This window comes from Natrix helvetica (assembly GCF_964273705.1).
Source record: "Natrix helvetica genome assembly, chromosome: 1".
In the NCBI taxonomy this organism is placed as follows: domain Eukaryota; kingdom Metazoa; phylum Chordata; class Lepidosauria; order Squamata; family Natricidae; genus Natrix; species Natrix helvetica.
In genome coordinates, this window is record NC_138548.1 from 368,032,071 (window position 1) to 368,104,159 (window position 72,089).

Sequence of the window (72,089 nt, forward strand, 5' to 3'; positions counted from 1 at the left end):
ATCCACAGATTCACCTCCACACTGGTTTCTCTCATAAAACAGTTTTCTCTGCACTGTGGAGTTTTTTCTTGGGTTGCAGGATGCTTCAAACTTTGCAAACAGTAACAGTATATGGAAAGCTTCCATATATTTTTTTCATAAAGAAATTATAAATTATGAACCCTTTCAACAAATGCCAAAATTAATCTTAATGCTAAAACCATGTTCTATTTCAGCTCTTTAATTTCTATAAGCTCTTTATCCACACTGTTTTCCTTTAATGCCCAATTTTATTGCATCTTCCTCCTTTTTATGTTTTTAGTTCTATTTCCTATTTTCCTTCTGTCAAAGACTTGATTTTTTTTTCTTCAATTTTTATACACTTTAAAAAACGTTTCTGAAATCTTCTCTTTCCCTGAATCTGCCCTTCATATGAGCAGCTTCCCCTAAAAGAGAGAAAATTTCCCCCTTCAGCCCCTCCAGTTCTGAGGGAAGACAGAAGCCCCGCCCCTCTCTCGCCCTAGTGGCTGCGTCTGTTCCTGGCTTGCCCCTGTTGTCATGGCAACCCAGCAGCAGCCAATCAAACAGGAAGGAAGAATGGTTGCCTGGGAACTCAGCCACCAATCAGCTTCCTGGAGGAGAGGTTGAACAGACAAAGACAAGGGAGGAGGGAGAGAGTTTCAAATGAATACAAAATTAAAAGGTTTTAAGTATGATGAGAAAGAGAAGAAGAAAAACAACTCAGGGAAATGCAGAGGGAGGGGAGGCTGAAGTCCTGGAAGAGCCTTTCCCCTCCCCCACCTAGAAATGGCTGCCCTGGAGAGCTTCTCCTGAGGCAAAAAATGTCACTGGATGATTTTAGACTTTGGATTCAGGTCTCTCTGTCTTCCTTTCACATCAAAGTGTTTTATCCTGAGGAAAATAAGATCTGAATGCAGCCATGTTTCTCCTTGCAGGGGTCACCCACCGCCACCAGAGCCCCCTTTGCCATCACCTTCCCCCAAATGTGAGCTTTGTCTTCAGGGGGTGGAAGCCTCCCCTTAACATCCTTACACCCCCATCGAGCTCTCTTTCTGGCGTGGAAGTGTTGGGGGTCCTGTATCTATCCAGATGTGGTTTGGTGACATCTCCCCTCTGGCTGGAGGCCTCCCCTCCTTTGATCTTTCCCCAATGGGACCCTGCGTTGCTTGGGCCTGATCCCCATTGCCTCCTGGAAATGGCCCCCATTTTCCATACGCTGACAAGACCTTGTAGAAATGGCGGCTGCTTTTGAAGCCTTCCACTCTGATCCTCAGGCTGTTGGAAGACTGCAAACCTCTCTTGGCTCTTTCTAGCTTTGGGAATGCAGACACTGCATGCTTGAGGCAGGTTCAGGATGAGCTTCCTAAAAACTTTCCCTTCCTGCTTTGAACCCCCTTCCCCCCCCAAAAAAAATCTAAATTTCTTCAATAAAGAACACACAAACACACACCCAAACACACACACACACACACACAATGCTGGGAGAGACAAACTTGTTCATCTTCCACTCCTCCCCCAGCCCCGAATTAGGTGCTAAAACTAAACTGCCAGGGAATTCCTCCTACTTCTAGGTTGGTTCCAAATCAGTTACTCTGACTGCAGAGTGAAGAAAGTAGAGAGAAGGCAGGAAGGAAGCAAAGGAAACATTGTCAGTGAGGTCAGTGTGTCTCAACTGCCTCTCTGCATGTGAGGAGGGTCCCTCCCTCAGAAGAGAGCTTTCTGACCCCACTCCCAGGCTGCTTTGGCTGGATCGGGTTGGGGTCTCCGCCTGCCTTCCTCTCCTCCAGAGACCCCTCCCTGCCTTTGCCCAGAAGGCACATGAACCTCCTGCATCCCCCACCTCTCTCCCCCTCACTCATGGCTCTCCAGGACCCTTCATGGCCCCACTTGCTATTAGGGCTTCTCCTTCAAAGAAACATTTTCCAAGCATGCCTGAGCCAGGTCAGGTACGGGATCCACCTGCCTTCCTCTCTTCCAGCCCACCTTCCCTGTCCTTGACTGGAAGGGACATCAACCTCCTGCAGCCCTGTGTGGCCTTCCAGGAGCCCTGCTTCCTCCTCAGCCTCTCCACAGCCTTCATGAGGACTTGAAACCACTCTCCTGGTCAGGATTGGAGCTTCCCTGCTGCTTCTTCTTCTTCACAGAGCAACCAGATAAAAGCTCCACCTAATTTCAACAATTTGGAGTCCGCTTGGCTGGTTTTGCAGGACTGAAGACAGAGTGGGGAAGGCCATAGCCTCAGCCGGCTGGGTGTGGAAGATATCAGAAAGATGATAGGTGACAAGGCTTTTCAGAAGTGGTTTGCCATTGACTCTTTTCTAGGGCTCTGACAGATTGGCTGGTCCAGGTTCACCCAGCTGACTTCCTGCCCAAGGCAGGACTGGAACTCATGGTCTCCTTGTTATTCCCCTCATGCCTTGACCATAGTCGTAGCTATGCATCTCACTTAACCTGGTCAAGTCACCAATAGCTGCGTTCACACTTGCAACTTTTAACCATTGTTTATTTTTGGAGGTTGAACCTGTCAACTGATGGATCAGTTAATTATGTCAGTATTAATTCAGCAAGTGGCTGAAGAATCGTTTTTAAGAGCAATATAAACTGGAGACATTTTTCTTCCTGTAAGGGCCACATTCCCACAGCATGAATGCTTCACCAGGCTGGAGTTTATCAATACCAAAACACGGGGACTCTGGATTATAGCTTGGAAGCACTTGGAGGTCATCTGGGCTGGAATTTCAAACAAAGCCTCAGAGATAGGAACGTCACAACAGTCACACCATGTGCATCTATGAAACCTGAGGGTCTGTTCCCAGGTCCCCCCAAACCAAATTCTGGGTGGTGGCGGCAAGAAATCAGGTTATACCATCCACTGAAATGTGGGCACTGCCACCATCTCAGCTGCAGACCTCACAGCTCAGCATGTATCTAAGAAACCAAAAAAATATATATCAAAATTTAATGGCTGTCAGTGTTTTTATCAGTATGGAAACACAACTCAGAAAGTGTCAAGGAACAAAAAGGAATATTTCCATCCATTCTGTGATTTTCTCTCTCTTCATCAATGATGCAACCTCCCATTGTCTTCCTTGAGTTTGGGAAGCAGCTCAAGTCTTTTCTTTTGAAGATATATTTTTATTCCTTACATATAAATGTACTGAATACAGTGTAATTGTCCTGGAATTCCTCTTACCATTAAACAAAAATAAAAACATATGTACTATTTTAAACAGTGCTGGTGTTGTACAGGAGTTTCTGACCATCACATGATCATAAAAACAATTCAGGCTGAAACTCTATATCAGGGGTGAAATCTAAAAACATTTCCTTCCGGTTCTGTGGGTGTGGCTTGGTGGTGGTGGGGTCATGTGACTGGGTGGGCGTGGCTATGTGGTCATGTGACTGTGGGGTCAAAATACAGAAAATCCCTTTAACAATGCCCTGCTGGAGCAGGGGCTGGACTAGATGATCTCCAGGTGCCTTCCAGCCCTGGATTACTTTGCTCTTTCAAGGTATCCTCTGAAGCTGCACCTAGTGCCTGGTTTGTGGTCCTCCCTCCCTCTCCTTTTTCCCTTCCTCTCTTCTTTCTTTCTTTCTTTCTTTCTTTCTTTCTTTCTTTCTTTCTTTCTTTCTTTCTTTCCTTCTTTCTTTCTTTCACAGCATGCCCATCCCACGTTGTTTTTGGCCTAGCAGCCTTCAGGGAAGCCTTCTGGGAGTAAAAAAGGACCCCCCAAACCACCAACCCTGGTTTTGGCCTAGCAGGCCTCAGGGAAGCCTCCAGGCTGCTTTAATAGCCATAGTAATAGCACTTAGACTTATATGCCGCTTTACAGTGTTTTACAACTCTTTCTGTTAAGTTGGCAAGAACGCAGGCGGAGGCGTGAGGAGAATTACAACTGATTTATTAGCAACAAGACACAGTTGTCAACATTACAGGAGAGAAGCCAGGAGCTGTCCCTGCCTGACAGCTCTTTATATGAAGCTGTCAGACAGGGCAGCCAATCAGGACGCGGGGATTGCCCGCGTTAGCCAGGTCGCGTCTGATTGGCTAAGACGCGACCTGGCTGTTGCTGGCAGAATACAGAGGGAGTCCTGATGTCATGCCAGGACTCTATACCCCTTCCCCCCCAGCGACGGCGCATGTGCGTAAGTTGCACATGCATAGTCGCGAAGATAAGCTGGGCGGTGCCGGACCTGCCCAGAACGCCTCAGTGTTGCTGGCGTCGCCGACGGGAAAGGAGGTGCCCGTGGTAGCTCCTCCCGCAAGGGAGTGGAGCTCCGGGCGCCATCTTTGAGGCCTGCAGCACAGGGAGGAGACTCAACCAAAGGTAGGCAGGGCCGAGGGGGCGCGGCCGAAAACGGGCTTGCGACGGGGCTAGGCTGAACACTCATTGGATAGGATTGGCCTGATTCAGGGAAGGCCAAAGGTGCGGGCAGACCCGGAGGAAACCGCCCGTTGGGGTGGACGTTCTCTGCTGCGGACGGCCAGGAGGCGGCGTCCGAAGGAAGAATATTCGGGGATAACTGGACGTCACTCATTGGCCATGGTGGAAGGGCACCATAAGGCAACGGTGGTAGGGCGCTGTGAGACAACTCTGCTGCTGATGGGGCAGGTGGAGTGATGCCGGCGGTCGACCTCGCAGGCCTGTCGTTGGATCCGGACAACTGGCGGCGCCTCAGTTGATCCAGGTGGCGCCGCCATTCGGTCCCATCAGGTAACTGGACCCTGTAGGAACAGGGACCGGTTATGGAGGTGATGGTGGCAGGCACCCACCTGGCATCCCCCGAGAACGCCTGCGCCCAAACCGAGTCCCCCACTAAGAAGCTACGGGGAGGGGGGCCCAGGTTGCCAGGCTGTTCCTTGGAATAGAGTGGGTGCAGCCTATCCAAGGTGGTCCGCAGGCGCCGGCCCATCAGCAGCTCGGCTGGAGACCTTCCGGACAGGGGGCAAGGAGTGGCATGCTGTACCAGTAGGTAAGCAGCCACCCTTGAAGGCCAGTCACCTCCTTCCATCCTGCCCAATGCCTCCTTGGCAGAGCGGACGGCCCGTTCCGCCCTGCCATTACTAGCGGGATGGTAAGGAGCGACTGGGGCATGGCGGATGCCCTGCGAGGCCAGGAAGACCTGGAACGTGGTGGAGGCGAACTGCGGGCCGTTGTCCGAGACAATGACGTCCGGCAATCCGTGGGTGGCGAAAAGCCTAGTCAATTCTCTGACTGTGGCCTCTGCTGTGGTGGACCTCATGAGGATGAGTTCCACCCAGCGGGAGTAAGCGTCCACCACGACCAGGAACACCTGGCCCCGGAACGGGCCCGCGAAGTCCAAATGTAAGCGGGACCATGGTCCCCGGGGCAGTTCCCATTCCCTGGGTGCGGCTGCCGGAGGCGCCGGCCGGGAATGCTGGCAGGGAGAGCAGCCGGCCACCCAGGATGCAATCTCATCGTCCATCCGGGGCCACCAGACATAGCTGCGAGCAAGGGCTTTCATTCGCACTATGCCTGGATGGCCTTCGTGGAGGCGAGACAGCACCTGGTGGCGAAGGCTGGGTGGAATCACCACCCTGTCACCCCACAGGAGGCACCCACTGTGAAGTGACAGCTCCAGCTGCCGGGCCTTGAAAGGACGGAGGTCTTCGGACACCGGCCCTTCTGGCCAGCCCCTCAGGACCCACTGGATGACCTGGGACAGTGCGGGGTCTGCCCTGGACTGGGCGGCCACTTCCCCAGAGGAGAGCGGCAGCGCCCAGTCGGCTATGGCCAAAACCGACAGGCAGGGCACTGTCGGGGGGTCAGTCACAGGGAGCGGGCAGCGGCTGAGGGCATCAGCATGCCCTATGTGCCTCCCTGGCCGATACTGTAGGGAGTAGCTGTAGGCAGCTAAGAATTCCGTCCACCGAGTCATCCGTGGGGACAGGATGGGGGGGTCGGCTTGTCACCGGCCAGAAGCCCAAGGAGAGGCTTGTGGTCAGTGAACAAGGTAAAGTGCCGCCCATATAAGTAATCGTGGAACCTTTTGATCCCAGACACTGCAGCCAGAGCCTCCTTGTCAATCTGGCTGTAGTTGCGTTCCGCAGAAGTCAGTGTCCGGGAATAAAAGGCAATGGGGGCCTCTGAGAAAGAGAGAAGGGGGGAGAAAGGGAGAGGAACAGAAATTAGAGAGTTGGAGGGAGAGAAAAACAAGAGAGAGGGAGGGAGGGAGTGATCCATTTCCCACAGAAAAACTGGGAGCCACAAAACCCAGGTAGGTGCGGCTGTGTGGGCCATGTGACTGGGTGGGAGTGATGTTGAGTTGGCCACACCCACCTAGGTATTCTGGGTCCCAGTGTTTTCTGTGGGAAATGTTTCCAAATGGCTCTTTGAGTATTTAAAATTGCAGACCCTGGCCTAAGTGAAGCCCAGAGACTTCTTGGGTAATGTTCATGTCTACCTCCATCTTTCATGAATGATGAACCTCAACATATTTCCTTTGGCATTTCTTCTTTCTCTTCTCAGTCTCTGCCTCAGTCCAAATGTGTGGATAAATGTCAGCCTGGATTTGTCAGGAAGGCTCGAGAAGGAGAGCCAGTTTGCTGCTATGACTGTGTTCCTTGTCCAGAGGGGACCATCTCCACTCAGGAAGGTGGGTGACATTATGCATTTTAAAGACAAATGTAAGTTTGATGGTTTTGTTCTTAATTTTCATGGTGTCTAATTACTACCACAATGGGAGAGATAAGTAAAAGATTTTGAAGGATGAGGTAGGAAGAAGGATGTTGTGAATTGATTAGGAAATCTCTCTTTTTTTTTTGCCAATTTGGATGTGTCCTTCCATATTTATCTTTCTTAGGAACTTCTGAATTCTTTGTAACTTGAGGAATGGTTTTAGTTCAATGAAGTTTGCTCACTCAAACTAACTTTATATTACAGGCCAAAAGATACATCAATCATATATTTAATCAATTACTCTTTATTAAGATCATAAATTGTTTCTCTTTATAAAGTTTTTTTCATTTTTATAACATATAATCACATATATACTATTACATAGCCAAAATTGTATTGTATTATTAATTCAGCTTACCATCAACTCCCAAAAACAATTATTGGCTCTTAAGCTCTCCATATACCATATTTGTACGTTATCCATCACTTTCATCTCCCTCTCTCCTTCCCCTTCCTTTCCTCCTTTCTTCCCTCTGTCATCCTTCTTTTCTCTCCTTCCCCTTCCTCTCTCTGTTCCACTTCTCCTTTCTCTCCTCCTCTCTCCCCCCGCCCTCTCTCCTATCCCCCTCTTCTTCCCTTACCTCTCTCCTCTACTCCACATTCTTTATCTCATCTACTTGGTGTATTTCAGCTTCAAAATATTTGTATTTCTTTTGTTGGGGCGTAACCTCTTGCTTCAATTTTCCTTAGGCCACTGACTGCCTCCAAAACATCTTTTGTCTGCTTTTTATTCCCTTTTGTTGGGACACATCCCCCTTTTACAATTTTCCCTATACCACTGCCAAGCCCATGGAGTCTTTTGTCTGCTTTTTATTTCCCACTGTTTCTACCCCTTCCTTGTCTTTCCCCCCTTCTTCTTTGCCTTCTTCTGTAAATACCTGCTTCTCTGGGTTCAGAATTCTATTTAGGCTTAATTTTAATTATTTATGCATATTTATTTTATAATTTTATGTAGTACTTCAAATTCCCAGCTTTCCATGATGTCCAATTCCAAAGTTACAGTTAGTTATACAGTTCTTATTTCAGGGTTCTGGTCCACCTTAAATTTATCTACTTCAGCTGCTGTGGGGAAGAACAATGGGATCCATCTTGGTCTTTTGTTCTTCCTTAACGTCCTGTTAGTTATACAAATCTTATTTCGAGGTTCTGGTCCACCTTAAATTTACTTAATTCAACTACTGTGAAAATGGAAGAGAAGCTGGAACCATCTTACTCTTTTGCAGAAAAAAAAGGGGGAAAAACCCCTTCGTATTTCACAGTTCTTAATTTTGTTATTATTATTTTTCTTACTACTTTACACCTCTCGTTGGTTATAGCTGCTCAAAATATATTAATTGGAACCAGCTTGCATACAGCCAAAACTTGGGTATGTTTCTTCTTTGCCTCCTGCTTTTCCAAGTTCTGATTTATGGCAATTGGTTAATTAGAATTTCCCACACAGGCAAGATTAGGTTATCAGTTGTCAGTGAGGATATAGTGTTTTTTTCTTGATCTTTCTCCCTTGTTACATTCCACTCCACATTAATTCGTGCTGCGTATGTTAGTTAAAAGACACTTGGACAAAGTAAATCTTCACTCTCCTAGACTCCTTTAAAAACACAATCTTTTCAAGTCCAAAACCAAATTTAGCGTTTGTGTTTGAGTGGGTTTGTCACTTCTCTACTTTCTTCCTTTCTGTCTGAGTTGTTTCAAACAAATGGCTTTTTTGGGGAAAGGGGGCTAGTTTTTCAACCCTCCATTTTCCCTTTCTTTCTTTTTTTAAAAAAATCCTGATCTGACCATCAATATTATTTATGCTCTCAAGATTCTCTGCCTTTCCCAAGTTTAATTTATGACTGTGGGTTAGATGAATTTTCTTACTGGTCTTTCATCTCTTCCTCACACTCCTGTTCATTTGCTTTGGCTGGAAGTCAGCTTCTTGTTCAGCCATGTTGCCATGCTGCTGCCCCTACTCCGATTCAGAAGGCAAATCTCCGACATGCAATGGGCCTGTTGCGTCTCCCTGGGTCTGATGAGACGCTGGCATTTCTTCACACACCCCCTCCAGTAGAGTTCTGATCTAAAAAAGATCTTGGAGATGGTTTGTCAGACAGGGTTCATGTGAGGCTCTTGAGAGCCCTCCCACTCCAACATCTGTCCAGTTGGAGAATTTCCGGTCAACTTCCGGTCATAAATCCTAATAAGTTGAAATATTTAATTGGGAGGAACAACTGAGGGAGAGATTTTGAGTTGAAGGAACAATGAAAACCAAAGAGATGTCTCATCATAAAACCGTCAAGTGGATATTTCCTTCCCACTTTTTCTTATCTTTTCAATTTTCTTTTTTGTTAAATATTCAGATGTACGAACAGTTATAACACCAACAAAAAAAAAGGAATATAGTCCTGATTTTGAAAAAGGAAAAAAAAGTTGAACATGCTGTATTAGGATTCAAGATAACAGAAAGTGGTGGTGGTGGTGGTGGGAAACTAATAAAAGATGAATATACTTAATATCCATTGATACTAATGTTGAATTCATTCTCTATTTAAAATTGCTGCCCAAATCTAGAGAGGATGGATTCAGTTCCTCGTCTTGAATTCTTACATAAATTAATCTTTCTTAAGATCTCTTTATTTTCAAATGTATTTATTAAATTTATATGGCTGTCTATTTCACACAAAGTGACTCTTCTTGGCATACAATTAAATCAATAATTAAAAATTAATATCATGAGAAATAAACACTAAGAAAGCAAGAGAGGAATGCCTCAAGATTCTACCAACTATGCAACATGCACTCAGGGCCCTATTACCAAGTGATTCCCAGGACTTTTGAAAGAATCACATTTTCAGGAATTTCTACAGCTTGGAGATACTACCTAATCCAGGGTATATAATGGGGCTGTGCTTTTATCGCCAGCTAGAAGAACTTATCCTGGATCGATCAGGGACTTTGCGGTGTCCCTGAGATCAAAAGGATGCATTCTTCCCGTTCACCATCTCTGCAGGACTGTTTAGATCCGATTGGACTACCCAGCGATAAAAGTTTCGGCAGCGATCTCAGAGCATTGAGATCACATGTCCATCTCATAGCGACGTTGGCTCCTCCTCCTTTTAGTTTTATTTTCTTGTTGTTCTTGTTTTTATAGTTTTATATACTGGGAGTTTTTTTGTCTGAAGTGTATATACAATTTACTAAGGCTTTCCCATCTTTCAGTATCACATCTCACCCAAAGGTTTTATTGAAATTTGAAAGACTATAAAATAAATATTATTTTGTTCCCTCAGATACTGAAAAATGTACCAAATGTCCAGATGATCAATATCCAAACAAGAATCAAGTCAAATGTATCCCCAAAAGAATCATCTTCCTGTCCTATGAAGAACATCTGGGCATCATCCTCATCTCCTTTGCCCTACTTTTGTTCCTAACCATAGTGTTCATTTTAATCCTATTCCTTCAATCCCTAGAAACTCCCATTGTCAAATCCAACAACCGGGATGTTTCCTTCATCCTCCTGATCTCTCTCCTGCTTTGCTTTTTGTCCCCCTTTTTCTTCATTGGGCAACCACGGACAGCCACCTGTCTTCTCCGACAAACAATGTTCAGCATTGTCTTCTCAGTAGCTGTGTCTTCTGTGTTGGCCAAAACTATCATGGTGGTGCTGGCCTTCCTGGCCTCAAAACCAGGAAACTGGATGAGAAGATGGTTAGGGAAGAGCTTAGCCAACTTCATCATTCTTTCTTGTTCTGGTGTCCAAATTTTCATCTGTGCCATGTGGCTGGGAGTTTCTCCTCCATTCCCTGACTCTGACATGCACTCCCAGCCTGGAGAGACCATCCTTCAATGCAACGAAGGCTCCACCACCATGTTTTATGTTTTCCTTGGTTATATGGGTTTTCTAGCTGCCATTTGCTTCACAGTGGCTTTCTTGGCCAGGAACCTTCCTGGGGCCTTCAATGAAGCCAAGCTGATCACTTTCAGCATGTTGGTCTTCTGCAATGTCTGGATCTCCTTCCTGCCCACCTACCTGAGCACCAAAGGAAAGTCCATGGTAGCCATGCAGGTCTTCTCCATCTTGGCCTCTGGTGCCGGGCTGTTGGGTTGCATCTTCATCCCCAAGTGTTACATTATCCTCCTGAGACCAGATCTAAACACAAAGGAACAACTAATGATAAAAGCAGGGACATGATTTTGAAATTGGTTCTTCAGATTATAACATTTAATTTTTGATTGCTTGTTGGTTTATATGCTTCATTTGCCTCTTGTTTGAAAACTGATGTTATTTAAAATTGAAGGAGATAAAAATAGTTATTTTAATCAATGTAATAATAATATAACAATAAATAATCAAACAATAAAACAAGTTAACAGTTAATATTTGTATTTTAAACCAATTGGTAGCCCTTCTTTTCCTCATCACACAAGTTAGTCAATATTTGGCTTAAGCAATCCTTTAAGAGAGGAGATATATGAACCATATCCTGGGTTTTTGACTGCTTTTAGCGTGGTAGGTATCTTCAGAGTTAGCTAGGAAGACCTCAACCTCATCTCCTTCATGGTTCTTTCAGAATTGGTATTTCAATTCCCCCAAGGTCTGGTTCTGTCAGGAGGAGAAGGTTTAGTGTAGATGAGTCAGTGTTGCAATTTCCAGAGCTCTATTTGGGTTTGATGCTCTTTCTCATCAATCTCCCTTCATTGAAGCTCCAGATCAACTTTCACCCTTTTCATGGGTTCCTCTCTCTTAGCCTCCCATTCCAGCTTCTCTGGGCTGAGGTGCTGAACAGACTTCCTGTCTTCTGGTGAGGAATCTTCTGTAGCAGAGATCTTCATAGCCTGAGCCTTTCTGAAAGGTTTGGCATCTAAGTATCTTTGTCACTTCTCAGCTGTGTGATTGTCCTAGTACTACCTAGCCTGTCTATCATTGGCAGTTTTTCGGATGGGGGGGGGAATAAAGACCTGTGGTTGGTATTTGACCTTTGCTGATTGTCAGATGATTTTTTAAAAGAAAAAACCTCTTGATTCCCTATTTACCCCCAAGTGTTCAATATCCCACTTCTACCACCATACAATAATGGAAAATGAGCTACTTCAGTTCTGAAGAGACCCAACTGTGGGGGAGCAGCTATTGGCCAATTTGCTCTCCTTGCTCTCTCCCTTCCTCCATCCAGCCCTCTGGGGAACCAGAAGAGGATTGAAGGGAAAATCCTCACCCATCTTGAATGCATGTAGTTAGCGTGTAACCTCTGACAGCTGACAGTGGAAAGAAATTATTTGTCTTAAAGGAGGGGAAATTCCTCTAATCTCTGGTACCTTCCGATGTTCAGTATTTTACTACTTGTGGAATGGGATGTAGGATACAAAACAAGTAATGAACTGTTACTGCACTGTTTATTTGCATGCTCTGGTGGGAGTCCCTCAAATAACATGGAGAGAAGGCCCCACAGAACAAAGAGTTGTATTCATATCATCTCAAAATGACAGGAGAAATTAACACATAAGAAGCAAATCATGTAAGCACACAGATGTAAGTATTCAGAGGTAAAGGGTGTCAAGTTACTATATGTCAGTGAGTTCAAGTTCCTTCTTCTGGGAAGGAAGGACTAAGGCAAAACAAAAAGCAAAACAAATGAGCAATAAAACAGGGAAGAAAACCTAAATCAAAAGGAGGAGGTGTTAGATATTAACATATATCGGGAGAAGTCTTCCCTCTGGTCCGCTCCTACAGCGGGAAACAGGTATTCCTCTGATTGGTCAAGAGCCATGCCCAATCCCTATAAAAGGGGAGCCCTCCGACCACAGAGCAAGCTGGATCACTATTACTACTAATAAAGAGCTGTTAAGTCACTTCGTGTCCGCAGTCTGTCCCCCGTTGCCCAGATCTAACATTGGCGACGAAGGTGGGATTGAGAGACAGATAGGACGAAGAACGCTACCTCCAGAATCTCCGGATTTGATCCAGCCCAGGAATTCGGCAGCAATTCCGACAGCCATCTCAGATCACCGCAGCGCGGCAAATTCAAACCGAGAAGATGGCGATGCACGCTCCCCCCGCTCCTTTCGACCCAGCAAACGACGAATGGGAAGCCTTCATGATTCGCTTCGAGTGTTTTCTCGAAGCAAACGAGTACACGGGGATCACCGATGCAAGGAAGAAAAACATCTTCCTCGGCTACTGCGGAAAAGAAGTCTTCAATACGGCCAGAGACCTCACCGCACCTACTCCAATACAAGCAGTTTCATGGGCGACGCTGCAACAGACTTTGCAAACGCATTACGCGCCAAAACCTTCCCGCCATGTCTGCCGAAAGGAATTCAACATGAGGACTCAGAGGGCGGGAGAATCCATTAATCAATATGTTGCAGCCCTACGAAAAGCAGCAGCCCACTGTGAATACAGGGATTTGGATGAGCACATCTTAGACCAGCTCATCTGTGGAATAAGAGACATGTCTGTGCAAAAGAAGCTGTTGGCAAACCCAAATTTAACCCTACAATCAGCGTTAAACGAAGCAAGAGCGTCAGAATCAGCGGAGAAATCATCGGTGACCATACAACGAGGGGCCAGCGCAAGCCAGCCAGCACCGAGACAAACCAGAGTTCACTACGAGGACACAAGCCCCGACTACGAAAATCCCGAGTTCGAGGACAGTCACCTGATGCAGAGCAGTCACTTGAGGCCTGGGGGGAGACCCGGATCCCGTTTGCCGCCCTGCGCAAGCTGCGGAGGGAATCACCCCAGGTCTACTTGCAGGTTCAGGAACGTTGTTTGTTCGCACTGCAACAAACTTGGGCACATCGCACGAGTGTGCCGGAGCGGAGTCCCTGCCTCACGGCAGCCACCCATGTACCGCCAACAGAAGCCCAACCCAGGGGCTTGGCGAAATCAAAAAGGGCGCCCAGAGAGAAATCCACAAGTGTTTACCCAGAGAGAAAATTTCCAAAGAGCTGAACGAGCGTATTCCCAGAGAGATTACTCACAAGGAAGTGAGCGAGCGTATCCCCAGAGAGAATACACACAGAGAGCTGAAAGAGCGTTCTATCAAGACGCTCAACAAGAGTATTTTCAGGATGTAGATGATGAGATAGAGTTGACCCAGAGAGAGGAGTTGCGAACGTATCTCACCACAATACATCAAGTCCGCCCTAAGCGGCCCAAAAGGCTGAGAGTCACAGTCCTCTTGGAGGGCTCACCCTGCGAGCTAGAAGTCGACACAGGATCGACCCTGACGATCATTTCATGGGCATCCATGAAACAGGCTATCCCTAGCCTCAGAAAGAGCCAACTACACGCTCCAGACGTCCTGCTACGAGACTACCAGGGGAACCAAGTCCCCATCGTGGGCCAAGGCACATTCCACATCCGTTTCAAGGACATCGAAGCCCAGCTGCCCGTGACCATCGCCAGCGCGCCATTGCAGAACCTTCTGGGGCTTGATTGGTTTGAAGCCCTGGGGTTAGAAGTCACCGGGATCAACGCCGTAAGAAACAGCAGCGCTGAACAGATTTTTAAGGAATTCGAGGATGTGTTCAGCCCCGGTCTTGGTAAGTATGTGGGTAAACCAATATCATTCAATTTAGACCCTAAAGTGGCGCCAATCCGACTTAAACCGAGACGAGTGCCTTTTGCACTCCGCCCTAAAATAGACAAAGAGATAGATAAGTTAGTGGAGCAAGGAATCCTTGAGCCGGTAGATCACGCGCGCTGGGAAACGCCCATCGTGACCCCAGTCAAGCCAGACGGATCAGTCCGCATCTGCGCGGACTATAAGTGCACAATTAATGTCACGCTACAACAGAGCGCATATCCTGTGCCAGTAGTACAGCACTTATTGCACTTGTTGGGACCAGGAAAGGTATTTGCAAAGTTAGACATGGCACAAGCTTACCAGCAACTGCCAGTTGATAGCGCCACAGCGGAGGCCCAAACTATAGTGACGCATAGAGGAGCATTCAGATGCAACCGGCTACAATTTGGCGTAAGCATTGCCCCAGGATTGTTCCAGAGCGTCATGGAACGACTGTTGCAAGGGATACCAGGAGTCGTCCCCTATTTTGACGACATCTTGGTGTCCGCTGCAAATGAGGAGCAATTAAACAAAAGAGTCAGAACTGTTTTGGCCAGAATCAGAGAGAAGGGTCTCCGCCTTAAAAAAGAAAAATGCCAAATTAACGTGCCTAGCGTAGAATTCCTGGGTTATAGAATAGATGGTCAGGGAATACACCCCACTTCAAAGAAAATTAAGGCGATCCAGGACGCCCCCACACCACGGAATCAGACAGAGTTGCAGGCCTTCCTCGGATTACTTAATTTCTACAGCGTTTTTCTGAGACAGAAGGCGACCGTTGCTGAGCCACTACACCGTCTACTCCAGAGGAACGCACCATGGAGATGGGGACGAGCCGAAGCTGCAGCTTTCGCCGGGGTAAAGCGCCTGCTCACCGCTGACTCACTGCTGGTTCAATACAGTCAGACCCTACCGCTGGTATTGACCTGCGACGCATCGCCCTTCGGAGTTGGAGCAGTCCTCAGCCACAGGATGCCCGACGGAAAAGAAGCACCCATTGCTTTCTACTCTAGAACTCTTTCATCGGCCGAAAGGAACTACAGCCAAATGGACAGAGAAGCGCTGGCTGCCGTAGCTGGTGTAAAACGTTTCCATGAATACCTCTACGGCCGCGACTTTGAACTGATCACAGATCACAAACCGCTGTTGGGACTTTTGGCGGGAAACCGCCCCACTCCAGTCTCCCTTTCTCCACGCATGACCAGGTGGACTGTTTTCCTGGCTGCGTACTCCTACAAGTTAATTCATCGACCGGGCTCCACTCTAGGACACGCAGACGCGCTCAGCCGTTGCCCATTACCAGACATTTTGCCAGACCCCACTCCAGAAGTACCGGTATTGCTCATTGACTGTTTGGATTCGGGACCGGTTTCGTCCTACGATGTTGCAAGGTTCTCCTCTAAAGACAATGTAATAAAGCAAGTGCAAACTTGGGTATGGAGGGGGTGGCCGAAGGGAAATGTGGGCCCGGAATTCAAAATGTTTTGGTCAAAACGGGACGAACTCTCAGTATTACAAGGATGTTTGTTGTGGGGGGATCGAGTTGTTATTCCTTATGTTCTACGAAAAAATGTATTAGATGCTTTGCATATGGGTCACCCGGGGATCGTGAGAATGAAAGCGTTAGCAAGAAGTTACGTGTGGTGGCCTAACATGGACAAAGAAATAGAGGAGTGGGTGGCCACTTGCGACCCATGCCAGGAGTCGAGACCAGCACCCCCGGAAGCGCCCGCCACAGAATGGGAGAAACCCAAGGCACCCTGGTCACGTATACACATTGATTTTGCAGGGCCATTCCAGGGCCAAACATTCCTCATAGTTGTAGATGCTTATTCTAAATGGCTAGATGTGGTCCTAATGACGTCAACCACGGCAGAGGCAGTCATAAAGGTTCTTCGGCGGCTCTTCGCCACCCATGGTCTACCAGATCTGTTAGTATCCGATAACGGGCCCCAATTCACGGCCATGCAGTTTGAAACATTTTTAGCGGGGTTGGGAATCAGGCATGCCCTCATCGCGCCATTCCATCCAGCATCCAACGGGCAGGCAGAGAGAATGGTGCGATTCGCAAAAGAAGCCCTCGCCAGGATGGGTCCAGGTGATTGGCAAACACGCATTGACCATTACCTCCTCATTCAACACATTACCCCGAGCGCAACGACGGGTAGGAGCCCCGCTGAACTACTCATGGGCCGTCGCCTACGGTCTCACCTAGACCGGCTCCACCCGAATTACTCTGCCACGGCTCCCCCAGACGCTACAAGTAAGGTCCGTTTTTTCAGAGTAGGGGATTCAGTATACGCTCACAACTACACGGGGGGAACATTATGGATGCCGGCAAAGGTCATTGGCATCACGGGTCCTCGATCGTACTTGCTGGAGCTAGAAGATGGGCGGAATTGGAAAAGGCACATCGATCAACTTCGGGGTCGCCTTGCACACTCCAACATTAGGGATGAAAACGAAAGTTTCCTGTCTACAGAGAGCCAACCGCAGGAAAACTCCATCGCAGGAAACAACGACACCGGCAAGCGAAGCGCGGAACAGGACAACACGCACACAGCTGAGAAACCCCCAGTCAACGCAGCCGAACAAGCTCCGGAATGCCCAAACAACGAAAGCGAAAAACCTCCAGAACAGGAAATAAGAAAAGCACCCGATCCTGCAACTACTTCAAACCAACACGCACCCAGTCCTGCAAACACTTCAACCCAACCTGAATTACGACGTTCCTCCCGAGCAAGACAAACACCAACCTACCTAAAGGACTATGTCACCTACCATAACGTCCCATCTAGGAGGGGAGGGGTGTTAGATATTAACATATATCGGGAGAAGTCTTCCCTCTGGTCCGCTCCTACAGCGGGAAACAGGTATTCCTCTGATTGGTCAAGAGCCATGCCCAATCCCTATAAAAGGGGAGCCCTCCGACCACAGAGCAAGCTGGATCACTATTACTACTAATAAAGAGCTGTTAAGTCACTTCGTGTCCGCAGTCTGTCCCTCGTTGCCCAGATCTAACAGGAGCCACTTTGATAAAGCCAACCCCCCCAAGAAGAAAGCATTTTCCATTGCAAACCTTTGGGATTGTTGTATTGATAGAAGAAACATTGGCCTTATATTGCTTGATGGCAACTTGATTGAATCAATTCCATTTATCTAAGACCTGATTTTTCCCACAGTCCTGTCTCCCCATTTGACCTCTAGGAGGGTCACCATATGGATCTCCCAAGAGAACGGGGGTTAGCCTTGCACTCTCCTGGAAACAATAACTCAAAAGTCCTAAACGTTGCCCTGAGCAGAGTAATAGGATAATGGCAGCCAGGAGAATTGGGAATTCTAGAGCCAGGTTTCATAGCCCACCTGTCCCAGGCAAGCTGAGATCATCCAATTCTAGAAACTCCTGGAGGGATTGTTGTGTGATTCGCTTAGCTAAAGCTCCCAAATCCTGCATGGTAACTTTTATTTGCAAGGAATATTTTGTGAGTTTAAAGCAGTGGTCCTCCAACCTTTTAAACAGGAGGGCGATTCATGGTCCCTCAGATGTTTGAGGGGCCGGACCGGCTCGGTGAACATGGCTAGGTGGTCATGTGACTGGGTGGGTGTGGCCCCATTTAGCATTCCATTTGCCTTTGTCCCTGCTGTACTTGCCCCTCCCCTACTCACCCACTGGCCCTGGATCATATGACTGTGAAAAACATCCCAAAAGCCTGTTTTTAAAGCATTTTTAAAGACTTTAAAAGCACTGATTTACAAGCTGGCAGTAGAGCTCCTTTTCAAGCCAGCAGCAGCCCCTCTCCTACTCACGCACCAGCCCTGGATCATGTGGCTGCACTGGCCAGATCCCCCCTCAGTCAGCTGGCCCTCCCCAACACCCTCCGGCCTTACCTTCGGGCAGCAGCCGTGTGATCAGAAGTGCAGCTTAAACAGTGAAATAACTAAGCAGAAGTGCAGCCGGAGTAGATGCTCGCTGGAAGATAAGGCTAATGGTGAGGGGAGGGGTGAGGGGAGGGGCTGAATCCCATCACTCCGAAGGCTTAATACTTTGATTTTGAAGGCCGCATCCGGCCAAAGGGCCATAGTTTGAGGATCTGAAAACTCCTCATAATCACAACAGAAAGTCAATGGCCAAGATGTTCTTCAAAATTTTTCCTTCAGGGAGGGAAAGGCAAAAAGGCAATCAAACAATAAAACAGGGAAGGAAACATAAATCTCTTCCCAGTCCTGGGGACCTGGTGGTCAAATTGTCAGGGCACCTGGCCTCAAATTGTTGCTGGAATTAATAGAGACTCAATACTCCAAAAGGACTGGAAACTTGAACACATTTTTGTCTGCAGTGGATGTGGATGAATTTTCATTTCATTTCATAAAAGCTTCAATGTTTTTTCCCCATAAAGGAATTATAAATTATGAATCCTTTCAACTAATGCCAAAATTAATCTTAATGTTAAAACCATTTTCTATTTCCGCTCTCTAATTTCTATAAGCTTTTTATCAACACTATTTTCCTTTAATGGCCAATTTAACTGCATCTTCCTCCTTTTTATCTGTTTTTACTTCTGTTTCCTATTTTTCTTCAGTCAAAGAATTTTTTCTTCTTTTTTTAAATACACTTTAAAAATTGTTTCTTGGATCTTCTCTTCTTCTGATTCTGCCCTTCATATGAGCAGCTTCCCCTGAAAGAGAGAAGATTTCCCCCTTCAGCCCCTCCAGTTCTGAGGGAAGACTGAAGCTACGCCCCTCTCTCTCCCTACTGGCTGCCTTTGTTCCTGGCCTGCCCCTGTCGTCATGGCAATCCAACAGCAGCAAATCAAACAGGAAGGAAGAATGGTTGTCAGGGAACTCAGCCACCAATCAGCCTCTTGGAGGAGAGGTTGAAGAAAAAAAGACAAAGGGGGGAAGGGAGAGAGTTTCAAATGAGGATGAAATAAAAACGGTTTTAAGTGGGATGAGAAAGAGAAGGAAAAAAACAACAACTGAGAGAAATGCAGAGGGAGGGGAGGCTGAAGTCCTGGAAGAGCCTTTCCCCTCCCACACCTGGAAATGGCTGCCCTGGGGAGCTTCTCCAGTGGAGGCTCTGGGGCAAGTGGGAGCAGTGGCTGCCCAGGAGAGCCCGGCCGGAAGGTCTTCGGGGGCCACAAGGGACCCCCAGGATGCCCCTTCCTCAGAGCCCCAGAGGATCCCTCCAGGGAGACCCCCACCCTCACCTTCTCCTTTCCTGGAAACACACAAAGAGAAACCAAAGCTTCACAAACCCCCTAAAATGCAACACCAAAGCCCATAAACCACGTTAGTCTCTTTACAGAATGGAGGGGAGGGTGAGGGAAGGATTCCCTGAGATCCCATACTCTTTCCTGGGAATTTTCCATGGGGGGAATTTTCCATGGGGGGAAAGTTCACAATGGGTCTGGGCTTTGCTTTCCCTCCTCAGTCTTGTGTGCAAACATACTTCATTAGCTATCACCAATGTCATGTGGTAAATCCTAAGCTAACACCCTTAACTTAGGTTAAGGAAAGAGAACTGCTACATAGACGTAATGTACCATGCCAAAACACCAGATTCTGGCTTAACATGACGACCTGCTCCATCGCTATTGGGATGTATGAAATGGGATACACCTTTTTTAACATTTATTTTCAGGGATTCTATGGCTGACCAAAGATGAGTCCCCTGCTCTTTAGAGATTTCTTTGAAGATGCCAGGGAGAAGGAAGCTATTTTTTTTTCATCTGCTTCCCTCTGAAGATCAACATCTTTGCACCTCCCTTGGGCAGTGCCAGGCTGAGATGTACCCACCTTGCTAAAACTACTGCAGAGATGCCTATGAACATTTCTATGAACACAGTTCTATGATGGTCTATGGAATTTGACCCACTTGGCTCAATTCTGCAAAGCACACACAACTGTCAGCCACCTGGTGGGACACCCACCCAACACAGTCATAGGGGCTCCGCAATTGAGTCCTGCAAAGGGGACTGAGGGGATCCCACCAATATTGGGTGTGCCGAGGCTGCCCTAATGCAAGCATGTTTGCAAACACCTTAGACTCTGGGGGGCTCTCCTAGCCTGCAGGTGCCTGGGACTCGCCTCCTGAAGGGGTTCCTGGCTGACCATCTGGGCTGCATTGTGCTGACAACAGAAGGGGGTGCTTTGATATGGAACCCCCACTGTCTGAAGCCCAACTTTTTGTGATGTATTGCTGCTCTCCCACTCTTTTCATGTGCCAGAAGGGCTCCTCCCTCAAAGAAACTTTTTCCCAACCATGCCGAGGCTGCCTGAGCCAGACAAAAGTAGGGGGCTCCATCTGCCTTCCTCTTCTCCAGCATGTCCTCCCTTCCCTTGACAGGAAGGGACATCCACCTCTTGCAGCCCACCTGGCCTTCTGGGACTTCTGCTTCATCAACCTCCCTGCAGCCTTCATGAGTGAATTCATGGTCAAAATTGGAGCTTTCCTGCTGCTTCTATAGAGACCAAACTGCCTGAGCTTAGCAAGTTGGAGGCCACTTGGCTGGTCTTGCAAGACTGAAGCCAGACTCAGAAAGGTCAGAGCCTCAGCCAGTTGTGTGTGAAAGTTATCAGAAAGACCATAGGTGAAAAGATTTTTCAGAAGTGGTTTGCCATTGTCTTTTTCCTAGGGCATCAGAGATTGGCTGGCCCAGGTTCACCCAGCTGACTTTGTGCCCAAGAGAGGACTAGAATTCATGGTCTCCTGGTTACTATCCTGAAGTCTTGACCATAGGCAGGTTCTGATCTGTAGAACCCATTTAACCTGATCACTTCACCAATGGCTGCATTCACATTTGCAACTTTTAACCATGGTTTATTTTCTGAAGTTGAGAACTTGTTGGCCAATGGGTTAGTGAATTATGTGTATTGATTCAGCAAGGAACAGCTCAACAATCATTTATAACAGAAATAAGCTGGAGACAGTTTTTTTTCTTGTAAGGGCCACATTCACACAACATGCTTCACCAGGCTGAGGAAATGTTCTTGCAGCCACCCTGGGACAAAAGACAGTTCTAGGTGAAGCCTCCTGAAAGGCTATCATAAACCATGGATGACCACAGCCACCTCTCCTCCACTTCCCTGGGCTCTCACCAGGCGCAAACCCACAAATTTGGTGGCCAGATTTCCAACTGAGGAGAGTTTTCCTCCTCTCTAGGCTAAGCTTCAGTGAGACATGGCAGTAACACGATGGACAGGAGAATCCATGTTACACATCATCCTGGCATTTCAATTCACAGACAGCAACTGGAACATGGAGCCACAGCAGACACTGAGAGTGGAAGCTGAGGACTCTACAGTGGGACAACTTTCAAATAATGTACCTGGGATATTGGTCATCCTTTGCTCCTCATTGTAAGGATGGACCTGCCTACTCTTTCTGCTTCCCCTCTCAGTCAACCCTCACCCCCATTTCTCCCTTCTAGGCCAAACTGTACATATTAACATTCCCAGTCCAGATAAGAATAATAATCCATTTACAATTGACCAAGATAAACCAGAACTCAGGAAGTCCAAACTGGCCCTTTGAATCATTTGGAGGTCTTCTGAGGTGGAGTTTCAAATAAAGCCTCAGAGATGAGAACGTCACGGGAGTTGCACCAAGTGTATCTACAAAACCAGAATTCCCCCCAAACCAAGTTATGGGTGGTTGTGGCAAAAAATCAGGTCACACCATTCCACCACACTGTGGGCACTTAGTTGCAGACTTCACAGCCACCATCTTAGTTGCAGACTTCCCAGCACATTTTGGTTGTTAACCACCTGAGGGTAGGACAAGAAGCAATGGGTGGAAACTAATCAAGGAGAGCAGCAACTTAGAAGTAAGGAAGAATTTCCTGACAGAACAATTAATCAGTGGAACAACTTGGCTCCAGAACTTGTAAATAATCCAACACTGGACGTTTTTAAGAAGAGATTGGATATCAATTTGTCTGAAGTGGTGCAGGGCTGCCTGCCTAAGCGGAGGGTTGGGCTAGAAGACCTTCAAGATCCCTTCCAATGCTGTTATTCTAATCTATTCTGTTCTATTCGATTCCATGAAACTTCAAAATTTAAAGGCTCTCAGTGTGGAAGGGACAAAACAGAAAATGAAAAGGAAACTAAAGCAAACTATTCTATTCATTATTCTATAATCATCTCTAATTAGCCAATGATGCAATCAGCAGGCCATCACTTTCTGGTCTGCTCCCATGCAAAAATCCATATTTGTATGAAAAATGGCAAATTAAATTTCTCTTCAGTTATAAGGAATTCAAAAACCATCTCCAATTTGGGATGAATATATGGAAATCCCATTGAAAGGAAAATCCCAAACTCTTTTAACATTAGGTTGGGTTCAAGGATCATGATTGCTTCCATGGCATTAGAGCAGAGGCAGCACTAGAGTTAAGTGGCACCAATGCAGAGTGGCACAAAACTCCTCAGCAGTCTCTGGAGGCAAATTGAAGGACTGGCTGTTGAGGTATCTTACTGCAGCATCATTTTCAGGACATGTCCTTACAGGAAAGACTGTGACCACTACACAACACTGCCCCAATGGAACTATCTGTTATTTTTCACTCATCAGATGGAAGAAATTCAAGATCCCAAAAGGACAAGTTGCTTCTCATTGTAATTATCACCTCACATGCCTTGAGACCTCTCCTCCTCCTCCACCTCCTCCAGTGACTGCCTTTGATGTAAACATCACATTGAAGTGACATGGAAGGGATCTTGTATTAGAAAAGGATAAATGCAACAGGATATGCTTTTTGTGGCTGAAGTTACAGGACAGGCAGGAGCTGTGATTTTCAACGCACTTTCTCTCTCTTCCAGGTATATCTTGCTTTGTCTCTGTTTGAATCAGGAAAGCCATTGGATATTCCATCCTATGTGACTGCTTCTAATTCTTCCCATTGTTCTTTAAAAACAGGGGGGAGATTGATTCAACCCCATGAATTATGGACCTCTTGCTTCTGTTTCTGATGCTGCTGGTGCCCCAGTCAGTCTCTGGGAAACACTGAATTTGGACCATCAGGATGGAGAAAAGCCATGGAGTTATTATAGGCCAGGAGATTTTCTCATTGGTATAGTCCTTTCTGCATCTAAAATAACACTTGCAACATTACCTTTCAACCTGGCTCCTTCTAGACAGATTCAGTTGTAAGTCATTCATTGTGATTGAGTTTCATTCCCTCCATTTGCAAGTCTAACTTCTTCTTCTTCTTCTTCTTCTTCTTCTTCTTCTTCTTCTTCTTCTTCTTCTTCTTCTTCTTCTTCTTCTTCTTCTTCTTCTTCTTCCTCTTCCTCTTATATTGCAGTACCTGAGTAATTATTTGAATCCTTTTGCTTTCCACTTTTGACTTATTTTCAAGGAGAGGCTCCAATCCAAATTATGGGGAAAATAAAACCTGAAAGAAATCCGCATTATTTTCCTTTTCCTGTTCAATCCTCAGTTCATGACTTGAATACTAAGTTTTCTTAAAAGTAGTGATTGTTGTAGTTTCCAGGTAATTTCTATATTTTTATAACTGTAGATTGATATTCAATCCCTTATTTTTTAGGAATGGAGATGACATGTTTTAGAACAGCTTTTCTGAATCGCTTATTAAAAGTCCTTTTTAATAAGTGATTAAAAACAAAATGCTTTTGTTTTAATGACTGAAATATCCTGCAACTTCATTACTGGACTGATGAAAATTAGTTTTGCTACAAATAATAGTACATTTCTTAATTTTAGTCCTTTTGATGAACTATCCCCATCCTATCTTCTGAACATTCATAATATTAAAAACAGTGATGGGTGACTATCTTTTGTCTCTGATTTGGATTGATAATGATTTAAGTCTTGGTTATCTTGTGGAGGAAAGAAAGATTAAATATAGAAAAAGTGTTTAATTTTTGCTATTTGTGATCCTAATATTAACATGGTTTTACACTAGTTTACCTTTTGAAAAGCAAAGAATACTATACATGACTTTCAATATCGAGGTATTTAACAAAAATTCCCGGCTCCTGAACAATCTCACCCTTGGCTACAACATCCATGACAACTATTCAAACACACTTGGCACTTCAGATGCCTTGCTAGACATGCTGTCTACTGGAGAAGCCAATGTTCCCAACTACAGCTGTGGAAGGAAGGACAACCTTTTGGCTCTTCTTGATGGAGCTTTTGAAGACATCTCCCTCCAGATGTCAACATTAGTAGGCCCCTACAAAGTCCCACAGGTTTGTGTTTGCGTTTCTGTATCTGGTAAAGTGAGTGGATTGTTGGTGTGTGAGTGAGTGAGTGAGTGATAGATCCAACAATTTCATCTCTATGGAATTCAATCTTTGCTTTTCATCATGGCATTTTAGGTGTCATGACTCGGGATTGGGACAACAGTGGGGAGGGAGCAATGTGGAAAACAGAAATATTTACTCATGACAGCCTCCCCATTGCTTTGAGGGCTTCTGTTGCATGATTGTGAAGGTGAGGAGAGCCTCTATGTTCAATCAAAGTGTCTTCTGTACAATAGGGAGGTGTAGCACCAATGGGAAGGTCACCTTTATTTCATGATACTAGCTAATGTAATGATATTCTTAAATATGAATTAATCATTTTATAAAATGATTATAAATATGTAATTCTACAAGATGGCAATGCTAGTTCCCATATATAAAAAAGGGGAAGAAAATGGACCCTGGCAATTCCAGGCCCTTTTGTCTAACAGATGTAAGTAAAATCTATGTTAGCTTCCCCTTGAATAGAGTTGAGAGTCGGTAGATGAAAAGTGCATTTATTGTAGAAGGACCAGCAGTCTTAAGCAGATGTGATCCACTACTGACAGTTGTTTTGTCTTGAAACATCAGACCATCTAAAAAATATCAGTCAGAGGAAAGAATGGTTTGCTGTCTTTATAGCATTTGACACAGTAAACAAAGAAATACTATGGAAGAAACTGATTGCCCTTAGAATGGAAATCAGAATGTTGACCCTGCTGAAAGCCCTTTCTACAAGCACCGACAGTGAGAACAATTAATCAGTGGAACAGCTTGCCTCATGAAGCTGTGTGTGCTCCATTGCTGGAAGTTTTCAAAAAGAGCTGGGCATTCATAATTTGAATGATATACAATCTGCTCTATGAGCAGAAGGTTGGACTAGAAGACCTCCAAGATCCCTTCCATCCCAATTATTCCATATTCTATGTTCGTTTTTTTGAGAGTGTGTTTTAGTACAGATTTCTCCAACGTATCCAGTTTTGCAGACCAGTGGAGGTGGGGGAAGAAGAGGGGATTGTTCCATGCGAGTGGCTGGCTTGAATGGACTGTGAGGATGTGTCGCACACTTGATGGCCATTTCTGGGGCCTTGTTGCAAACCCCTCATGGGCTTCTAGTGGGCTGTGACCCATAGGTTGAGGTACTTTTCTCTGTGGATCTTGGCTCCCTCAACATCAAAGGAGGTCATTTAGATGAAAGACACAAGTGAATGCACTGTTAAAACATTTTTTTAAAAAAAATCATACCTATGCAGCTTTTTTGGCTTGAAATATTAAAGTGCAAAAGGCCAATGGACTTACATTGAGCTGAACTAATGTACTTACCATGCACTTACATTGAGCTGAACTAATGCATACACTTACTAAAACTGAGAAGATCTTGACAGTGGATAAAAGGACTTCAGCTGCTGCTCTGAGAGGCGAATTGGGAATTTATACAATATATAAAATTAGGACATTTTTAAAAATAAAATTAATGATATGTAAATTGTTGGAGTCTCAAAACTCTGTTAGAACAAACAGATTCCAATTAAAAAGGTCTTGGAGTGTACAATTGACACTTTACTTTACTTTACTTTATTTGCACTTATAGACCGCCCCCTCTCCCAAAAGGGACTCCGGGCGGTGTACAGTCAATACATAAAAGATACATAGCATAAATAATTGAATAATTAAATAGTTATACACATTATATTAGGAACTGTGGTCTTCCTTCCCTTTTTACAATTGGAGACAAAACTAAAAAAATTGCTGCACAAAAAATCCCAGATTTTCAAAACAGAAAAAAATATAGCCATCCTCAGTAAGATTGGCATATTTAAATGCATTAACTGCTACAAATGTACCTTACAAATTGCCAAGTATTGACTTAAATCTTCTAAATCCCTTATTGGGATGCTAATATTAATACAATACAATACAACACAACACATCACAATACAATACAAAACAATAGCAGAGTTGGAAGGGATGGTGTATATATAAACAATACAATAGCAGAGTTGGAAGGGACTTTGGAGGTCTTCTAATCCAACCCCCTGCCTAGGCAGGAAACCCTATACCGTTTCAGACAAATGACTATCCAACATCTTCTTAAAGACTTCCAGTGTTGGGGCATTCACAACTTCTGGAGGCAGGTTGTTCCACTGATTAATTGTTCTAACTGTCAGGAAGTTTCTCCTCAGTTCTAAGTTGCTTCTCTTCTGGATTAGTTTCCACCCATTGCTTCTTGTTCTACCCTTAGGTTCCTTGGAAAATAGTTTGACTCTCTCTTCTTTGTGGCAACCCCTGAGATATTGGAACACTGCTATCATGTCTCCCCTAGTCCTTCGTTCTATTAAACTAGACAGTTTAGACAGTCTATTAAAACAACATATTTCCTGTGTGATCCGAATCCAATGTTTATACATAATACAGGCCTTTTTGGGAGGAAATTATTTATTTATTATTTATTTATTTATTTGTGCTTCTAGACCGCCCCCTCTCCCAGAAGGGACTCGGGGCGGTGTACAGTCCATAGAGAATATCACAAAAATACAATAAAAAATTAAATATTAAATATGTACAGTTTGGAGGAGGTTAAAATGCAATTAAAAGAACTGTACAAAGCTGAATAAATATAATTTTTTAAAATCCCTAAAACAGACACAACAGATTAAAAACCCTAAAATAACCAGATAATAATACATTTGCCAGGAGGGACAGTTGTAATTATGCCAGGCCTGCTAATCGGAATTAATTCAGTTGAGGTCCTCATAAGTGGTCTGATTGTAGTAAATTTGGGGGATGATTTTAAAAATACACTATTTTTATTCTTTATGCTTATTCTACTTTACTTTTTTATATTTAAAAAATCTACTTTTACATACAGTCCTATTAATGTTCTGCCTTTTATAGTCTGTACCTTGATGTAGCCTAATGACCAATCAATACGAAACTGTTCTAATATGTGCATGACAATAAATTTGGATTTATTAAAAGCTAAAAATTGCTACGTGATAGGACCCTAAATGTAACATAGCACTCTTCATTGTTTGTTTATTTTTTTCAGATCAGTGAAAGAATTGCTTCAGAGGCTCTGAGTGATAAAAGTCAATTCCCTTTTTTCCATCCGATGCTCCCCAAAGAAGGCTTTCACTACCCAGGAATGGTCCAAGTGCTCCTCCATTTCGAATGGACTTTCATTGGTCTCTTTGCTCCGGACACAGAGAATGGACAGCATTTCATGAGAACCTTTACCCCTATGCTTGTCAGGAATAGAATTTGTGTTGTTATATCACAACAATTTTCAGCAACCGGAAATACAGCAGCCCTCAGGGATGCCCTCTCTAAGTGGAGACAAGTCAATGTCTTTGTTCACTTCATAGAATTTTCTCCCCTTTTTGACAGAATTCTTCCATTCCATTCAACATTTGAAAGTTTGCCAGGACCCATTGAAGGGAAAGTCTGGATCATGACAATGCTTGGAGCATATTCAATGAGAAAGGGCTGGTTTCTCAAATACATCCACAGTATTTGGACCTTTCCTCTTCAGTGGAAAAAGAGTTGGAACAATGATGATGCCTATATAGAGCCTTTATTTCTGGAACCTGAATTTCAAGCTGAGTATTTTCACTGTTCCGTTTCAAAACACGTCTTTTCTGTCAAAGGCCGGAGAAGATGCACCCAGAAAGCACCAGTGGAGAGCCAAGAGAAACAGAATAGGTTGCGGATTGGAAATCCAGGTGTTACTTACAGTGACATTAAGATTCTGGCCCATGCTTTAAACGCTGCATCCAAATCCCAGAGGAGAAGGAAGACGGGAGAAGAGAGGTTGAGGACTCCAAGGCTTCAGCCATGGAAGGTGTGGGGTCCCAACCACAATCTGGGGGGAAAATGAACCCACAGCTGCATAACAGACAGAGGAAGAAACTCAGAGAAGGTCCTCCCTAGTTTTTTTTGACTGACAAAAGAGGTGGTGAAAGATTTGTACTTTCACACTTGCAAGACACTTTTAATGGTCTTCCAATAAAACAGAATTAGTTCATCTGGTCATTTTTCCTGCTTGGTCTTCCTGAATGAAGATTAGCCTTGCAACTTTCTTCTTAACAACTTCCTGTTGTTTTCAAGGAGTTTATGAATACTCTAGTTATTTGGGGTTTTTTTTTCCAATTGATTTGTGATCGAAAATATTTGCTAAAATTGACAATTTCTGTCAATTATATCTTCTCACTATATCGTTTGTCAATATAGTATTGAGAACTATTGATGAACTTTTGTTCTTGAGTTTTGGAGATAGTGGCAACGTTTGTTCACCCAACTTATAACATTTGCAAGTTAAACAACTGTAGAAGAAAGATTCAAATGTAAAAAGAGTATGTGAGATAAGAAAAAAAGATTTCTAACTTTAAAATTCCTCGATGTTTCCATTCTAGTTCCATCTCTTTCTAAAGAAGAAGGAAATGTACAATCTTTCTTTGTTGGAGGTGTACTTGGACCAAAATGGAGACCTAGCAGCAGATCTGTGGATCTATAGTAGGGTGATTCTGCCCAAGGAGGATCCCATCAACAAGGAATTGGGGAGTTTCGAAAGGCAGAGACTTATAATCAAGCAAGATACTTTGATATACTTAAAGTTGCTGAACAAGGTGAGAAAAATATTGTTACTTTCCTCCCACCCAAAACTACAATCCATTTCAAGTGGATTAAACTACCGTGTTTCACTGAAAATATGACCTACCCAACAAGTGACTCCTAGCTTGATTTTTCCACGTACGCCCAATATAGGCAACACCCCCAAAATAAGCCCTAATTAAGACCCTGCCCACTCCAAGGTGCACGGGTAAAAATTAAGCTAGGATGGGGATGGAATGGTGGTGGAGCTGCCCTACTACTTACCTTCATATAGTTGAAGCCAGGCCTCCCACACCTCAGCCCACTTCTTCTGCAACCAGCAAGGGTTTTCTGAAGACCCTTCCTACCCAGAGCTCTCCCTCCTGACCCACGGGAGGCATCAAAGGATCCCTGATTCACCCTTTTTGAAAGGCACATTCTCATGACCTCACTTCCATCTCCCCTCACTAGAGTTTTAGAAACTAGTCAGTTTTATTTTTGGTTCACTAGCATGGCAGCCATATAAAGTGAATAAATAAATATACAAATAAAAAAACAACGCCTTTAAGGTTCACAGCCTTTATTTGAAATGATTTTTTCCTTTGTATCTTAACTAGGAGACAGTTTTGAACTATTTTCAAAAGGAGCATTGCAATGTTTTATGTACTCCAGAAGAAATATTTCCAGAATTTACTGTTTCTTTCTTATAACTAACTAAACTAACTAACAAAATTAATTAATTAATTAAAAATAAATTAAAAATAAATAAAATTTTGAATAAATAAATTGAGCTATCAAAGTTACATCCATCAATCATTCAGTTAGTCAGTTAATCTTTATACAGATAATACATGGAATAGAAATTCAATGCAGCTTTTACAATAAAGTTTAGTCTAAAATTTAAAATAAGTGGATATCTTACTTTAAAATCATGCATGTATGAAGAATGGAGGAATGCATGTTAATTCCACTATGAGGAGGAACCAACTCGCTGTCACTTAAATGCTTAAATCTTTTCTCAACTTCATCCCTCCAGGCTTTATTAAGTAAAAAGATCCATTTTTTGCAATCTGATATGCCCCAAGAAAAAAGAGGAAATAAAGGAGGCATCTGCCTGCAATTGTATCCCTGAAATCATTTGGAAGTAGTCACGGATTTCATATCATTCTATCTGAAGCCAAAAGACTACTTGGCTAATTTTCCTGTCCACCTCCACGTTACATAGATGGTGATTGTAACATCTTTCTTTTGCCACTTTTTTTTAATTTTTCTTCTCAGTCTCTGCCTCAGTCCAAATGTGTGGATAAATATCAGCCAGGATTTGTCATGAAGGCTCGAGAAGGAGAGCCAGTTTGCTGCTACGACTGCGTTCCTTGTCCAGAGGGGACCATCTCCACTCAGGAAGGTGGGTGACACCCAGTGATGTGCAGTCAGGGGAGGCAGGGGAGGCACAGCCTCACCACTGTCATCATGAAAAGAAAAAAAATGCAAGGAAAAAGGCGAGAGTTGATGTCAGGCTGAGCTAGTTGCTGCCTCACCGTGGGTGACTCTGCTTAACTGTTTAAAAAAGCCTCTTAAAAAGTGCCCTCTACTGTGAGGCAGGAGAACTGTATGCCTCATCTAGTCTGACTTTAGGCATTTTATGATCACTCGAGCAGAGTTAAGCAAGGATTAAAAGCTTAAAAATTCCTGATGTAGGTGAGGCACGCAGTTCTCCTGCCTCATAGTAGAGGGTGCGCGTTTGGACGGGGCTTCTTCAGAGGACCCGAGGCAAGAGCAGAGTTGAAATCCTCTCTGAAGCAGCTGGAAAAGGTATTTGTGGGTCGGAGGGAGGGGTAGGAATTCAAACTTCAAAGTGTAGTTTGATTGCAGGCAGAGCCACGTTGCCTTTTCAAACCTGTAATCAGTGAAGCTGGGCTGGATCCTGCTGGGGCTGGGGCAAAGTGTGTGTAGTCCAATCCAACTTGTGTGTGTGTGTGTGTGTGTGTGTGTGTTTGTGTGTGTGTGTGTGTGTTTGAGAGAGGGGGAGGGAGGGAGATGGAGGAAGGAGGGGAAGGGAGAAGAAAAGTAAAAGAAAGAAGGAATCTTCTTTTGCAAAGGAGAAAAAACAAATGCTGTCGTTTTAAATCGGAACTGAGCATGCCAGGCTATGGAATTGAGTTGAAGTCCATAAGTCTAAAAAATTTTGAAACCCACCACTGGATCAGTGCCTCACCAGCCATAACCCTCACTGCACGTCACTGGTGAAAACTTTGATATGATTTTAGATCAATGTGCTTTGCTCATCCAAACTTTACATTATAGGCCAAAAGCTTCATCTATCATACATTTAATCAATTACTCTTTATTAAGATCATAAATCCTTATAAGCTGAAATATCTAATTGGTAGGAACGATGGAGGGAGAGAAGTTGGATTCAAGGAACAAATGAAAACCAAACAGAGAATTCAGGATAAAAACATCAAGTTGATATTTCCTTCCCACCATTTTTATCTTTCCAATTTGTGTTGTTGTTAAATATAGAGATAAAAACTGTTATAAATACAGCAAAAAAGGAATATAGTTGTGGTTCTGAAAAGAAAAAAAATGCTAACAGATAACAATCTCAGTTCCTCCTCTTGAATTCCTTCACCATTTAATCTTATTTAAGATCTCTTTCTTTTCAAATTTATTGATCACATTTATAGGGTTGTCTATTTCACACAAGGTGACTTTTGGTGGTACACAAATACATTACAAATTAAAACTATGAGGACTAAATGCTAAGAAAGCAAGAGGGGAGTACATAAAGATGCTATCTTTCATGCAACCAGCACACAGGGCTCTCTTGTCAGGGGATCCCCAGGACTTTTGGAAAATGTCACATTTTCAGGGATTTCTAGAAGGCCTCCGTAATTTGGACATGCTCTCAAATTCAAGATAGTTAATGATTTTTAACTGAAAGGGACTGAACAATCTCCCCTGAAGTAGGCAGGGTTGCAACCCTTCTCAAGCAGAACTCCATGGATCCAACCATGTTAGACGCTTTTTCCCCTGTGTCCATTCTTTTTAGAGCAGTTTATTGAGAGCATGGTTTGAGACTATGGATCAATTAACCGTAATGGAGTTTAAACATTCTTGGCAGAAACATATGTCCATCATCTGACAGAAATTTAAGAAAAAAAGAGAGAAAGCATTTGGTTTCTTATCTCAGAGAAGGGAGGTAGTGGCACAAGATTGCCTCATGAATGTGTGGCAGCAGCTAAAAAAGCTGATACAATCCTTGGTTGTATAAACAGAGGCATAGAATCAAAATCACATGAAGTATTAGTACCACTTTCTAAGAGTTATGAAGACCATGCATGGAATACTTTGGGATGCAAAAAATCTGTTCCCTAAAACATTGCCACTTTATGAGTCCTCAGAAGCCTACCTTTTCTGGTGCAGCTCCTGCCCCATTGGACCCACTCCCCCCTGAAAGTCAATAGCCCCCATCCTCTTAAACTTCTGGAGACTTGTTACTTTTCCCAGGGATTTGGTATAAGGTAAGGTCAGTGCAGGATAAGCAGTTACCCATCTGGTTAAGCAACCTAGGTTCCCACAGGACGGTCTCTCATTGATGTCTGGAACTGGCACTCCACAGGTGGCTCCTCCCCCCACTGTCTTTGTGGCAACTGAAAAGCAGCAATAGTTGCAATCAATGAACTTTAGCTTTGAAGTTGACAAAGGGACAAAGGTGGAACCTGATATTTCTTCTTTTCATTTTATTTTATTATTGTTGTAGTTTAATTTTATTTAGTTGTCCTTTTTGTTTGTACGTATTCAGGGATCTTTTTGCTCCAGTGTAAGAATGTACCATTAGTGATGTTTTCCTGTCTCTCAATGTCACCTCTCTCAAAAGGTTTTCTTCAAATTTAAAAGACTATAACATAAATATTATTTTTCTCAGATACTAAAAAATGCATCCAATGCCCAGATGAACAATGTCCAACAGAGAACCGAGTTGAGTGTATCCCCAAAAGAATAACCTTCTTGTCCTATGGAGAACATCTGGGCATCATTCTCATCTCCTTTGCTCTACTCTTGTTCCTAACCACAGGGGTTATTTTGATCATATTCATTTAATCCCTTGAAACTCCCATTGTCAAAGCCAACAACCGGGACCTCTCCTTCATCCTCCTGATCTCCCTCCTGCTTTGTTTTTTGTCCTCCTTTCTTTTCATTGGCCAGCCAAGAAAAGCTACCTGCCTTCTCCGACAAACAATGTTTAGCATTGTCTTCTCAGTAGCTGTGTCTTCTGTGTTGGCCAAAACAATCACAGTGGTGCTGGCTTTCCTGGCCTCAAAACCAGGGAACAGGATGAGAAGATGGTTAGGGAAGAGCTTGGCCAACTCCATCATCCTTTCTTGTTCTGGTGTCCAAATTTTCATTTGTGCCTTGTGGCTGGGGGTTTCTCCTCCATTCCCTGACTCTGACCTGCACTCCCAGCCTGGAGAAATCATCCTTCAATGCAATGAAGGTTCTGTCACCATGTTTTATGTTGTCCTTGGATACATGGGTTTCCTCGCTGTCATTTGCTTCACAGTGGCTTTCTTGGCCAGGAACCTGCCTGGGGCCTTCAATGAAGCCAAACTGATAACTTTCAGCATGCTGGTCTTTTGCAGTGTCTGGGTCTCTTTCCTGCTCACCTACCTGAGCACCAAAGGAAAGTCCATGGTGACCGTGCAGGTCTTCTCCATCTTGGTCTCCAGTGCTGGACTGCTGGGCTGCATCTTCTTCCCCAAGTGCTACATTATCCTCCTGAGACCAGATCTAAACACTAAGGAGCATCTAACAATAAAAGAAGGGAGCTGACAATGAAATTGCTGCTTAGGAACATAACATTTAACTATTGATTACAATTGTTGTTAGTTTATATGCTTTGTTAGCCTGTATTTGACAGTTTACATTAGTTAACACAAAAAATAAATAATAGTTATATTAATGAAATTAAAATCTAATATAATCACTAAACAATAATATAAATTGTTGATGTTTGCCTTTTTTAAACTATAGATAACCCTCCTTTTCCCTCAGCACACTGGTTCGCAAATATTTCCTTTAAGCAACCCTTGAAGAGAGGACACATATAAACCATGTCCTGGGCTTTGGACTGCTTTAAGCTTGGTAGGTAACTTCAGAGTTAGTTAGGAGGGTCTCAACCTCATCTTCATGGTTCTTTCAGAATTCAGAATCAAGTGTAAGATCCAAAGCAATCATTGAATTCTTTCTGCAGTGATTTTCAGCATGTCCTGGTGGGACTCCCTGAAATAATTTTGAGAGTCAGCCCTCACACAACAAAGGGATGCACTCATATTTATGCATTTCAGAATGGAAGGATAGACTAATGCATAAGTAACAAATGATATAACAAATGATGAATAAATGAATAAATAAATAAATGCAATTATTATATTATTGCCAATAAAGAAAATAGGTGGGATGAAACCCACAAATGGAATATAGGGCTTAGAGGGATTTAAATAATTTAAAAGAAACAGCCCAAATAAAAGAGGAGCAGGAGTTGCATTATATATAAGAAATAACGAAATGTCTACAGGAATAAAACACAAGAATGATGAAAAGTGTCTTGAATTCATTTGGGTCAATGTAAAAGGTGTATATTGTAAGCCACCCAACCAAACAGAGGAAAATAGATGAACTTTTTGCTAGTCAATTAACTACCATGTATAAGACACACCGGAGTTTAAGACGCACCAAGGTTTTGAAGTGGCCATTTTAAAAAAAATGTAGGTAGGTAGATAGAGGGATAGAGAGGGAGAGAAAGAGAGATATACGGTAGGTAGATAGGGAGAGAGCAAGAGAAGTTAGGTAGGTAGGTAGGTAGGTAGGTAGATAAAGGGATAGAGAGAGAGAGAAATAGAGAGAGATAGAGAGATAGAGTGTCGGTAGGTAGGTAGGTAGAGGGATAGAGAGTGAGAAATAGAGATATATAGAGAGAAATACAGTAGATAGGTAGGAAGAGAGAGAAAGTAGGTAGGTTGGTAGGTAGAGGGATAGAGAGAGAGAAATACAAGATAGAGAGAAATACAGTAGATAGGTAGAGAGAGAGAGTAGTTAGGTAGGTAGGTAGATACGTAGGTAGGTAGATAAAGGGAGAGAGAGAGAGATAAATACAATAGGTAGGGAGAGGGAGAGAGTAGGTAGGTAGGTAGAGAGATAGATAGAGAGAGAGTAGGTAGGTAGAGGGATAGAGAGAGAGTAGGTAGGTAGAGGGATAGAGAGAGAAAGAGAGAGAGAGAAATACAGTAGGTAGGTAGGGAGAGAGAGAGTAGGTAGGTAGATTAAGGGAGAGAGAGGAGAGAGAGAGAGATACAGTAGGTGAGGTAGGGAGAGAGAGAATAGGTAGGTAGGTAGTGGGATAGAGAGAGAGTAGGTAGGTAGAGGGATAGAGAGAGAAAGAGAGAGAGAGAGAAATACAGTAGGTAGGTAGGGAGAGAGAGAGTAGGTAGGTAGTTTAAGGGAGGGAGAGAAGAGAGAGAGAGAGAAATACAGTAGATAGGGAGGGAGGGAGAGAGAGTAGGTAGGTAGATTAAGGGAGAGAGAGGAAGGAGAGAGAGATACAGTAGGTGAGGTAGGGAGAGAGAGAGTAGGTAGGTAAGTAGGTAGAGGGATAGAGAGAGAGAAATAGTGAGTGAGAGAGAAATACAGTAGGTAGATAGGGGGAGAGAGAGTAGGTAGATAGATTAAGGGAGAGAGAGAAGAGAAATAGAGAGAGAGAGAGAAATAAAGAGAGATAGAGAGAAATAGAGTAGGTAGGTAGGGAGAGAGGGTAGATAGGTAGATTAAGGGAGAGAGAGAAGAGAGAGAGACAGAGAAATACAGTAGGTAGGTAGGGAGAGAGAGAGTAGGTAGGTAGAGGGATTCCATGGATGAGAATCCTCAAGGGGAAAACAACCCAAGAACTTTGAAAAGTAAGCGTAGACATTCATATGTAAGGGATATCAATGTATTGTAAGTCAGAGAGCTCAGCCTCCGTCTTCTGCCTCTTTTTCCTTCAGGGAGGGAAAGGCAAAGAGGCAATCAAACAATAAAACAAGGGAAAAAACATAACTCCCCAGTGGCCTCATCCTGGGACTTGGTGGTCAAATGGTCAGGGCACCTGGCCTCAATTTATTGCTTGTCAAGGGATTGATACAGACTCAATACTCCAAAAGGACTGAAAACTTCAACAGATTTTTGTCTGCAGTGGATGGGGAGAAATTTTCATTTCACACAAGGAAAGCTTCCATATTTTCCCCATAAAGAAATTATAAATTATGAATCCTTTCAATTAATGCCAAAAATTAATCTTAATGCTAAAACCTATTTCTGCTCTCTAATTTCTATAAGCTCTTTATCCATATTAGTTTCCTTTAATTTCCCATTTTACTCCATCTTTCTCCTTTTTATCTGTTTTTAGTTCTCTTTCCTATTTTTGTTCTGTCAAAGATTTGGATTTTTTTCTTCATTTTTTTATACACTTTAAAAAACGTTCCTGGAATCTTCTCTTCCTCTGATTCTGCCCTTCTTATGAGCAGCTTCCCCTGAAAGAGAGAAGATTTCCCCCTTCAGCCCCTCCAGTTCTGAGGGAAGACAGAAGCCCCGCCCCCTCTCTCCCCCTAGTGGCTGCCTCTGTTCCTGCCCTGCCCCTGTCATCATGGCAACCCAGCAGCAGCCAATCAAACAGGAAGAAAGAATGGTTGCCTGGGAACTCAGCCACCAATCAGCCTCCTGGAGGAGAGGTTGAGGAAACAAAGACAAGGGGGGGGAGGGGGGAGAATTTCAAATAAATACAAACTTAAAAGGTTTTTAAGTGGAATGATAAAGAGAAGAAGAAAACAACTGAGAGAAATGCAGAGGGAGGGGAGGCTGAAGTCCTGGAAGAGCCTTTCCCCTCCCCCACCCAGAAATGGCTGCCCTGGAGAGCTTCTCCTGAGGCAAAAAGTGTCAGTGGATGATTTCAGACTTTGGATTCAGGGCTCTCTGTCTCCCTTCACATCAAAGTGTTTCACTCTGGGGAAAATAAGATCTGAATGCAAATGCAGCCATGTTTCTCCTTGCAGGGGTCACCCACCACCACGAGAGCCCCCTTTGCCATCTGCTTCCCCCAAATGTGAGCTCTGTCTTCAGGGGGTGAAAGCCTCCTCTTGACGTCCTTGCACCCCCATCGAGCTCTCTTTCTGGTGTGGAAGTGTTGGGGGTCCTGTATCTATCCAGATGTGGTTTGGTAATATCTTCCCCTCTGGCTGGAGGCCTCCCCTCCTTCGATCTTGCCCCAATGGGACCCTGCAGTGCTTGGGCCTGATCCCCATTGCCTCCTGGAAGTGGCCCCCATTTTCCATACTCTGACAAGACCTTGTAGAAATGGCGGCTGCTTTGGAAGCTTTCTACCCTGATCCTCAGGCTGTTGGGAGACTGCAAACCTCTCTTGGCTCTTTCTAGCTTTGGGAATGCAGACACTGCATGCTGTGGTGGGAGGTTCAGGACGAATTTCCTGAAACTTTTTCCTTTCTTTTACCCAATCTTTCTCCCCCCAAAACCAACATTTCTTCAATAAAGAACACACACACACAAACACACACACACACACACACACACACACACACACAAGCCTTAGAGAGACAAACTTGTTCATCTTTGACTCCTCCCCCAGCCCCGAATTAGGTGCTAAAACTAAACTGCCAGGGAATTTCTCCCTACTTCTAGGTTGGTTCCAAATCAGTTACTCTGACTGCAGAGTTTAAAAAAAGTAGAGAGAAGGCAGGAAGGAAGCAAAGGAAACATTGTCAGTGAGGTCAGTGGGGCTCAACTGCCTCTCTGCATGTGAGGAGGGTCCCTCCCTCAGAAGAGAGCTTTCTGACCCCACTCCCAGGCTCCCTTGGCTGGATCGGGTTGGGGTCTCCACCTGCCTTCCTCTCTTCCAGAGACCCCCTCCCTGCCCTTGCCCAGAAGGCACATGAACCTCCTGCATCCCCCACCTCTCTCCCCCTCACTCATGGCTCTCCAGGACCCTTCATTGCCCCAGTTGCTATTAGGGCTCCTCCTTCAAAGAAGCGTTTTCCAAGCATGCCTGAGCCAGGTCAGGTACGGGATCCACCTGCCTTCCTCTTTTCCAGCCCACCTTCCCTGTCCTTGACAGGAAGGGACATCAACCTCCTGCAGCCCTGTGTGGCCTTCCACGACCCCTGCTTCCTCCTCGGCCTCTCCACAGCCTTCATGAGGACTTGAAACCACTCTCCTGGTCAGGATTGGAGCTTCCCTGCTGCTGCTTCTTCACAGAGCAACCAGATAAAAGCTCCACTCAATTTCAGCAATTTGGAGTCCGCTTGGCTGGTTTTGCAGGACTGAAGACAGAGTGGGGAAGGCCCATAGCCTCAGCCGGCTGGGTGTGAAAGATATCAGAAACATCATAGGTGACCAGGCTTTTCAGAAGTGGTTTGCCATTGACTCTTTTCTAGGGCTCTGACTGATTGGCTGGTCCAGGTTCACCCAGCTGACTTCCTGCCCAAGGCAGGACTAGAACTCATGGTCTCCTCATGCCTTGACCATAGGCGTAGGTATGCATCTCACTTAACCTGTTCAAGTCACCAATAGCTGCATTCACTCTTGCAACTTTTAACCATTGTTTATTTTTGGAGGTTGAATCTGTCAGTTGACGGGTCAGTTAATTATGCGTATTAATTCCGGAAGTGGCTGAAGAATCATTTTTAGGAGCAATAAACTGGAGACTTTTCTCTTCCTGTAAAGGCCACATTCACACAGCATGAATGCTTCACCAGGCTGGAGTTTATCAATACCAAAACACGGGGACTCTGGATTATAGCTTGGAAGCACTTGGAGGTCATCTGGGCTGGAATTTCTAACAAAGCCTCAGAGATAGGAACGTCACAACAGTCACACCATGTGCATCTATAAAACCTGAGGATCTGTTCCCAGGTCCCCCCAAACCAAATTCTGGGTGGTGGCGGCAAGAAATCAGGTCACACCATTCACCACAGTTTGGGCACTGCCACCATCTCAGCTGCAGACCTCTCAGCACAGCATGTATCTAAGAAACCAAATATATATATCAAAATTTAATGGCTGTCAGTGTTTTTATCAGTATGGAAACACAACTCAGAAAGTGTCAAGGAACAAAAAGGAATATTTCCATCCATTCTGTGATTTTCCCTCTCTTCGTCAATGATACAACCTCCCATTGTCTTCCTTGAGTTTGGGAAGCAGCTCAAGTCTTTTCTTTTGAAGATATATTTTTATTCTTTACATATAAATATATTGAATACAGTGTAATTGTCCTGGAATTCCACTTACCATACAACAAAAGTAAAAACACATGTACTATTTTAAACAGTGCTGGTGTTGTACAGTAGTTTCTGACCATCACATGATCATAAAAACAATTCAGGCTGAAACTCTATATCAGGGGTGAAATCTAAAAACATTTCCTTCCGATTCTGTGGGTGTGGATTGGTGGTGGTGGTGTCATGTGACTGGGTGACCGTGGCTATGTAGTCATGTGACTGTGGGGTCAAAATACAGAAAATCCTTTTAACAATACCCTGCTGGAGCAGGGGTTGGACTAGATGACCTTCAGATCCCTTCCAGCCCTGGATTGCTTTGCACTTTCAAGGTATCCTCTGAAGCTGTGCCTAGTGCCTGGTTTGTGGTCCTCCCTCCCTCTCCTTTTTCCCTCCCTCTCTTCTTCTTTCTTTCTTTCTTTCTTTCTTTCTTTCTTTCTTTCTTTCTTTCTTTCTTTCTTTCTTTCACAGTACACCCACCACACGTCGTTTTTGGCCTAGCATGCCTCAGTGAAGCCTCCAGGCTGCTTTAATGGCAATAGTAATAGCATTTAGACTTATATGCCATTTTACAGTGTTTTACAACTCTTTCCTGTTGGTTTACAGGGTCAACAGGATCAACATATTACCTCAGCAATCTGGGTCCACATTTTACTGACTTCAGAAGGACGGAAGGATGAGACAACCTTGAACCAGTGAGAATCGAACTGCCGAACGTCTGGCCTTTGGCAGTCAGCAGAAATAGCCTGCAGTCCTGCATTCTAACCACTGTGCCACCATGGCTCTTTCATCAGCCATAAAGGGCGTGAGTCTAAGCTAAGGCAAAGGCTGAGCTCTCAGTCCTAAGGATCCTGTCCACTTCCTGAGGTCCAAATGGTTCCTCTCTCCCCAGAGAACCCATCCCTCACAAGGAATCTCCTCTGGGCCTTTTGCCCTGGGCCACCTCGGTTGCCAAAAGGCCATTGAATTAATACACTCCGTTTTCTGACCAATTCTTTACATCCCTGTGTTGGCAGGGGGGCAGAGGTCGACCCTGAGGCCATTCACCTGTGGGGTGCCACAGGGGTCGGTCCTCTCGCCCCTTCTGTTCAACACATATGTGAAGCCACTGGGGGAGATCATCCGTGGTTTTGGGGTCGAGTATCATCTGTACGCTGATGATACTCAGCTGTACATTTCCACCCCAAACCACCCCAACGAGGCTGTCGAAATGATGTCCCGGTGTTTGGAAGCCGTCGGGGTCTGGATGGGGGACAACTGACTCAAGCTCAACCCCTCCAAGACTGAGTGGCTGTGGTTACCGGCACCTCGGTTCAGCCAGTTGACACCATCACTGGCCATAGGGGGCGAGCAATTGCCCCCTGTGGAACAGGCACGCAATTTGGGCGTCCTCCTAGATGCCCGGCTGTCGATGGATGACCATGTGGCAGCCGTGGCAAGGGGGGCGTTCCACCAGGTTCGCCTGGTGCGCCAATTGCGCCCCCTACTGGACTGAGATGCCCTACGCACGGTCACTCATGCGCTGGTGACGTCTCGTCTGGACTACTGCAATGCCCTCTACATGGGGCTTCCCCTGGGACGCGCCCGAGGACTACAGCTAGTCCAGAATGCAGCCGCGCGGGCCATCACGGGGAGTACCAGGTACTCCCACATAACACCTCTCCTGCGCAAGCTGCACTGGCTGCCTGTGGTTTTTCGGGTGCGTTTCAAGGTGTTGATCACCATTTTTAAAGCGCTCCATGGCACAGGACCTAGCTACCTGTGGGATCGCATCCTACCGCACACATCCCTGCGACCAATTCGCTCTCACAGGGAGGGACTCCTCCGGGTGCCGTCCACTAGGCAATGCCAGCGGGCGGCGCCAAGGAGTAGGGCCTTCTCTGTGATGGGCCCAGCCCTCTGGAATGACCTCCCCCCCGACATCAGAACTACCACCGACTTCCGCTCCTTCCGACAAAAACTAAAGACTCACCTGTTTCGATTAGCCGGCTTGGCCCACTCATAGTTTTATCTTACCTCCTGGCAGATATTTTAATTGGGAATTTCTTGGGTAATTATTTTAAATTTAATTTTTTGGGGTATTTTTAGGGGTCGTTTTTTAAATACTGTTTTTTTAATGCTTTACTTGAAGGTACAGTTTTTATAGCCTCCTCCATTTAAGTATTTAAGTATTTGTGTATTTATGTATTCATTTTTATGCATTCCATTTGTGTTTTAGCCTGACTGTACACCGCCCCGAGTCCCTTTTGGGAGAGGGGGCAGTCTAGAAATACGAAATAAAGTAAAAGTAAAAGTAAAAGTAAAGTAAATCCATCTAACCAAAGGTTGTGGAGCATGGGTGTCAAGCTAACTGGGTCACATTGCCATCATGTGACATTTCACGACTTTTTCCCCTTTGCGGAGCTGGGGTGGGCGTGGCCTGCACATGACTCCATTTTGACACCCCTGCTATAGAGAATTAAATAAAGTGAACAAGTCTTATAGATGGTAGATTTTATTCCATTTGATTGCCCAGACCTCCTCAACAGGTTTCCAAGGTTTTACATCTAAAACTGTTATGCTGTCCTAATTTGACCTATTTATTAATTTATCTCTAAAGATGTACATATGCTGTTGTATTTTTCTCTCTCTCTCTCTCTTTTCTTAGTGGTCCCTGAAACACTTTCTGGTTTCTTCTATGGTTTAATTCGACCTTTACAAAGAACAGAGTATTTTCTCTCTATTGCAGAACAATAACTATTTTTTTTCAAAGTTGAAATACTCCAATAATAGAACATGAACTCAACCTTTTATGAATAATGAATAAAAGTCATTTTATTCATATAAAATAATGAATAAAAGTCATTTTCGGGGATTTTGTTCTAGTTTGGTACATTATAAGAGAGAAGAAGTAGTCATAGAAAGAAGAGCAGGCACCCATCTCTTCATAAAGGGAGCCAAAGTCCACCTTAAAGCAGGATAAATTGTATCCAGATTGAGGATTGACATTTGAAATTCATCCCAAACTTCTCTTTTCAGGGTGGAAAGTATCAAGAGATTTTCTAAGAGACCTTAAGGGAGCAGCTTCTCTCTCACTCCTGGGCTCATCTTCAGAGTTTCACCCCATTTGTTACCCCTCCCATTGCACATCTGCCTGTTGACTCACTCAGAGTTTAGAGAGACGATGTCTCTCCTTGTGGTCATTATCCAAATCATAGTGATTTATTTCTTCTCTTGGTGCTAAATCTCAAAAGACATTTTGGAAAGCTTCAAGGTGTCATACAGAGAAAGCCATAGGATGCTTCTACTTTGATAGTACAACAAAGCCTTTTTGGCCAATGTCTTTGCACTGGAAAATCTGGGAGCATAAGTGGCCCTGGAGAAAGAGAGAACCTTGAAGGCTTTTAAGACAGGCAAGAGCTGCAAACATGAAGCCTTGTCTGACTCTGCCTGGATTAGGAAACTTCCGGACCTTCAGTCTTGGAAGTGGGCTTTAGTTTCTTCCACCTCTTCCTATCATCTTGCCTTCAAAGCAAGACTGGAGACTCCATCAGGAGCACAAGTCATGTTGTTGCTTCTGCTGCTTCTGCTGCCCCAGGAAGTTCTGGGAAGTCTCAGAGCCAAATGCATCCTGACTCTGAAGAGGGACGAGGTGCATCCAAAGAACCATTACAAGCCAGGAGATTTTGTCATTGGTGGCATTGTCTCTGCAACAAAGATGCTTCTTCTTCCATTAAGCTTCAACAAATCTCCTTTGACTCAAATTTCTCAGTACGTCAAAGTTCCTGCTCAAAATTAGGGCCTCTCCATTCCACCCTAAGTTCTAAAGTTCCAGCGCCTCTTTTACAATGAATCTGTTTGATTTGTTTGATTTGCTAGTTCTTCTCTCTTTCTGTCTCATTTCATCCTTGGATCATTTTTTTCAGCTGATGAACCTGATCTGAAATTCTCAAATAAATAACCAGTAGAGGTTTTCTATTTTTCTTGACCTTGAAGAAGCAGCTTCTGCTTTTCTTGACATCCTCTCAGCAGAGTTGGACTTTGGATGGAGAAGAGAAGGTGGTTCTTTTCTTCTACAACTCTCATGCCCAATAAGGTCATCAGCTCTGGTAGAAAAATGCAGAAATATTGTTGTTTTTTCCTCTGAAGTAAAAATGATATATCCTCAATTTTATTCTGTACCACCTGTTAAATGAATGGATCCCATTTCAGAATTGACTTTTCTTAAATGCCTGAATCCCATTTGAGTGATTGCCAGTATCTTTATCATACAATGAATTAAATGTCAACTAAGTCTCTATTGTGGACATATAAACACCTTCAGCAACTGAGCACTTATCCCATTTGTTAACAGCCATAGTTGCTCATTTTTTTGTGCCATTGTGGGTGTCTCTGTATGTTCCCTTTCCAATTGTCACTCTTCCAATAGTTAATTATTAGAAAAGATAAATAGGCAAAGGGACTGAAAGAAATGGAAAAGCAGTCTGAAATCTTAATCAACAGCAAGAATAAGGATAACATGAAGAATAAGCTAAAGCTAAATTTAAAACTGAATTATGTACAGATGGTGAACATGTAATTAACAAAAATGTATAAAGTTTTAAGCATTTGAAACAGAAGATGAACAAATTCAATTTGCCTGACTGAATGCACTGTTAAATTTGGAAATTCAATACAGAGAATTTGGGTAACTGGTATTTAATTTGCACTCTGTCATAATTTAAGAGAATGATTGTTTTTTAATAAAATGATCTATTCTTGGTATACGAGACCAGAGACATTATCAAAACCGTGTAAAACATATTTCAAACAAAAGCAGGAATTGTGAATAGCATGGGGGAACATTTTACCATGCAGGGTGGATTTGTGAGAAAACTAAGACATTTTAGATACAAATTGGCACAAAAATGCCAAGAATTAGAAAGGCTAAAAATTATGAAGAAACCAGAAATCTTTTTTATTGGGACTTCAGAACAATGAATTAAAAAGCATTCATAGCAGATGGATTTTACATATGGTAACTGCAGCAATGTTGCTGTATGCTCAAGGATGGAAGAACCATGGAATTCTCAGAGTGGGGGGCTAGATTGTGAAAAAATGTAGAATTTAAAGAAATGAAAATTTATCTGTTGAAAAGAAGGTTGGAAATCAGGTTATTTTTCTCTCCTTTATTTCTTACATTCTCCTTATTTATTTATTTTTTTCTTTTGATTAATACTTTATTTTATGGAAAAATTCTTAATAAATTTAAAACTAAAAAAGAGTTAGGTAAATAATACTAGATAAACTAGATAAACTCAGAAATAATATACATTCAGTGTAGAAAAATAAAATAAAAATGGAAAGAGTCCCACTGTTCCATTCAGATGGGTGAGATTTTTGTGGGGAGGGAGAGGGAGAGATTTGAAAATGCCTCCAAACCTCTCAACCTTAAATGGATTAGAAATACAATTGTTGAAAGAACAGTTAAATGACATGTTGCTTTCATTGATTATGTCCTGATATATTAATGCTTTCAGGGAAGCATTAACAGAGTACTGGAAAATCCTGTCCTTCCTTTTTGCGATCCAAGCGATCAACAAGGATCCTAACATTTCGTTCAATGTCACCCTGGGATACAACATCTATGACAATTATTTCAAAGCACATATGACCTCGGAGGCTTTGCTGGACCTGCTTTCGGAGGGAAAGGCCAACGTTCCCAACTACAGCTGTGGAAGGCAGAGAAATACAGTGGCTGTTCTGGAAGAGGCTGACACTGACATCTCCATCCAGATTTCGACCATGTTGGGAACCTACAAAATCCCACAGGTGTTTCTTTGTTGGGAAGACCATTTGTAGACATGCAACATACAGCCACACAGCCTCTCTTGTAAATGAAGAGCAAAGTTCTATTGTGGGAATTGCATGAAGTAAGGATGGAGGTTCTATCAAATGGCAGAGAAGGAGCAGAGAAGACAATCCTCTCCCTGGCACACTCTTAAAGCAGATTGTACAACTCTTCTGAATGTGTCTAGGGAAAGTTCTTCATTACAAGGAGTGAAACAATTCCTCCATTAAAGCTATTTTCCCCTCCTGCTCTTCAGTAAAATAGAGTTTATTTGTTTTCCTTTTCAGATCAGTTATAGTTTTGACTCCCAGATTCTGAGGGATAAAACTCAGTTTCCTTTCTTCTACCCCCTGCTTCCTGCGGAAGGAGCCCAGTACCCAGGGATGGTCCAGCTTCTCCTCCATTTCAGGTGGACCTTGGTGGGTCTCCTTGCTCCAGACACTGAAAATGGACAAAGGTTCATGAGGACGATGACTTCTATTCTGGTCAGGAATGGCATTTGCCCAGTTATATCACAAATCTTTCCCACAGCTGTTGGGGACCCCGATATATACATACAACAATACCTCAGGTGGAGAAAAGTGAACGTCTTTATTTATGGTGCAGACATGAATACATGTGCTTCAGGGTTTAAAATTATGCATGAGATATTTGCATTTCTTGCTGGACCTCTTAGAGGAAAAGTTGTGATCACGACAATCCGCTGGAGCTTCAATCGTTATTTGAAAAATAAAAGTATTTCCTTTCAATACTTCCATAGCATTTTTTCCTTTCTTATGAAGACAAATCAAATGGCAAACGATGATTGGTCTATAGAGTTTTATGATTCCATGAGGCGCTTGGTAGAGAACTCTTTCTTGTGCTCCTACACCAAGGATGCCTTTTCGGTAAAAGTCTGGAGACGGTGCAAGCAGAAAGTAGACCTGGAAACTCTGAGGAAAGAGGAACAGGATCGGATCCTGACTCTGGACAGCTATTTCATTTACAACACAATCCGGGCTGTGGGACGGGCCTTAAATACAGCTTATTTATCCAGATCCAGGAGGACAACATTTAAAAATATTAGAAACTTCAAAATTCCAGTGCTGAAGGCCTGGCAGGTACTTATTTTCTTTTTCACAGCTCTGGAGTTGAGAATCAATTTTACAATTGTAACAACTGTGTAACTATTCTGACAATAGTAATAATTTAATCAGAATATAGAAAAATCAAATTGAGTTCCATTTTTCTATTGGTCTCCCTGTTGCTTTCATTTTATCTTGCTCATTTCTAAAACATAGAACAACAGAGCTGGAAGGGACCATGAAGGTCATCCAGTCCCACCCCCTGCTCAAGCAGGAGACCCTATACCATTTCAGACCAATGGCTGCCCAGTCTCTTCTTAAAAGCCTCCAGTGATGGAGCAACCACAACTTCTGAAGGCAACCCATTCGATGGGTTCATTGTTCTCACCATTAGGAAATCTCTCCTAAGTTCTAGGTTGCTTCTTTCCTTAATTAGTTTCCACCCATTGCCTCTTGTCCCGCCTTCAGCTGCTTTGGAAAATGGTTTGATCCCCTCATCCTTGTAGCAGCCCCTCAAATATTGGAAACCCCCTCATATCCCCTCAGTTCTTTCTTTCACTAGACAAGACATACCAAATTCCTGTAGCTTTTCTTCATATGTTTAGCCTCCAACTTCTTTTCTTTTGTTTTGTTTTTTAACAAAAGCTTCTTGCTAACTTCTGATTTACATTCAGCTCTTTTACCTTGGACTCTTTTCTTCACAAGCAGGAGCACTGCCCCGTCCCACCGAACCTCAGAAAATGTGCTGTCCATATTAGGCAGTTAAACACTCTGATCCTCTCACTTCCTGGGCTGCCCCTCTGCTCCAAAGGAGACTTGACTCAGAGGGGTCTCATTCCTGTGCTAAGACCCCCCCTTTGGATTCCTCTTCCCCTGCTTTAAACTCTCAGCAGGATCTGAGACGTCAAAAAGTGGTAAACTTCTTCGGGCCAAGAAGCTAAGAGGGCTAAGGTCAGTTCACAAGGTGAAAGGTTTAACTAGGAGAAATTCTAGAGGAAGCAAGAGTGAAGGACATTCCATAAAACATTCTGTGGATGTTGCATAAAATTGCACGGAGGTGACCTTAACTGGTGTGAGAGAATCATCTTTCCCAGTGAGGATCTGGGGTCTCATCTCCAAATCAAATAGCTCATCTATCACTTCAATGCAAGGAGATAATGCAACATTAGTAAGCACAACATGTTACTAGAGCAAAAGCTCCGATAGGTAACCCCAAGGTGAGCCAAGATTTTGCTCTTCCTATCTTCCCATTGATAGTTAAACAGTTCTTTATAGCCTTGTTCCTCTGTGGGGCATTTTATTTCATGTTGCCCTCACTGGCAGAATTCTTTCAATGTGCTTGTGCACTGCATCCCCTTCCTTCAGGGTCTTAACTTTGGACCTCAGTAGCTCACACTGTGTGTCTCCTTTCCTAAACTTCCCTTTGGTTTTCAAATCTCCCTCTCTGGAGTGACAGTTATGAATGGGGAGAGATAAAGGACAACTTTTATCAGTCTTTGCTTTGAATGGTCATGTTTAGGCCTTTTAATAGATATTTTATTGCATATTCCTCAGTACAGATCATTCCAGTACAAACTGAGGATTTTTTTTGCCATAGAGCTTTGTATGTCCTTTGTAACATGGTCATTTTTTTTCTTCCATTCCAGCTTCATTCCTTCCTTCAAAACTCTCAGTTTTATAATAATTGCATCAATGGAGTATATTTAGATCAGAATGGAGAGCTGGTGGCAGACCTGGACATTATGCATTGGGTTATTTTATCTAATGTATCTATTATATTTGGAAGTCTAGAAAGAGTGGGGTACTCAGATTTCAAGTTGATGATCCTCCAGAATGCTACTGCAGTGATGGAAATGCTAGACAAGGTGGGGGAAAGACTTTATTCAACCCTTTCTGAAGGCCTCACCAAGAGGATTGCAGAATTGGGGCAGGGATGTCATTTCAGTTTTCCCAGAGAGGAATCATCTTCTTTGGTTACATGTTCAGCTGTCTGAGAAAAAATATCCTTACTTCCAGTTAATAGTCTATCAGTTTTCTGTGGGGGAGAAAGACTTAAATCATAGGGCAACATTATTTCCTTCTCCAAAGCAAAGAATCCTTCCAACTTTCCCTTGAGTATGTACATGACAAGAGTTACAAAGATGATTGGGGGACTGGAGGCTCAACTGTATCATCAACGGTTGTGGAAACTGGAAATGCCAATTCAAATGAAAAGGAAGATTAGGGGTGACATGATAGCAGTCTCCCAATATTTGGGGGCTGTCACAGAGAAGGTGTCAACCTATTCTCCAAATCATCAGCAGACAAGGAAAGAAGTAACAGATGGAAACTGATCAAAGAGAGATCCAAGCAAGCAAGAATTAAGGAGAAATGACCCATCAGTAAGAACACTTAATCAGTGGAACATCTGGCCTAGAGAAGTGGTGGGTGCTCCACCACTGGAGGGTTTTAAGAAGAAATTGGACAGCCATTTGTCCATAATGGTATAAGGTCTCCTGCTTGAGCAAGGAATTAGACTTGAGGACCTCTTCAAAGTTAGCAAAGAGAAGCCTTGAACTGGAGAGCTCCAAACTTTTCCTTTTACTTCTTTTAGGAAATACAATAATTCATTTGTGGATTTTTTAAATTTTCCCATCTCTGCCCAGCCCTTCCCTACTTCCAGATGTGTGGAAAGCTGTTCTCCTGGATTCATGAAGGTGGCTCAAGAAGGGAAGCCCATCTGCTGCTACAATTGTCGCCCATGTGCAGAAGGAACCATCTCCACCATGGAAGGTGAGTGACAGCAGGAGAAAGTCTTTTTGGGAGGACGATAATGCTGACATTTTCCATGAACATTTTTTCCTGAGGTTGACATTCCATGGGTTCTTCTAGAGGCTCTTCTTTAGATCCATTATCTCACTCCTGACCTAAAAAGAGGAGAGGAGAGGAGAGGAGAGGAGAGGAGAGGAGAGGAGAGGAGGGGAGGGGAGAGGAGCTAACGTCCTTCTTGACCCTGTGCAAAGCTGTTGTTGCTTATAGAAAATAGAGGAAAGCGTTTTAATATCCTCACTCCAGATCCAATTCATCTTCACCTCTACCTAATGTTATTTAGCTCCGTGACAAAAGGGCTGATTATCCAATTCAGCTGGCATAAAGCTACACTAAGCAATCTCTCACATGTCTTCATCCCATTATAAACTGATTTCTATTGCTGCCTTAAGACATTGACAAAAGGCTGGGCTCCAATTTTCAAGAGGTTCAGCAGTGAAAAGGTAAAATGGTAGGACTTCCTTCCTTCCTTCCTTCCTTCCTTCCTTCCTTCCTTCCTTCCTTCCTTCCTTCCTTCCTTCCTTCCTTCCTTCCTTCCTTCTCTCTCAATGTTCATTGATGAAATGGTGACATCAAAAAAGAAAAGACATATTTAACTGTTCTAACTGGAGAGAAATGAAGATACACAAACTGTCTTCACCAACACAGTTATTCACAAGAAAAATAATGTTACCCAAAGAATGCATTTGATTAAAGGACATGTTTATGGGACTTTAAATCTTGCTCTTTTTCAGATGCAGAGAAATGTACCAAATGTCCAGATGATCAACATCCAAACACCAAGCGAGTTCACTGTATCCCCAAGATTAAAAGTTATCTTTCTTACAAGGAAAATCTGGGGCTCATCCTGACTTCCATTGTTTTCCTCCTCTCTTTAACCACAGGCTTTGGCTTGGGGATCTTCATTAAATTCATGGAAACCCCAATTGTCAAAGCCAACAACCGGGACCTCTCCTACATTCTCCTGGTCTCCCTCCTGCTTTCCATCTTGACCTCCTTCTTGTTCATTGGCCGGCCAAGGAGGGTGACCTGCCTCCTCCGACAAACAGCCTTCAGCATTGTCTTCTCCATTGCCATTTCTTCCATCTTGGCCAAAACGATCACAGTGGTGTTAGCCTTCTTGGCCACAAAACCAGGAAATAAAGTGCAGAGATGGTTAGGGAAGAGCTTGGCCAACTCCATTGTCCTTTCTTGGTCTGGCCTCCAAGTTGTCATTTGCATCATCTGGTTAGGCACTTTCCCCCCATTCCCTGACTCTGACCTGCACTCCCAACCTAGAGAGATCATCCTACAATGCAACGAAGGTTCTGTCACCATGTTTTATGTTGCCCTTGGGTACATGGGCTTCCTGTCTGCTGTCTGCTTCACGGTGGCTTTCCTGGCCAGGAATCTCCCTGGGGCCTTCAATGAAGCCAAGCTGATCTCCTTCAGCATGCTGGTCTTCTGCAGTGTCTGGGTGTCCTTTGTGCCTGCCTACCTGAGCACCAAGGGGAAGTATACGGTGGCTGTTCAGGTCTTCTCCATCTTGGCCTCCAGTGCTGGACTGCTGGGCTGCATCTTCATCCCCAAGTGCTTCATTATTATTTTTAAGCCAGATCTGAATACCAGAGAATATTTGATGTCAAAATAAAAAAAATGACTGTAACAAATCTATTACTTTTCAAAAATGTCATTTAGTAGGCTTGATTACCAGGTTTTGATCATTTAATGTTTATTTGTTTATTTATTTATTAAAGCTAAATGCTGCCCATTTTGGCTACAGATGGCTCTACACTCTGTCAAGGACCTTGGAGTACTCGTATCAAATGATCTAAGCACCAAAGCTCTCTGTAACAGCATTGCCAAAAAGGCATTAAGAGTTGTTAACCTAATCTTCTGAAGCTTCTTCTCCCGTAATATTGTACTGCAAACTAGGGCATACAAAACCTTTGCTAGACCAATCCTCAAACAGAGGTTGTTTGTCTGGAATCTACACTGTATATCAGACATTAACACAATTGAGCGAGTCCAGAGGTATTTCACAAAAAGAGTACTCTACTCCTCTACTCGCAGTAGAATACATTATGCCACCAGGCTCGAAATTTTGGGCTTGCACAACTTAGAACTATGCTGCCTACGGTCTGACCTTAGTGTAGTACACAAAATAATCTGCTACAACGTCCTACCTGTCAATGACTACTTCAGCTTCAACCGCAATAATACAGAGTGCACAATAGATGCAAACTCAAGGTAAACCTCACCAAACTCCATTGCAGAAAATACAACTTCAGAGGCAGAGTGGTCAATTCCTGGAATGCTCTACCCGACTCTGTGGTTACATCCTCAAACCCCCATAACTTTAGCCTTAAACTGTCTACTGTTGACCTCAGCCCATTCCTAAGAGGTCAGTAGGGGTGTGCATAAGTGCTCCAGTGTGCCTAACATCCCTGTCCTAATGTCCCCAATTATCTGTACCCATTTCCTTCATGTTTATTCTTATTCCTGTTATCTTGTACATGAGTGACAAACTAAATAAATAAAACAGTAAAAGGCAAAAGAAACCTCAAGAGAAAAGAAAACTAAAGATTAAAATAATTAATAGTAGCAGTAAATGTGATTTAAAATTGACAGATATGGGATGGAAGGGAGCAAGATTGACATGAGAAGGAGGTATTCCTCTAATTCCTTAAGCTACTCATATTTATTTTTCTCTACATTCCTAAAGAAACTGATCACAGTACAGCAAAACTCCTTTTCCACGTTTTAAACATTTTATTAGGTTACAAGATACAAAATACAAAAGTAAATAGGAAAGCAATGGGGAAAAGGAGGAAGGGTTGGAAAAAAGAAAAAAAAAGTGTTGACTTTTGATGGCATTAACATCAAACTTTGTGCTTCTTCATAGTAGTATAAACTAGCCATTTCTATAAGCATCTATCAATCTAACTGGTAAAACCCCAAATCAGACTTTCATTTTTTTCACCTCAAGCTCAAAGTTCAAAGTGGTCTCCATGTGGAAACAAGGATTCTTATATTCTTTTCTTTCATCCAAATAGTCAATTTAGCCATTTCTGGCAACCTCATCAGCTCCTGCAGCCCTTCGTCCACGGTGGGAATCAAAGTGTCCTTCCATTTTCATGCCTACAATAGTCTTGGTGAATATTTTATCTAGGATGATCTGTTTATTCCAGACGTTACCAATACTTACAACCGATAACCCACTCAAACAATGGCAGAAGGATCTTTCCCAGTTTACATGGCAAGGGAGGGGGGGAACATGAATTAGATATAAGCTACTGCGAGATGCTAAGGAAAGAGAGGGGGTTTGGGTTTAGCAGGCTTGAAATTGTATTCCGATGGAGGCTGTCTGGCCTGGTTAAAAGAGTGGGTGAAGCTCTAGAACAAGAGGTTACTTGAATTAGAATCTCAGCCCTGGAGCCATCTTGGAACATCTTCAGGGTTGCCACAGAGGCTGGATGGAGCTGTGGGAAAGGCAGGGGGGGAGTAGAGATTACCTGGTGGAATACAGAGCCAAAATAACATTCTTTCTTCTTGGGACCAAGGACACTCTCAACAGCATGTGGAGGGGTGTGGATGGGAGGCTTCTGGGATGAGGGGAGAGAGGCTTGATTGGGGTATGCAATGGTTGGGTGCAATGGCCGGGGGAAAGAACTTTGAATTATGAACTGGGTGGGGAAAACCTTGGGAACTTCAGAGTCGGGTTTTCACCCGCTGTGCCAATAGGACCTGCCTAATAAATCTATGCTTTCAGGAGTTTGGATTTCTTCTGCTTCTGTTACTTAGACTCTTGACATGGAGGGCCATGAATTAAGGTTTGGATGTCAGGGCTATTTGTGGTATGATAAAACTAAGGTTATTGTTGATTTTAAACATCACTTTGTTAGTTGTGCCATAGTAGGATTTTGGAATAAATATAAAACAAGGCTCTCTACGAAATTGCCTCTTTGGGTGTCACCCCAGCAAGCTCTTTAAAAAGAAGAAGAAAGGGTGGGGAAGCCAGACTGGTGGACGTATGGCAAAATTCTACCTTTCAACTCTGGTGACCCTGTCGTAAAATCGAGGGCAGAACGTCAATCAGAAGGTTATGATGGGTGCCATTGGTTTACATGCCAACATCTGAAAGAAAGATTTAAAATGGATAAAAAGAGTTATGAGTTTGATTTTGTTAAAAATGAATCTGAAATCTTACTGTGTGAAATGATAAACTTATTATTGCTAAGATTTATAGAATGTTCGGCTGTTCAAATCCCTAGCGCTGGATAACGGAGTGAGCTCTCATTACTTGTCGCAGCTTCTGCCAACCTAGCAGTTCAAAACCACGTAAAACATGCAAGTAGAAAAATAGGGACCAGCCTTGGTGGGAAGGTAACAGCGTTCCGTGCACCTTCGGCATGTAGTCATGCCGGCCACATGACCAGGGAGACGTGTTCAGACAGCGCTGGCTCTTCGGCTTTGAAACAGAGATGAGCAGTGCCCCCTAGAGTCAGGAACGACTAGAACACATGTGTGAGGGGAACCTTTCCCTTTACCTATAAAATGTTATTGAAACTGAACTTTGAAAATGAACATCTAATACGTTGTCTGATTCAGTGGGAAAGGAATTTTGGATGTAATCTGATGCTTGAACCATGGGAAAATATGTGGACGGAGGGTTTAAAATTTACAATTTAAACTACAATTTAAAAGAAAAAATTCATAAGATGATTATCTCTGGTATCTAACCCCATGTAAGTTATTTAAAAGGTATAAAGGTATTTCAAATGTATGTTGGAAGTGGCAAAGTAAAGAAAGGACTTTTTATCATTTAGGGTGGACATGTAACAAAGCAAAGATATTTTGGAGTAAGATTCATATTTTAACACAGAAAAGTTGGCCATTGGCCATGCAAAGAGCATAACCGAGCAATGAATAAACTGATGAGTTTTAAGTTAACCTACAAACCCTGCCGGGAAAGAGTAAACCTTTCACTTCGAGAATGTTCTCTCCTGTAGAATCCATGTTTTCCATTGTTGACGCCTCAAATGTCATCAATGTCTTTTATTGTTTGATCACTTGCTATATTGCAAATGTATGTATCATGTGTTTCTCTACCCTATAAAAAGACTCGACTCCTTTCCTCCTTTAATAAATGCTTTTTGCTTGGCTTGAAGGTTAAAGTATCTCTTCAAGGATCACATTCTAATCAACTCATTATTAGGTTATCCAGAGCCAAATGAGATGGGAGGACCTGTTATCAGAATGGATGGTCTCCTTATGCTTTGCCAGTTGCTCTGTTGTATTCTGGAATCTGAGTAGACACCTCAAGGTCAACTGTGCAAGAGCTAGAAAGACTCTGTGAAAGAAACACAAAGCCACTATGACATCCAGCCATGGGAACTAGAAGCTGCAGCTGCTAACGGAGCCTCTGGCAAGCCCTGTGCTATGCAGCCTCCATTGGCTTTGCAGACAAGCACCATCCAAAACTGATAGAAAACCAGCATCCCAGAACAATACTCACATATAACAACACTAATATAACAATGGACTTTCAGTGGCCCCCTTGTGATAGACTCTGAGCCTCCAGGTTGGGACTGTAGAGCCAAGTCAATATCCATAAATGAGCTGCACAGCAGTTCTTCTTCAAACCCAAAGGACTACCTTGCAGCAGAAATGAAATGTGTTATACAGACTAAATGAAGGATGAATGCACAATTCTCCTATATTTCCAGTAGAGAATCCACCCACTTTTGGAAAGTTCTCTCATTTCTTTAGGCCATCTGAGATCAACCAGGTTCTCCAACTTTTCCCAATGTCCACCTGGGTTGCAATCTCAAGGGAAAAAAATATTTGAACCTAAGAATGACCTGGGATGCTGTGCTGGACCTGCTCTCAGCTGGGGAGGTAAACGTTTCTTACTACAGTTGTGAAAGGCAGAAGGACCTTTTCAGTGTCCTTGAAGGGACTGAGACTGAGATCTCCTCTCAGACTGCCAACATGTTAACCATCTGGAGAATCCCCCAGTATGTCCATATCATTCTACAGCATTCTTCCCATGTTGTAGGTAGAGACCACATTTCTTTATAATAATTTTTTCTTTCACTGTGAAAAAGGCAGCTCCCAGTTGCATGCTATTAATGCCCTATTTCCACCCTCTGTTTCAGAAGAAAAAAAAACATTCAGTGATGTTGATGTTTCTATTAAACAATATGTATGTAAAACATTTAACTTTTCTAATTCCAAAAACCAATTTTCAGAGGAAGGCTGGACAAGATGGCTGCAGAAAGATGACTTGCACTTCCCTCAGGAAGAGATTGAAGTCCCCTAAGACTGCATTTAGAGTAATGGAAATTTTAGGGACCCCCACCAACTATATATTTCCGGCATATCATCAAGATTCCCATTGCACAAGATTCATGTTTAGAAAATCTGGATGTGGCACCTCAGGCCTCAGGTAGGCTAAGGGTACTGGATAAATATTGTGCCTTAAGGATCCAAAGAAGTTTAGTATACATTAGGGAATTTTACTGTACAACATTGGGGAAAATATATATTAAACACCCTTTAAATATTTCAAGCAATATGTATACTTATGTATGGAGATCAGCTTATATATGGAGAGCAATACTTAAGTGTTGGGAGCAGTTTGGACACTTTTCTAGACATGGATGTTGGTAATTGCTAAGACTTCAAATTCCTCACTCTCACATATCTACATTTCTTCTTGTTGTAAGTTGCTCTTTTATATTCAGCTCTGGCTTCAGGATGATAATGTAGCACTTGGGGATGAAGATGCAGCCCAGCAGACCAACACTGGAGGCCAAGATGGAGAAGACCTGAACAGCTACCATGTATTTCCCTTTGTTGCTCAGGTAGGTGGGCACAAAAGTCACCCAGACACTGCAGAAGACCAGCATGCTGAAGGTGATCAGCTTGGCTTCATTGAAGGCTCCAGGGAGATTCCTGGCCAGGAAAGCCACTGTGAAACAGATGAAAGCCAGAAATCCCAAGTAGCTGAGGGTGAGGTAGAACATGAAAACAGAGCCTTCATTGCATTGCAAGATGATTGATCCAGACTGGGAGTGAAGGTCAGATTCAGGGAATGGCGGAGAAACTACCAGCCATATGGAGCAGATGATAATTTGGACACTAGAACAAGAAAATATGATGGAGTTGGCGAGGCTCCTCCCCAACCATTTCTTCACTCGGTTGCCTGGTCTTGTGGCTAGGAAAGCCAGCACCACTGTGATTGTCTTGGCCAAGAGAGAAGAAACCGCAAATGAGAAAATGATGCTGAACACTGTTTGTCGGAGAAGGCAGGTGGCTTTCCTTGGTTGACCAATGAAGAGAAAAGAAGACAAGAAGCAAAGCAGGAGGGAGGCCAGGAGGATGTAAGAGAGGTCCCGGTTGTTGGCTTTGACAATGGGAGTTTCTTGGTATTTAATGAAGATGATTAAAACAAAGCCTGTGGTTAGGAAGAAGAGTAGGGCAAAGGAGACCAGGATGATGCCCAGATATTCTTCATAAGACAGGAAGGTTATAACTTTGGGGATACATTGAACTCGATTCTCATTTGGATATTTGTCATCCGGACACTTGATGCATTTTTCTGTATCTGGGAAATCATAGAGAGAATCCTAACACATTAATGCGTTGTTTAATGTGCTTAAACTCCATGGGAATCTATGTTATTACAGGTAAGTAATACATCAGTTAATGTTTCTAGGTGCAGTTTATGAGTTCTGCTGTAAGACTCTAGATCCAGAGGTTACCTAGAGTTTATGAGATCTAGTTTAGTTGGCCAAGAATGCTAGTCATGCAAATAATCTGGAATGGCTACTGGAAACAGTGGTGATACAGTGTGATGCACCCATAACTGTTCCAATTGTGAACCAGAGATACCTCCTTAGTTGTCCTCAAGGGGAGGCCCATGTAGAAGACATTCCAATAATAATTTCAGTAGGTGGATCTAAGACAATTCCTTACATTTCAAAGAACTCACATGCTACTAGAGAGGTAAATGTGGAAGGACACATTCACGGTAACGAACAAAGGAGATATTTTCTCTGAAAATAATAAAGCTTGCCCAATCTGCCACTCCCTCCTAACTCTTCCCAGTCTTTCCTTTCATGTCTGTTGTTATGTTTCTATTTTGATAAGAAATTGTATAGCTTGAAAACAAAGAAGAAAACACTTGCATTCCAAGGCATCTTTTCACACTGACTTCCATGGAAAAGTCTCTGGATAAACCCACTTCCATAGAGGCCTGCCCTTTTCTTTGGTGTCACCCACCTTCCTGAGTGGAGCTGGTTCCCTCTGGACAAGGAACACAGTCATAGCAGCAAACTGGCTCTCCTTCTCGAGCCTTCTTGACAAATCCAGGCTGACATTTTTCCACACATTTGGACTCAGGCAGAGACTAAGCAGAAAAAAACAAGGAATGCCAAAGAAAATGTGTTATGACTTATCATCCATGGAACATGGAGGTAGACAAAAACATGAGCCAAGTAGTCTACTGGGTTCGCTTTGGTAAATATTAAATCAATGACTGATTTCAAAGATATATAAGTGATAAAACTATATAAGCCCTCTGTGAGAGAAAGGGGTGGGTAAGTATGAAATATAAACAGATGAACTAAGCAACTGACTAACTAAGGCACAGCTGTCAAACTTCCAGCCAGTGGGCCAGATGTGACACCTGCTGACCATGCCATGCTGGGTCTAGCGAAGGAGAAAAAAGTCCTGATACGTCACATGATGCAGCTGTGATGCCCTGTGTTTGACACCCCTGAATGAAGGCATATTAATTTCCAATAAAAGACTTTTGCATTTAACAAAGTCTGGAGGGAAGCAATTGAGAAAAGATTTAAGAGTTTAAGCAGCAACCATTGGATTCCTCCTGATGACCGTATTAACATCTATTCCTCCACTCCTCCTACACCCATAATGTTAAAGTATGATGATCTACTCATATTAAAATTTAGAATAAAATGCATGGTAAAAAATTATTATTATTTTTATTCTATTCTATTTATTAAAATAAAACAATGAAAAGAGAAACCTCAGATTTGGAAAGTTTCATTCTGGGTTATAGCAAAGTTTCTTTCTTTTTTACTTTTTACTTTTATTTCGATTTTTATACCGCCCCCTCTCCCCAAAGGGACTCGGGGCGGTGTACAGTCAAATAAAAGACATAAAGTGCAAAATACAAACATATAAACATAGAAATGTAGAAGAGGAGGCAATAAGACACTGTACAAAGTAAAGTAGATAAAAACCATATTCCTTTCCTTTGAAAGTAGCCCAAAACCAACTTTCAGTTAAGACGTCAAAGAAAATTTCCTTACAAATGAGGTCTGTCAACCTTAAAGGAGATTTCTCATTGTTTAATTATACATTTAATAATTCAGATCACTGGTAATCTAGGAATAAATTCTGCCCAGTTTCTAGAACTGTAGTGAAGGGTAAATTGCTGCACATGGGACATGAGTAAGAGCCCATTGTCAGAAGGAGATATTTTAGAGACCAAGCTAGCTGTAGCCAAGAAAAGATCCTTTCTGTTGAAGAACTGGCATGTAACAATAGTAATGTAAAACCAACTGGCATGAAACAATAGTAATGTAAGACCTATTATTCTCTCCGGTAGAGTTTCTACTTCCCACATTTAATTTCTAAGGAGAATTCTCAAGGAAATCTTAGGGAATAGACTTAGTCCACTTGAAATGGGTTATCAGGCTTTGGGGGAAAAAGAGAAAAGACACAAATATTTCACTCACTTTGTTGAGCAACTTTAGACGTGACAGATGATTTTTGCGGATAAAAAGTCTCTCTCTTCTAATATTCCCCAGTTGCACCATGATGGGATCCTCCTTGGGGAGAACCAGAAAGCTTGCTATGCCAAGTTCTCCTGCTACATCTCCATTTTGGTCCAAGTAGAGTTTAAAGTGGGAAAAATTGCAAAACTCATGTTTCTTCAGAAATGGATGAAACTACAATGGAAATAAGGAGGAATGTTTAAAGCTGAACTCTTGGCTTCTTATTCCTCATGGTCCTCTCACATTTGAAATTTTCTAACTTTCAGTTTCCTAACTTACAAATATGCTTAATTAGTAGAACAAGTGTTACCACTATCTTCATAAGTGAACAAAAAATGTTTAGCAAAATTTGTCAATAATATATTGATAAAATAGGTTGACAAAACACAATTAATGCAATTGGTCACTTATAGAGAACATGCCAGAGCAGGTGCCAATTAAATTGAACAAACAAAAAACAGATTAATCCAAAGACCAAATAAAAGAGGAGGTAGAGTTGCACTATGTATGAAATAACTAAATGTCTACAGAAATAGAGTACAACAATGATGAAAACTGCCTGGAATGCATCTTGGGTCATTGTAAAAGGGGTGTGTGACATTGCCATAGGTGTATAGTATAAGCCACCCAACCAAACAGAGGAAAGAGATGAACTTTTTGCTAGTCAGCTAACTATGTTATGATGGAAGCACATCACAATAGCAATGGAGGATTTTAACTACCCTGATAACAACTGGAAGACAAACTCTGCACTAAGTGGAAGATCAAACAGGTTCCTGACAAACCTAGCAGACAACTTTGACTCCCAAAATGTAGAGAAGGGAACAAGGGGATCAGCCATATCGAACCTAATAGAATCAAGATCACCTGAAGTGTTAATACCACTTTATAATGCCTTGGTAAGGCCACACTTGGAATATTGCATCCAGTTTTGGTCGCCACAATGTAAAAAAACATGTGGAGACTCTAGAAAGAGTGCAGAGAAGAGCAACAAAGATGATTAGGAGACTGGAGGCTAAAACATATAAAGAACGGTTGTTGGAACTGAATATGTCTAGCCTTATGAAAAGAAGGAGTAGGGGAGACATGAAAGCAGTGTTCCAATATCTCAGGGTTTGCCACAAAGAAGAGGGAGTCAAACTATTTTCCAAACACCTGTGGGTATAACAATAAGCAATGGGTGGAAACTAATCAAGGAGAGAAGCAACTTAGAACTTAGAATTTTCCTGACAGTTAGAACACTTAATCAGTGGAACGACTTGCGTCCAGAAGTTCTGAATGCCCAAACACTGGACGTTTTTAAGAAGATGTTGGATAACTATTTGTCTGAAGTGATGCTGAATTTCCTGCCTAAGACAGGGGTTGGACTAGAAAACCTCCAAGGTGCCTTCCAACTCTGTAATTCTATTCTATTCTATTCTATTCTATTCTATTCTATTCTATTCTATTCTATTCTATTCTATTCTATTCTATTCTATTCTATTCTATTCTATTCTATTCTATTCTATTCTAAACTCTTTGAAAAGAACAGGGCGATTAACAGAAAGCAGAGATTGTTCAAGTTGAAAGTTTGCCTGGTTAATCTTCTCCTTGGTAAAACAGACAGGAAACCCAATAGATTGCGTGAGTGATGGTCATATAACTTGGTTTCAGCAAACTATAGAGAAATGGGTTAGTAATGATTAGGAACATAGTTATGTGAGGTTAGATGGTATAATTAAGTGAATGAAAACTTTCTTCAAAATTTTACTATTTTTTTAAAATTGTTGAGATGTTTCTCATAAAACTGGGAAGATACAAAAAATAATTTATCCTCTCATCAACTTTTCTGCTTTCACTGACCTAGTAGAACTGATCAAGCACTGTGATGCAAAGTTTGATGCAGGATGCATGCCAACTCTCAGAGAGACTTAATTTGATTTGATTTAAACACTACAACGAGTTTCAAGAAAAAAATATTTATGATGTCTTCAGAGAGAGAGAGAGAGGTGCATGGGTAAAAGGCAGTAGGAAAATATCTGATTTTTAGCAAATAGGACTTATCAAATGATGGCATCCTCAACAACAACATTAACCATGCATTGAAAGAAGAGTGACCCAACTTGTAGGAATATTTGTGAAAAGGATCACAAAACACTGGATGATTGCAAACCAATTGTGAGTCAGCAGTGTGATGTTCATGAATGGGAGGCAAGTGCATCCATAAGAATCTCAGGAAGTCCATGTTGTGGTTTGGGGAGACCCTCACTTAATACCAGGTCCTGTTGCAGGCACCACATTTGGGGAAGATATTTCACAAAAACTGGATAAGCTTTAGGAATTGGCAAAGAAGCCAAGGAAGAGATCAAAGGAGCTGCTCATAGCCTCAATGAAAGACAACCATGAGAAGAGCCAAGTTAATCTATGGGAGTGGAAAATAATGAAGCTTGCAACAGCTTCTTCACCTTACACAATCTCTCAGTTGGAGACGGGAGGTTACAGCATACTTCCAATAACTGAAATATGGTACAAAGAAGCTTAAGGCCCCTTTGCTGTTATTCCAGTGTCTGGTACATATTGAATGAACCCAGTGACAAGAGAGGATATTCTGGATGAATGAAAGGAAAAATATCCCAAGAGGGGGAGCAGTTTCAGAACTGAGCTAGTAAAGCAGAGAAGTACACTCTCTCTTTACTCATTGTCTTAATGCAAAAAGATAGCAATCATCAGCCAGAAAAGCTTTAACTGGCATTCTTGCAGAGAGGAAGGGTTGAGCTAGATAGACTAAGGTGCCCTTCAAATTTATCAAGGTAAAATTTGATTTTGATTTTTGATTTTATTAAATTTATAAACCGCTCCCTCTCCCCGAAGGGACTCGGGGCGGTGCACAATCAAAAGTTAAAACACCATAGACGTATACATATACATAGGCATTTACATAGAGGAGGCATCAAAACCCATAAAACCAATTACATAAAATCTATACAATAATGATAAAATAAAAACAACATTAAAAACTACCCTAGAATTTAAAATAACTGCCAGGAGGATTAAAGGAGGAGGAGGAGCTTCCGGAGGGAATGGCGGCCGGCTTGTGAGCTCCGCATGATTGCGGGGGGGCCTCCCTGATGGGAGGGGTGCTGCCGGCCCTCTGTTCCATCTTGAGGGCCGGAAATTTGTCGATGACACCCCGGCTTCGCCCTGGCCTTGGGCTGGACCACCAGGGTGGTCAGATAGCCAGACGGAGAGGCAGAAACGCGCTAGCTGGTGCTGGGGCTGGCAATTGCCAGCTCGTGTGTAGAACGGAACGGAGCAAAGCAGAATGGAGCAGAATGGAGCGGTGCGGCGGCAGCCCGAGGAGGAAAGGAATGCCAGACAACCCATGCAGCCCAGGCGGCGAAGGTTTGGCAACGGCGGTGGTGGAGGTGGTCAGAGATGCCGAACACCAGACCTTTCGGCCGCCATGAATCCCGGACCAGTGGGGGGGCCGCGAGAGGTGAGAACGAGGCCCGGGGCACCAAAGAACGCTAGCAGATCAGCGGGAGGACTGCAGGGAAGCTCAGGGAAGCCGAGATGGCCCTGTGGGCTCGGGAACAACAGCCCCGGGCAACCGGGTTGCCGAGGAGACAAATGGCCACTCATGTCTGAGACTGGATAGAGATGCTTGGGAGACTGGTGGCCATTTGCTGAAGGTCTGACTTTTTACCCTTCCATCCTTGCTGACAACTTCCCTCCCTGTTCAAATTACTATCTTGACTATGGCTTACCTTAACGCCCTGCTACAAACTGCTCCCTAGTACCACCTTGTTACAAACTGCTCCCCAGTACTCCTTGAGACTCCACCTGTAAACAATTCTGGCTAGCCGGCTAGCTCACCAACGTACCCTTTCCATGCAGGGTAAGGACAACCATCATCTGCATACCCCTTTTGTGGGGTGCCCTGGCTTATGAACAAACCTATGATTTTAACTACAGCACCCGAAAATGAGCTCGCCCCTATGACAACCTATGAACTCTATACATTCAAGGTCAGACCTACTACTACTGCGAGAGTCCCCCCTCTCGCAGGTATGGCCCTCAGACCTTTCAAGGGCCCACCTTGATGACGGGTTTGTTAACCCAGAGAGGTGGAGGAAGCGGAAATTAAGGGGGTTTTTAATCAATCATTTTTTAACAGTTTTAAGGGGTTCCAGGGCAGGGGGGAAGGGGATTCAGGCCAGGAGGGAAAGTAGAGCCAGGCAAACAGGTGTGGTCGGGAGGGGAGGGAGCGGAGTGGGGGAGGAGGGGGAAAATAGCATTCCAGTACTGGGCTCTGTCATACCAACGGTCGTGGGGAGGGGTGGGTGCGAGGACAGACTAAGAACCTGCAGTCAGTTGGGAGACCGTGGTTGTTGGTTACACCCGGTCGCTTGTACCAACCCCCGCACTCTAGGTGGCCAGGATCTACAGAGCCAGGGCCTGAGGCTGATGTTATGCAATGCGAGGTCCGTTGTTAACAAGGCCCCCCTCATTAATGATCTGATTTTGGAGGGGGAGCCGGACCTCGCAGGAATAACAGAGACCTGGTTGGGCCACGAGGGAGGTGTACCCCTCGTGGACATGTGCCCACCAGGCTATCGAGCATTCCACCAGCCACGGGCCCAGGGTAGGGGCGGTGGGGTAGCGGTAATTATCCGGGAAGACCTGGAGCCAAGAGAATTCACTGTGCCACAGACATCCGGGTGTGAATCTCTTGTCGTGAGATGGGGCCCAGGGAGACAGTTGGGCCTGCTGATTGTATACCTGGCTCCTCGCTATACATCAGCGGCCCTGCCTGAGCTCCTCGAACTGATTGCAACAGTGGCAGTTGAGACCCCCAAACTTTTAGTTATGGGGGACTTCAACTTGCCATCGGTGGGAGAAGCATCCGAGGTGGTTCGGGAGTTCATGGCTTCCATGACAGCCATGGACCTGACTCAATTAATTCAGGGTCCCACACATGAGGGAGGCCACACACTGGATCTTGTTTTTGTCTCTGACCAGTGGACGAGTGATCTGGGAATAGGGGACTTAGCTATTACTCCCCTGTCATGGTCAGACCACTCACTTCTCCTACTTGACTTCCCTGGTGCTACCCCCCGCTGCAGGGAGGCGGAACCGGAAGGCATTAGATGGTTCCGCCCCAAGCGCCTGATTGAACCAGATAAGTTCCAGACGGAGCTTGGGCCACCTCCTGTAGACCTGACCCGCCCCCGGATAGAGGACCTAGTAGCCGCCTGGAATAATGCGGCCGCCGGGGCCTTAGACCCAATTATAGTTTTATCCTTTGAATTTGAATTTGAATTTATTAGATTTGTTAGCCGCTCCCTCTCCACAAAGGGACTCGGGGCAGCGTACAATAAATAAAAACACATATTATACAATTAAAACATTTCACGGAGGAGGTGTCAAAATCGCATAGTACAATACATAGGAATAGTCATAATAAAATTAAAATTAAAATACCCCAATATAAAATTACAAATTTAAAAGATTGCCAGGAGGATAAAGATGGAACTATAATTGAGTCAGGCCGGCTAGTTGAAAAAGGTGGGTCTTGAGTTTTGAACGGAAGGAGCGGAGGTCGGTAGTAATCCAAATATCGGCGGGGAGGTCATTCCAGAGGGCTGGGCCCATCACAGAGAAGGCCCTACTACTGGGCGCCGCCCGCTGGCATTGCTTAGTGGACGGCACCCGGAGGAGTCCCTCTCTGTGAGAGCGAATTGGTCGTAGGGATGTATGGGGCAGGATGCGATCCCGCAGGTAACTAGGTCCTGTGCCATGGAGTGCTTTGAAGATGGTAATCAACACCTTGAAACGCACCCGGTAAACCACAGGTAGCCAGTGCAGCTCGCGCAGGAGAGGTGTTATATGGGAGTATCTAGTACTCCCCATAATCACCCGCGCGGCTGAATTCTGGACCAACTGTAGTCTTCGGGTGCATCTCAAGGGGAGCCCCATGTAGAGAGCATTGCAGTAGTCTAGGCAGGACGTCACCAGCGCGTGAGTGACTGTGCGAAGGGCGTCCCGGTCCAATAGGGGGCGCATTTGGCGCACCAGGCGAACCTGGTGGAATGCCCCCCTCTCCACGGCTGCCACATGGTCATCCATCGACAGCCGGGCATCTAGGAGGACGCCCAAATTGCGCACCCGCTCCACGGGGGCCAGTTGCTCGCCCCCAATGGCCAGCGATGGGGTCAGCTGGCTGAACTGGGGCGCCGGTAGCCACAGCCACTCCATCTTGGAGGGGTTGAGCTTGAGTCGGTTGCCTCCCATCCAGACCCGTACGGCTTCCAAGCACCGGGACATCATTTTGACGGCCTCGTTGGGGTGGTTCGGGGTGGAGATGTACAGCTGCGTATCATCAGCGTACAGATGGTATCCGACCCCAAAACCATGAATGATCTCACCCAGCGGCTTCATATATGTGTTGAACAGGAGAGGCGAGAGGACCGACCCCTGCGGCACCCCACAAGTGAGCAGCCTCAGGGTCGACCTCTGCTCCCCTGCCAACACGCATTGCATCCAGTCGGAGAGGTAGGAGCAGAACCACCGCAAAACGGTGCCCCTCACCCCCAACCCCTCCAGCCGGCGCAATAGGATACCATGGTTGATGGTATCAAAAGCCCCTGAGAGGTCTAATAGGACCAGGATGGAGGAACATCCCCTATCCCTGGCCCTCCAGAGATCATCCACCAACGCGACCAAGGCCGTCTCCGTGCTGTGACCGGGCCGGAAACCGGACTGGCGCGGGTCTAGATAATTGATTTCCTCCAGGTGACGTGGGAACTGTTGTGCCACCACACTCTCTACAACCTTCGCTAAAAAGGGAAGGTTGGAGATGGGACGGTAATTAGCTAGCTCAGCTGGGTCCAGAGAAGGCTTCTTGAGTAAGGGCCTCACCACCGCCTCTTTCAAGGCGGCCGGTAAGGACCCCTCACTCAATGAAGTGTTCACTAGCCCCAGGAGCCAGCCTCGTGTGACCTCCCAGGATGCCAGTACAAGCCAGGAGGGGCACGGGTCCAATAAACATGTAGTGGCTCGCAGTCGCCCACGCAACCTGTCCATATCATTGGCGGCAACAGAGTCAAACTCCTCCCAGAGTGGTCCCTCAAGACTCGCCTCCGACATCCCCCCTAGCCCACTGAAGGGGACCCATTCATTCCGGATTTGAGCGATTTTGTCCTGCAGATATTCCCCAAATTCCTCTGCCCTGCCCTGCAAGGGGGCTTCCCGCGGCCTCTGTGACAGGAGGAGCAGGTCATCCGAAACAGGGCGGCAGGGCGGTTGTCTGCGGACGCAATAAGAGCGGCACAGTGTCTACGCTTGGCCACTCTTAATGCCACAAGGTAGGTCCGTAAATAGGCTCTTACCTGTGTTCGGTCAGAAGATCTCCATCTGATCTCTAGGTGTCTCTTGTGGCATTTCATCACCCTTAGCTCCTCGGTAAACCAAGGGGCCAGGGTGGTTCGTTGCCGCAGGAGAGGCCGCAAAGGCGCAACCCGGTCTAAGATCCCGGCAGCCGCACTATTCCATGCGGCCACCAGGTCCTCCATCCGGGAGCGGGTCAGGGCTACAGGAAGTGGCCCAAGCTCCATCTGGAACCTATCCGGTTCCATCAGGCGCCTGGGGCGGAACCATCTAGGACGTTCTGGTTCCGCCTCCCCGCGGTGGGGGGTAGCGCCAGGGAAGTCAAGCCGGAGAGATGGTATGATGCTAATCATAAAGAAAATGGTATAATGCTAATCATAAACACATACATAAAGGAGTTTGTTTAAATTGAACAGATCCTTTTAAAATAAGCAGTGCTTACTATCAAAATTAATCAGTTCTGGCTCTTTGGAACATTGTGCTCTTAGTGGTTGGATTGGTGAAATCTGTTGCCTTTTGTAGTACGAGGAAATTGAAATGGTTTCCCTCCTTCTCTTTTGGATTCCTCCTCCAAAGGGAACTAATTGTGAGGGATTCTTCTAGGAAACCCTTACCTGCCATGGCTGCAGCCTTAGAGCCTCCAACTTCTCTTTACCCTCCTTCCTTCTCCTGGATCTGAAGGAATACGCAGCCTTCAAGATATGTGCCAATGTCTTAGCAATACTATACATCAAGAAGGCATTATTCATTTTGATCCTATTTGATCCCGGTTGGGACTTCAGTGTCACTTTCTGGGAGCATCTTCTTCGGCCTTTGACAGAAAAGACGTGCTTTGAAAAAGAACAGGAAAAACACTGAGCTTCAAAATTGGGGTCCAGAAAGAAAAAGGGTTCAAAGCCATCATCTTCTGGCCTTTCTTTCCCCACAAAAGCAAAGTTCAAAATGCTATGCATATATCTCAGAAGTCTCTGCTTTTTCACAGGAAATATTCCCAAAGTTGTGGTGATCCAGACTTTCCCTTCAATGAATCCTGGCAAATCTTCAAGCGTTGAATGGAACAGAGAAATTCTGTCCACAACGGACTCAAATTCTATGAAGTGAACAAAGACATTGACTTGTCTCCACTTAGAGAGGGCCTCCCTGAGGGGTCCCGTAGATCCAGTTGTTGAGAATTGTTGTGACATAACAATACAAATTCCATGCCTGACAAGCATAGGAGTAAAAGTCCTCATGAAATTCTCTCCCTTCTCTGTGTCTGGAGCAAAGAGGCCAATCAAGGTCCATCTGAAATGGAGAAGCAATTGGACCATTCCTGGATACTGGATCCCTTCTTTGGGGAGTAACGGATGGAAAAAAGGGAAATGATTTTTATCACTCAGAGCCACTGAAGAAGGTTTAAAAGGCATCTGAAACAGCAATAAAGAATTCTGTGTTATATTTGAGGTCACATAAATCCAAAATGTGAGCTTTTAATAAATCTATCTTTCTTCCAATGTGTAAGTTAAAAAATATTATTGTTGTTTAACCATTAGACTATCTCAAGATACCAATTAATAAACACAGAATAGTGACTGTACATATAAAGGGAATAGAAGAAACAAATGAAGTAAAAAGGAATAAGAATAAAAATGCAAATTATATTTGTTTATTTACCCCTACAATTTATCACAATCAAATTAATGTCTGTCTGTCTAAACTGAATTGTTTTGTTCCAATAAAGGTTCATATTAAATGTAATATTTGAATTATGACCACACCAGGGGTGGGTTTCCAATTTTTTACTACTGGTTCTGAGGGCGTGGTTTGTTTGGTGGGCGTGGCTTCATGGTCATGTGACCAGGCAGGCATGGCTTCATGGTCATGTAACTGGTTGGTCATGTGATTGAGTGGTCATGTGACTGGGTGGGTGTAGCTGGTTAGTCATGTGACTGGGTGGGCATGGCCAACTTGACATAACTCATATCAAGGGGGAACCTTGCCTGGCCTCTCCCCATCTCAAACCATCAATGAGATACAATTTCCCTGTCTATTTATTTACTATTTCTGAGCATCCAAAATATACTATTAAATGCTATGTATACTTCCCATAGGTATATATACATATTGCATAGTACAGAGTGTGTATAGCAAACAAAATCTACTATATTATCTACTATATATACTATATGTTTATGTACACACACACACACACACACACACACACACACACACACACACACCTCTTCTAAAACTATACACATTCAACCTCACTTACTGAATTTGGAAAAACACACCCAAAGTCCACTTTCTGCCACACATTTAACTACAACTTCTGCACATTAGAACATTACACACGCCTTCAGATGTTCTTCCCTAGCCTGCATATGACTGTTAGAGGCAGGAGATGCCATGGATTGAGTAAAAAGTGGTGGAACTCATCTAACAACGCTCTTCCTTAGCAACCAAAATGTTGGATTCAATTGTGGTCATAAGTCAAGGACTACTTCTGCCTTCCTCTGCATGGCAGCCTTGTCCTAGTAAACTCCTTCTCCTTTCTGACAATTTTCCTCTCTGTTCGAGGCACCAAAATAATGAAGACAATATAAGGTTTCCTGCTGGAGCAGGTGGTTGTACCAGATGGCCTCCAATGTCCCTTCTAACTCTGCTATTCTATGATTCTGTAAGGATCTTCTGCTGGAGCAGGGGGTTGGACTAGATGACCTCCGAGATCCTTTCCAGCCCTGAAACAGCTGTGCTGTTTCAAAGCATCTTCTGAAGCCATCTCTAGCGCCAGGGTTTGTGGCCCTTCCTTCCTCTCCTTTCTCTCTATCTCTCTCCCTTCCTTCCTTCCTCTCTCTCTTCATGTATTTATCTGTCTATCCATCCATCCATGCAACTATATGTCATTCATTTTTCCCTCCCTCCCTCTTTCCCCTTCCTTCCTTCCTTCCTTCCTTCCTTCCTTCCTTCCTTCCTTCCTTCCTTCCTTCCTTCCTTCCTTCCTTCCATATAGATTCCATACAGCTTTTTGAACCCTTAAGGCAAACCAAATACAAGTGGTCCTTGCTTAATGGCCGGTTGCTTAGCAAGTGTTCTAATCTACAACTGACCTCCCCAGAGCTACTTGACCTGTTTTTGGAGTTTTGACAGCCATGGACACACATATTTATGACCAATTACAACATCCCACACAGTCACAGATACAGTCACATGTCATGGAGGTTTTCTAGGTTTTTAGCCAGTTTCCAGCAATTCCTTCTGGTTTCTGGTTTAAAATGCCCATTGGGGAAAATGGACTTGTTTAACAACCACAGTGTTTGCTTAACGACCACAAGGTTCATTTGAACAGTTCTCTCTCCCTCTCTCTTTATCTCTCTCTTTCTCTCTTTTTCCATCTCTCTCTGTTTCTCATTTCTCTCTTTCTCCCCGTTCTCTCTCTCTCTCTCTCTCTCATTCTTTCTTTCCCTCTCTGCTTCTCATTTCTTTGTTTCTCCCCCCCTCTCTTTCGTGTGTGTGTGTGTGTGTGTGTGTGTGTGCGTGCACTTGCGTGCGTGGGTGCAAGCCTGATAGAGGACAGAGCCATCCACTTCCCCAGCACAGAAGGGGTTTTGCGGCCCTAAGCACCAACATCACAACTTCCCATTCCTCTTTTCCTCCCTCCTGTTGCGTTCACGCTCTCTTCTTCTTTTCCCCTCCCCCACGAGCTTGCCATTTCCCTCGCAGATCCTGCAGGGCTTGAGACTTTTCCCTCTCCTCTTTCCCGAGGCACAGGCTTTAACAGAGGGGAAGCAAAAGCAAACAAGTTGTTTTAAGCAGCACATTCACTACTTCTCATTATGTATTTCATGGAAATATTATAATATTGGTTAAGATCATGAGCGAAATGTGAGCTTTCCATCAGTGATGCACCTTCCTATTCTACAGAAGTCCCTTTGATTGAACACAGAGCCTCTCCTCACCTTCACAACTATGTAGCAGAGACCCTCGAAGCAACGGGGATGATGTCATGTCTCTTTGGATCCTTGTTTCTTCCCCACTGCATTTCCCAATCCCAGCCATGACACCTACAATGGCTGTACTGAAAACCAGGTCTTGAATTTCCATAGGAAAAATATAGTTTGGGTATATTGCTGATCCCCAACCTCCCCATGTGCATTACCAGATAGAGAAACGCACACAAACCTGTGGGACTTTGTAGGGGCCTCCTAATGTTGATATCTGGGTGGAGCTATCCCTGAGAGCTCCATCAAGAAGAGTCAAAATGTTGTCCTTCCTTCCACAGCTGTAGTTGGGAACATTAGCTTCTCCAGTAGAGAGCATGTCCAACAAGGCATCTGAAGTGCCAAGTGTGTTCAAATAGTTGTCATGGATGTTGTAGCCAAGGGTGAGATTGTGCAAGAGTTGGGGGTTCTTGTTGACTTCCTCAATTGCAAAAATAAATTGTATGGTGTTATCCTTATTAGTATCTAAAATTCTGTAAAATAATGCACATGTTATCATAAACATCATCTGCAACAGGAACAATTCTTATTCAGTCCTAAGCCCAAATAATAGGCAAATTATAGCCTTCAACATTTATCTGTTATGAATATTGAGAAGATGAGATGGAGATAGTCCTGTATCAGAGTTAAGAATCACAAATACACCATTATTTCTAGAACTACTCACCTAAATCTACCCATTTCCAGGATTTAAAATGACTGAATCACGAAAAGTAGAATCTCCATAAAAGAAAAAAAGGATGTTTCATGAGTGACCCAGAAAAGCAGATCTATAAACAAGTCATCCTCTATTGATATAAAGATCAAATGATGAATATCAATTGGCATTTATAAAAATATGTAAATGGGTTGGGCAGAGGCAGCTATGATCATTTTGATAAATATTTTAAATAAAAGTCATGATTCAAATGTTGAAGTCAGAATTTGACAGGGAAGAGAAAATAATCTGGACTTCTTTCAGGATTTTTTCCTGCCCAATCTTTGCATCTGTGTCTCTCCCACAAAATAAGACAAAAGAGGGCAGCTAAAGAAATCAAAGTGATTCAGGAAAGAAAAGAGGTCCTGCTATTAGGAGTAAGTGAATAAGAAGAAAAGAAGGAGAATGTTAGAACTGCAAACGGAAGGATTTGCAATTCCATCTCACTGAATGACTTACTGGTGAGACTGACTAGAAGGATGTATGTTGAAAGTCTGCATTATAGGTGATATTTCTGTTATCGTTGTCAATATACTAATGAGATGGTCTCCTGGGCTGTAATAGCTCCATGGTTTTTGTCTATCCTGAAGGTCCAAACTCAGTGGGCACTTCATTCTCAGCTTCCCAGAGACCGGCTGGGACACCAGCAGCATCAGAACCAGCAGCTGGAGCTCCATAATTTATGGGGATGAATCAATCCCCCTTCTTGTTTCTAAATAAGAATGAGAAGAAGACTTTGGAGAAGTCAAAGAACTGTCACAAGATGGAAATGCCACTGGTTTTCCTGATTCAGTCACAGAGAAACTGAGCTTCTCCTAGAACGGAATGGAGATTTGAGAACAAGGCCACTGCCTGTCCCAAAACCTGTGTCTCAAACAGCAGGACCTGAAGCATTTATACTTTTTTGATGCAAGTTCCCCTTCATGTTGCTTGAGTCTGATGTTTACTTCAAAGTCCATCCATGGAGAAGTGGCTTAAGAGGTCTCAAAGACAAAGGTGGAGATAATTACAGTGAGAAGCAACTTCTCCTCTGAGGATTTTTAATTTCTTCAGAGCTCCATGTGCAGAGGAGCTGTGTGAGAAATGCACGTTAGAGAAAAGTCACAGAAAAACCCACAACAAGTCCAGAAAGTGATGCTGGAGGGAAAAAGTTCAATACTCAGG

The 72,089-nt window shown here is 43.8% G+C and overlaps 1 protein-coding gene across 1 annotated transcript; it reads left to right on the top strand.

Moving 5' to 3' along the window:
• Positions 1 to 5,073: 5,073 nt before the first annotated feature.
• Positions 5,074 to 50,719, top strand: LOC309382612 (vomeronasal type-2 receptor 26-like; the record flags this gene model as incomplete). The annotated part of the gene is made up of 6 exons (XM_081934311.1): positions 5,074 to 5,177; positions 5,593 to 5,787; positions 44,907 to 45,198; positions 46,000 to 46,218; positions 48,927 to 49,053; positions 49,824 to 50,719. 6 exons carry the CDS (start codon positions 5,074 to 5,076, stop codon positions 50,717 to 50,719), a joined length of 1,833 nt encoding a protein of 610 aa, XP_081790437.1.
• Between the last annotated feature and the right edge of the window lie 21,370 nt (positions 50,720 to 72,089).